This window comes from Sinohyriopsis cumingii, chromosome 17 (assembly GCF_028554795.1).
Source record: "Sinohyriopsis cumingii isolate HCF-2022 chromosome 17, ASM2855479v2, whole genome shotgun sequence".
Classification (NCBI taxonomy): Eukaryota; Metazoa; Mollusca; class Bivalvia; order Unionida; family Unionidae; genus Sinohyriopsis; species Sinohyriopsis cumingii.
The window spans coordinates 32,962,550-33,034,638 of NC_142977.1; the positions used below are offsets into that span (position 1 = coordinate 32,962,550).

At 36.2% G+C, this 72,089-nt stretch overlaps 1 protein-coding gene across 1 annotated transcript; it reads left to right on the plus strand.

The window, feature by feature from the left end:
* The first annotated feature begins 18,540 nt into the window (after positions 1-18,540).
* On the plus strand, positions 18,541-33,184 carry LOC149778383 (uncharacterized). Its single transcript, XM_089939204.1, has 9 exons — positions 18,541-18,833; positions 20,444-20,726; positions 22,973-23,542; positions 24,603-24,694; positions 25,482-25,725; positions 26,327-26,377; positions 28,803-28,945; positions 30,731-30,839; positions 32,159-33,184. The coding sequence occupies exons 1-9, from the start codon at positions 18,591-18,593 to the stop codon at positions 32,794-32,796; spliced, it is 2,373 nt and encodes a 790-aa protein (XP_089795330.1). The 5' UTR covers positions 18,541-18,590; the 3' UTR covers positions 32,797-33,184.
* The last annotated feature ends 38,905 nt before the right edge of the window (positions 33,185-72,089 follow it).

A 72,089-nucleotide genomic window follows, 5' to 3' on the forward strand; every position in this document is an offset into this window, starting at 1 on the left:
GAATACAGGGAAAGAACTGACTCGAAGCAACGAGAAAATAATAATCGTTGAAGAGGAGACAAAGCCAAGGAAAAATAAAGCAAGAAAGTGAAAATAAACGAATAACAAAAGAACAGACCCTGGACACGCACTCACAACCCAAAATCCATCAAACTCATCTAAGGCAGCCGATGCACTCACAAAATCATACAGTCTAAAACAACATAATCGATCAACAAAACAAACCAACAACAGCAAAAACTTACAATGATTTGATACAGAAAGCCAGCAAATACAAATAGATACAAAAATACATGAAAAATAAATAATCGATGTTTACAAAAATTCCAAATCAATTTCAAAAATTTAAGACCTACGTGCAAAGGTTAGAAAAACGTTTGATGCATGAAAGAGTCGAAGAAGACGGCAAGCAGACCAACAGGTAATTACTTGAAGTGAGATGAGTAGAGAACCAGAATCCATGAAACTTTTGAAATATTATGGAAAGTCAGATTAACCTCTACCAAAACAATAGAAAGAAAAATATATTTTTCGGTAATAATTATAATTCTTAATCCTTCGGCTATTTTGAATGTTATCGACGGGAAATGTATAAAGCTTTAACCAGCCATATATACCGGAAAGGACTGGGAACTGCCAGCAAATAACAACATCTAAGCGAATAAAAAGACAACGCTCACCAACTCAGCCATTCCTTGTATCTATGTTTCTAAAGAAAGGACGAAACTTCATATTTCCAATTTAATATAAATTTCTGTTTCTTGATATGGTCAGTGCGTTAAATAAAACGTAAAGCGCTAATCTTCATTTATTTAGACCGGAAAACATCACGACAACACAGTTAAACCCGATTAAAAAAAAAAAACAGTTTAATATGGAAATGAATTATAAAATAATTTTTTTTATTGATACAAAATATAATGTTTATCCGTCTGTCGTTGCAACAGTAAGTTATTTATAGATTCCTTTACATTATATGCTACTACAAATACTTGAAACCGATGCTTTAGATGATTAATGGCGATGCAGAAATATAATATACTTTGAAACATTACTTTTACAGATGGTAAACGATGATTTTTGTGTTATTTGTTTTGATTAACTGTTACTTTAACAATTTTCAAATGAAACTCAAACCATCAAAAGACACCATTCTGGCTATTCTTCCAGTAATTCTAACAGAAGCATCACACGGTTCCATCCGACATAGATGTAAATCTAACAAAAGAATATGATGATGCCATCAATTCCCTGATACGACAAGCTGTTGAAAATGTGATCAAAATATAAAAATTTTAATTAACTATATTTTTAATTTGTGCAACATTGCCTAATGGATAAATATTGCACGTGTTAAGATGAAAATTAACAATCATGCATTTCAAAGAGTATAACATTTTATTTTGAGCACAAAATGCTGAGATGTGATTCTTAAGTATTCTTAAATTACCGGTGTTTTGCATTAATTGGCCTTGTTGGTTGTCATTTTGGCCTCTTTTATAGTAATGTGTTGTGTGTTTTTTCCAGACCCATGCAGATTCCAGATATTGAAACATCGTCTCATTCCACACAAAAATAGAGCGTCAAGTTCTCTTCCCTAAAGTCCCATCCCACAAAGAAATATAGCGTCAAATATTCTTCCCTAACGTCTCATTCCACAAAAAATATAGCGTCAAATACTCTTTCCTAACGTCTCATTCCACAAAGAAATATAGCGTTAAGTACTCTTCCCTAACGTCTCATTCCACACAAAAATATAGCGTCAAGTACTCTTCCCTAACGTCTCATTACACAAAAATATAGCGTCAAGTACTCTTCCCTAACGTCTCATTCCACACAAAAATATAGCGTCAAGTACTCTTCCCTAACGTCGCATCCCACAAAGAAATATAACGTCAAGTACTCTTCCCATACGTTTTATTTTGTAAAGCGTCCAGATCTTAAAAGTTTGTGTTTAAAATCTACAATAGGTCATTAATATATTTTTTGTTTTTTCTGAAACAGATGTGTAAAAAACATTTAGAGGAATTCTGGACATAAATCGTCATGAAAATACTGAGCTACGTAGAAATAATACTCAGTTAAGAACTTCTATTAATTCTTACTTCAGTTCTACTAACACATACACTTCATCCAATTTTTTTATCAGAACTTCAGTTTTAAATTATGTGACCACGCTTCTAAGTTTTTTAAATCCATGTTTCTGGATTACTCAGGAATTTAAATGTAGATATACACAGTCAAACTCAATATTGTGTGAGTATGTAGCTCCAAACTTAAAAAAGGTGTTATTAATAAAATGAAGACTGAAAAATATGCAATTCTAACTAATGACACAACAGATGTAATTACAAAACAGTAGTGTTGTGATTTGGAATTGTCAGTTGATATGGTTACAGAGTTTTAAATTTAACATCGGCCACTGGGATGAGTGAGTATATTTGACGGTATAGTTAATGCTTTGAAGCCGGACAATACACCTATAAGAATATACTAGAAATGGTACTGATGCTGTGAATACCATGATCGGGACTGGTACAGGTCAACATGATAGGACAAGGACTCATGAGTGGAACATAGTGTCTGTTTTGGTGTATATGTCATCGTAATTAAAGTGTTGCCAAAAAGTGTTTCAGTAATGCCAAGTGACAGATATTAGAAAATGTAACTGAACAAACATGCAGGACTTTGTAGAGTAGTGAGCCATACGTTACTGAAACCCTCCGATACGCGATGGCTGGACATGCTTTAAATCTGTAAATGATTGACTGCTCAATAGGAACAATAATAATTACACTTCAATTTCCTTCTTTTAAATTATGAAGTCGCAACAGAAAGTATTAGGTTAATAAAATAGGCAAAGTGAGAAAGGACAAATTCATCAAATTAAAAAACTTACTGAACAATGGCTTGAACAGATTATGTTACTTGTTTTCAAAAGACTAATTAACAAAGTTACGAACATTTAATACATTTTTTTCCTGATCCGTCTGTGTATTGTATGCCTGAGAAATTAAAATCTCTGTACGAGACATTTAAACTAATTCGTAAAGCTTTCCATTGTAATCAGATTAAAGGTAAATTTAATAGCCATTGACAATGTTGCTAGTGTACACCAACAAATAGGTAACGATATGTGGCTTGAAGATGTCAGTGTTATATATATAACGTTCGGGCATCTAGATTAAGATTAAGAACTTAGAAATTACGATACATTTGATAGGGATGAATTTAAAAAACTTAAAGAAAATGGAGACATTGTTAAATATTAAAATAAAGTAAGTCAGATCAAAGAGAATGGAATTCCTATGCTTGCAACACTATTCAAACTTGTAAAATCACTACTTGTTATTCCTCATGAAAATGCATAAGCTGAACAACGGTTTTCCTTATTAAATTTGATTAAGCAGAAATTTGGGACCAGTTTGACATAAAATAATTTAAATTCTATTTTGGCTGTAAATTTCAACTTGGTATGTGACTCTTGATTCAAACCTACTCCAAGTATGAATTTGGCAGTAATCACGGCATGTGTAAAAGGCAATCTAAAGTTGAGTGAGTGTGAATTTTGAGGCAGTTGTTTCGACTGAAATTGAAACAAACAAACACTGGTGAGGAAGCAAAACACATTTGATGGTTTATATGTCCACAAATATATGTTTTAGAATATAATTTATTAGATTTAATGCAACATTAACTGCGTAAAAAAAACTATTACCATGCAAGTGCACGGAGAGAGACTGTTAACTTGCATATCTATATATATATATATATATATATATATATATATATATATATATATATATATATATAGAGAGAGAGAGAGAGAGAGAGAGAGAGAGAGAGAGAGAGAGAGAGAGAGAATTTCACATTCCTCTTTACTATGGACTTTTATAGCTGAGGGCATGGATTATTAACTATATCAAAACATAGATGTTAACTAGCATGTGTGAAGAAAGAGATGGAATCAAAGACGTTTTCTGGGATGCGGAGAGAGAGAGAGAGCGAGAGAGAGCGGTAAACCCACTTTTCAAATGATTCTTGGATTTTGTAGTTCAGGGTATGGATAATTATCTATATCAAAAGGTAACTTAACTTGCATGTATAAATAGAGAGGGACTGCTAACTTTCATACATATGCAGAGAGAGGTTTAGAAACTCTTTAAGTTTCATATATGGACACTTTTAGGAACAATATGGCTATAACGTAATATGTTAACATCCGGATCTCCTTTTTCTATTGTGACATTTTAATATTCCTATGTTACTCGAGAATACTTTATATTAATGATATTTTGAAAGAATCCTGGCGACATAGAGAGATATATGCTGTATTTTAAATGAATGGGCATAGTACAGAATCCAAATTTGCTTTAATATTTAATATTTAGATGTGAAACTGACCACAAAATGACCATGTTCATGTATTGGTATCATTTTTCCCTACGATACTGTTGTTTGAGACTTTAATAAATTGTTAACACTGTTTAAGACTTTAAAAAGAGTTAAAAACTATATTTTCTGACCGTAGTCCATTGTTATAGTCCAAAAGTGCCGATGTTGCTCCTAACTGACTACCTAAATAAAAACCTGAAGAGTTTTGACCGAAATGTATTTGCACAACTTTATAATTTCAGAACCATCTAATAATCCTGGAGTGAGAGTCATTCGATTATGTTCTTCTATTTTCTGTGCAAGAGAATCTTTCATTACCAAAGGTCAAAAGTATTGCTACAACTTTTGCATAGCTGTTTTCTTTTTAAGGTCCCTAGATCAGTTATTGATATTAATTAATAAACAGTATGCACTGTTTAAGAGAATCTGTGTGATCTTTCAAAAACTAACTTGAATAATGCTTTCACTTCTATAGCATATTTTATTATTTTGGACAAAATGTTGTTTAAAGTGTTTATAAACAGCCAAGAAAGAAAAGAAAGAGGAAAAAAACAGTTCAACGGCGACTTCACGTGTGTTTATCTGAAGTTTGCTACGTATGACAAAATTTGCCCAAACTCGTTATGTCATTCAGTACAAGTTTTGATAACTTGGTCTCCGATAATTTGATGAGAACTTATTATCAGTTACAGTGATGTGATAAAGTGCCATTAGCTCTACAGTGTCATGCAGAGAAGATCAAGCTGTCTGCCTTAGTTTGACCCATTGTACACACGAATCTCGAGCTATAGTATGGATGGGTTAAAAGTTTTTAACACCAGGGCTGGAAAATCAAGCAAATGTTAGTAGTGAATGGGGACGATTCAGGGACAGTGGGACTTCTATGTTAAATTTGGTCGTTTGCACTTTGGGGAAAATGGGAATTTAACATGGGGAAATTTAGCATGGGTAGGACTATAGCGGAACAAGGGAAAGTTGATGGGAATGTTTAGGAACAATAGGAATTGAACAGGGGTAATGTCATGGTACTGTATACTGTCAACAATGTTGCAAGTGGCTGACCTCAATCGGGCGGAACATATAACTTTATATAAATTATAACATGTTCCGCCGAGAGCGGAACAAGATTTAAAATAAAGCGGAACAAAACTTTTAAAATTTGGCGGAACAAAAATCGGAGTGATGATTCTAGACGAACTTCCGCGTGGTACTGGCTGACGGTACGGGTCGACCGGTACCTTTGGTCAGTACCATGGTTGAGTAATAGAGACTCTAGGGACAATAGAAGCGTGTATTGAGACACAGACATAGACAAACGAGCAAATACACAAATATGGCAAGAGAGTAAAACGTTTCGAGGCAATGAAGTGGCCATGAAACGGGCCATTGGTTTTTCTTGTTAACACCATTCAGTTAACACAGAAAGGATAGCACGGATCTTCTTCCCTCCTTCGAACGTAGTCTGACCCCAGGGCCGTAGATTAAGACTCTCTTCAGACATCCTTGCCTCTCCACATAGATTTTTCGTTTCCAAACGGCTGTATCAATCATATGGGTAATTGCCCATGATGATTTGACATACATAGTATAGTCCGAGTGGAACAGCATCGACGATAGGAGGGTAGACGATTCTACGTTAGTCCACATCTTTTGACGAGAACAGGTGAAGGGAATGAGGTGAACTGGTTATTTATATTGGAAGAGCGGATTGAAAAGGACTGAGTTCTTTCACTAATCCTAACACGCGTTACAAAATTCAGTCACAGGGCGGAGTCTGTCTTCCAATCCGAAAGGAGCTGTCTGTGACGTTACATTCTCTATATAGGTGCGTTAGCGTCTGTACGCAGTGAATCAATGCGACAGACTTAGAACATGACGTAAACTAAGAAGTCCATGAATTGGGGTACATCGACTGTGGCGCCGAGGAGTGATGGCAATGCAGCGGCTACCGAAGCAAACCCAGACCTACTTCCAGAAGAGAACGATTTTAATTGGGATTTAGTGGATTTTCTTTCTTCACAAGAATTTGTTCCGGTACCAGTACCTTCACAACCTTCTCCTTCCTTACCGTACGTCAAGGATTTTAAACAGACAGAAAGAAGAATTCGATAAATGCTTGCAACAGCAGAAAGAAGCAGAACAGGAATTTCTCATTCAACAGCAACAGCGAGAAAAAGAGGCAAGAAAAAACGACAGGAAGAAGAAGAAGAAGCAGATACGATCGCTTGACACTTTCCATTTATCACAACAGTCTGAAGCCCCTGTTTGGATCGAGTTTAGCAGACCATCAGAACTGAACTTTCCAAAGTCACTGCCATTATTCAACACGCACGTACAGTAATCTAACCGATGGAAAAGCGACACTGAACATGGCCTACGTTTCTCTTCCCAAAGGGATTGGACAGCGCAGAAAGAGTAATTGGTGAACGACATTTGCATTATCAAAAGATCTTCTTCAAAATTAGCAACTCTCAACACAAGATGTGTTTAGCCCGTGTAATCATGGTGGGACCAACGCATGCAAAAAAGGACACGGTAGAATGGTAAAGAGTCTGGGATAACATTCGAAAATCGAACCGAGCGATACAAAAAAAAAAAAACAAAGAGAAGAAGAACTCCTGTTAAAGCTAGCCGGCCTATCCAAAATTAGACCCTGCGGAATTGATGAAATTCTAAACTTGCAAGACGACTTGGCTCCACGCTACACGTTGAAAGTACACCCTCAAAATGTGCGTGGACCTCTATTGTTTCAAGGCAAAACTTTCAAAGATGGAAAGTACATTCACGTCTATCATCACGATGAACATTTCGATGTCACTACCAGCATTACTGCATTCCTGCGTTTCGGTTATTATCGTGAGAAATGCGACTATGGCTATAACAATCGAGAGCAACACAAGCATTGTGGATCGAAATGTGATGGATGTTTGGCCAGTAAACTGTGTCTTAACGAAAGACAAAAACGAGTGCATTGCCCAGCCTGTCAGCGAACTTTTGTCAGCCCTACTTGTTACCAACAACATCTGAATACGCAAGGTTTACAGAAGAAAAGCGCTTGCCATCTCCTGAAATGTTGTTCTGCTTGTGTATACGTCATACATATCAATAGCTCCAGGAAAGAAACGATATCATATTTGTCACCAAAAGTACCAACCCCAACACGAAGAAGAAGATGATTATGACCAAAATAAGAAAGGGAATTCCATCTTTTCGAGTTCGAATGCCTGCAAGAGATCGGTATTCACATTCCTAATTTGTGCCTGGCTTATCGAGTGCATCCAATAACCTATCTTTTGTCATTGTCCGCACTGTAGCAAAATTCTTGGAGGACGTGAAACAATCTTTTGAGGACCTAACACGCTGACCAGTTGTGCCCAATGGATCTTAGACCACATTGACGAGACGTGGAGGACATCGAACATTGTCATCACTATGTCACGGTGATGGCTCACACTTTCACGGGATACGATGGACAATTGTTTCTAAAATACTATACGGAACAAAGTACCGAACGACCTACAGTCACGTTCAAAGAAGCCAAAATCATTTCCATGCAAGTGGGGCAAGTGCAGTTTAAAGATTCGAGGAGTTACTTGGCCATGTCAATAAGCCGAATGCCTAAAACGTGCGTAATGTCAGAAATGGTCAAAGGCTGTTTACCGCACTTTTTCAATACCGAAGTCAATAAGCATGCCGTTCTACCCCATTTACCTGATGCACACTTCTACGACTCTGACAACATGCGCACCGATCAACGATAAGCTTTCGACGCTTGGTACCACACTCACGCCTCGGACCCCACGACATTCAGGAAGAAATGTTAAAGTATTATCGCACCGACGTGAATATTTTACGGCGATGCTATGGAAAATTTCGAAAACTGTTCATGGAGCACAGAGGGATAGATCCTTTGAAAAAAGCCTGCACCATTGCCAAGGCGTGTTCCTTTGTGTAACGCAAACGGTTCATGTCCGGGAACACCTTGGCTGTCATTCGCCCTCAAACGACGAATTTTGTTAAACGCAAATACTCTGTCAAAGCTCTACGCTGTCTATGTTACTTGTCTGACAAGGAAGACAAATAGATCCAACATGCCCGAAACAGAGGAGCGAAAAGATCATCGAAAAGTATTCAGTGGATGGTTGGGACTTAGAAAACCCTAATATAGTATATAAGTTTAACGGATTCTTATTTCACGGATATCCGACCTGATACACTCAACATGACACTAAAAATCAGCTTTTACAATGTACCATGGGAGATTTGTACGAGGCCACTTGTCAACGGCGTTTGAAGTTAGGACAGCAAGAATACCAATTGGTGCAAATGTGGGAACACGAGTACGATCGTCTTTTGAAAACCGATCCTGAGTTTAAACGCATCGTGGAAAGTTACAAGGTGGTGGACCTCTGAACCCACGGGACAGTTTGTACGGAGGATGGACGAATGCAACCTGTTTGCTGTGCCACGTCGACGATAAGAAAGGAGAAGAAATCAAATACTTAGACGTGTGTTCACTGTATCGTTACGTTTGCAATTATTGTCCCTTTTCCGTAGGGCATCCACAGTTGTTGTCGGAACACATCGACGTGGACAAAATTCGACAATACGAACGATTAATTAAATGCAAAGTCTAGCCTCCCACAGACTTTTAACATCCCATTTTACCTAACGTTTTCCAAGGAAAACTGATGTTTTCCTTGTTTCATACTTGTGCCGAAACGTGCAACCATGACCAACCTTGTCAGCACACCCAGAAAGAACGTGCCTTGACTGGAACGTGGGTCAGCGTGGAATTGTTTAAGTTCTGGACCTGGGATACCAACTGTTATAAGTGTACGAAATGTACCACTTTCCCAAGACAGAACAGTACCACAAGGGCAACGTGACTCAGAAAAGCATTTTCGCAGACTAAGTGGATTAGGTTTTGAAACTGAAACAAGAAGCCCTTGGCTATCCTTCCTGGTGCCACACTCCGAAAGACCAAAACAAATTCAAAGAGAAATGCTTGAGTTGGAAGGCACCACTTTAAACCACATCGATCAAAAGGAAGGAAGGCGATCATTCAAGTTCGATGATTCTCAAATGGAGTGCGATGATGTGCCTTGCGATGGCAGGGACTTTGTACTCTGTGACCTTAACGATTCAGTATTACATCATGGCAACTTTGCTATGACTACTTCTGCAATACCTGCCTTGGAAAGTGATGTTGTGCGTGTCAAACCTGATGGATGCGAAAGCGATGCCGCTCGTTACTGATCATCTTATCACTTAATGTTTTTCATTGTCTATGTTATCCTCCACGTGAAACCATGCGGCTAACACAAGGTACGAATATCATCCATGCCTGACATCAGCATCTCCCTCAACACCCGCTTTTTAAAGTTATTTCATTCCCAGTTAGAATTGAACCAAGGATTGAATTTGATCTTTGTGTAATCCGATGTGGTGGAGTACAACGTGGTGGGACGTACAGACGTACCGTTACTTTCAGAGTGGATTCTGCCATGACCAATGATGAAGAAGGTGGAAATACCTATCACTTTCACCGTGAATTTGTATATCCTCACTATTTTGCCCGCCAGTAATTCGTATTTTGACATTGTCAACATTGCTATAAAAGGAGATCTGGGACAAAAGAATCCATTCACCAAAAGGAAAGTCACGGTGAAACTCCATTTTCGAAAACGATTCTCTAACGACTTCTGAGTCATGTATCCAGTGTACAGAGAAGTCGCTCGACAGCGAAGACATGTTTTAGAAGATATGTTGAAATGGGCGTTTCGTTCGGTGGCCCCCGTTTTGAAACCGATGGTGACACGAAGATTGCAACCCTTGAAAGATGACGCGTTGACATAAGGCAAAGGATTTCTCCAAAATGTCAATGTGAGAGCAAGCAAAATAATTTGCTTCAAACTCGCAAAGACAGCTTGGGCCGACGCGAAACTCTTATAAATGCCCTGGCTGATACCGAGTCAGGCATTCCTGCTTCCCTGACACGACAGCAAGGACAAGGCAGAAAGAGACGACAAAAACACAGCTTCATAAGCCTCCACACATCCAGAGCTATAAAGACCAAGAAAAGAAGAACCGTCTGAGACTCAGATCTTTTTAATTATTAAATCACAGAGAGAAAAAAATGATGCACAGAGAGTCTTGCGCATGTTCCAAGTAGGAACTGGAATTTGTTTGCCATGCCACCCATCATTATGGCGACGCAACAATCTCAATGGGTAGAATTTCATCCCGTCTCCTCTTTGGCGGATTCAGCTCCCATAGTTTAGAACTGGTGTATCGTTTGCATTTGGACATGTGGTTGCAAAAAAAGTATTTACTGAATGGAGCGGATGTCTGTCTCAGATTGAATTGTAGCAGTACCACTTTCCATCTGAAGGCCAATGCCGACAAGTATAAAACCATCATCCAGTAATCCAGACTCTACATGCGACGCGTGGAAGTGTTACCCAAAGTGTTAAACGACAACATTCATACTTTGAGCACAACGACTGCCAAGTATATATACGAAGTGAAAGCTTTCACCATTGCCGCTGAACTCTGATCCAAGATCGAAGATCATCTGTTCCAAGGACAGTTACCCCAACATTTAATCATTGGCATCGTCAATAATTCAGCCTTTAACGGGGCCCACGATCCAAATCTTTTCCAGCTTAAGCTTAGCCGTCTACTTTCCCTACGATGCTGTGTGGAGTATTTTGATTCGTATGGATTACCGCCTTTAGACGACGACATCATTGAATTTATGAGAAGAAATGAACAAACGACTCGCTTCAATAATGTGGAATTACAAGGAAAAGATTCCATGGTGTGTGGACAATATTGTATCTTTTTTCTTCATCAACGCAGTCTTTGATATTCCTTAAAATATTTAGTGACTTATATTGACCATGACTCTTCTAGAAACGATGAAAAGGTAGATCGATGGTTTTGTGACCGTCATGGATATCTCTTGTATTTAGCTAGGAAACGTAATGTACATCAATGGCCCAACTACCTTCATCAGTGGAAGTCTAATTTAAATTCACAACGTTGTCAACCTTGTCAAACATGTGGTTTTTTTTATATTGTATGAATTGTTATATTATGTATTACTTAATTGTTAGTGGAATAAAAATGTTATTTTTGGAACAAAGGGTTGGTGGTTTGTTTTAGAAATGAACACTGTAAATATATGCTCTTTGACTTCTCTCTATCACTCGCCATAAGATAAGCTATAGCGTTAATAGACTAAAACCGTAGGTGTGTTTTATATCGCGTCCGCCCTGGAGCAATATAAAGTGGCGCATTCTCCAGTCTGACCAGTCTAATAGCACTTTATAAGTGCATTAATGCGTTGGGGGACGTGGCACCATACCTTCCCACTCGAAACAATCTAATATTCCCAAATGGGAAATAAATCAGTCGTGCATGCCCGAAAGGGCGACATACGACTTTAATTCAGTTAGTCAGTCTGACCATCCATTGTTAACTCGTCAACCTATGTAGATGTCTTCAAGACTAGCTAAACTGAACGAAGCTCACGTGAATTTACATCGTGTCGGGCAAACCCTGATACCTAAGCCTAATGAGACTGAAAATGTCAGGATGTTGAGAATGGCCTAAGCCTGATAAAACAAGTGTTTAAAGACGAAATCAAGAAGAAACAAGAAGAATGGACCGAGAAGTATAGACTTCAGAAGCAGAGAGAGCTGCAGCAGCAACAACAACATTAGCCATACAGATTCTTTTTGGAATATCAAGTGGAGGCGAAAGAATACTCCTTCTCCTTTCCCAGAAGCAGACCCGGGTCGGAAAGCTTGCAGCCAGATGAGGACGCAATCTTAGATGATAAGAGATTGACATAACTCCCCAACAAACTAGACCTTTTCAGGGCTACCTCAACAATCTAGAAAAGATATAGTAGTCAAATTGCTAAAATATTTGTCTCTCTTTCTGTTTGTATATACGTTATACAAAGTGTGTATATAAACACTTCGTTTCCCTGACTTGTAAGATAGTCTATATGGGTTTGTTTGTATGTATGAGTAGTAATAAAGTGAGTTTGTAGGTAACAAAAAGTGTACGTGAGTGTTTCTTTTAGGTCCGCGCTTTCTATGTTATGGATGATGGGGATATATTTCGGAGCTATCGTCAGTCTGGCTAGCCATCGTCAACGAGACAAGATCAAAGAAAATGAGCAGAAGCAGTAAATTACTGGAACTTCAGATGCACCTGGAGTATACCAGACGCCTCCTGGACGAGATGGCCTGGAGACGATTCATGAAAATGCCAGGATGGAAAAGGAGGAGGAGGAAAAAATAAGAATGAAGAGGAGAAGGAAAAGAAAAGAACACGTTTTCTTCACCTCATGATTAGACCTTTGTGTGAGGTTAAGCCTAAGGTGAGGACACCAATACCGCCACATCAGCGACAGCCACAGCCACAACCAACACCACTTGTACCGAGAGCCGCTGTCCCCCCAGATGGAAAACTGGGACGAAGAGTTGGAGAGACAGCAGCTAGAGTTGAAGCCGCAGAGGCCTCATCACTATCCCTCAAAGAGAGAATTGGGATGATGAGGTCACTCAACCCCCCCTCCCCTACGCTCCCAACCACTGAAATCAATTTGTGGTGAAACCTACAGTGAGACGTATGTTGAAAGTTAAAGACGTCCTGGACGAACCACCAATACAAAACAGCCCTTTTCAGGGTTACCTATATTTCTACAAAGAGAGATACTAATAATTTTGACAAAACATTTGTATTTGTGTTTGTGTATGTGTATGCCTTTTCCAAAATAAGTAATCTTTCCGTTATCCAATGTGTGTTTTTTTATGGGGGATATATGTAATGTGTTTATAAACACTTCCTAGAATTTTTTGTGATAGGTTTGGTGTATGTATGTCTTTCCTCACAGAAAAACCATTCCCTTATTAAATGTATGTTTGTATGAAACAAGTCGAGGGATGTTTTCTTTTAGGTCCATGCAATATTGCTTTAACCTTTGGTATTTCGTGTGGTGTGAAATTCGCGTTGACCGAGCTAGGAGAAGCACGACAGCGATGGAAGTCAGAACTGCACAAAGCGTACAAAGCGAGCCAGGCGTGACGCAAAGATGGCTGCCGGCTATGGCAGTAATTCCCGCTCCAGCACTGAGAGCCATTAAAGCCATAGGTTTAAAACAGGCCTCTAATTGGAGCTTAAGAGCTGGAGCTAAACGAACCACACTATAACTTGTTTGGGACACCAGTATTGAGGGAGGAAACTTAACCGGAGAGAAGGACGACTTATGTTTCTCCAAACGGAAAAAACGTAGTAATAGGACACGTGGACAGAGAAGGAAACTGAACCTGAACAAGGAGACTAGCCACTCTGTCCCGCCTTTTACGTTACCTGACGAACAGCAAGGTCACCTACACCCGATAAGGACGCTCTTAACGACTGGTACTACTACTACCTCAACTGTAGCTACCCAAACAAGTAATATACAGCAGGAAAAGAAGGAAGTAGCGACGCAAAAGAAAATTGCCACAAGAGACGATGCTACAATAACCGAAGCTGAGACAGAAAATCTCTCAGCTCATGAAATAGTGGAAGAAGAGGAAATAGAGGAAGACGAAACGTACGAAAAGAATTTGCCACCGTTCCAGTTTGAAACAGAGGCAGTGGACTATGAGCTAGGGCAAACTCAGAATCACCCGCAAAAAGCCAATAACGTTATATGCTCCGTAAAGTACATGGCTTGGCGGTCATTCAGAAGGAAGAGAACACCCACTCCAAACCAATGGCGGTTCGCACAAAGGATACTATCAAAGTACTACCGCTTCGCCTACGACTACGTCCCACTAACCTTCCTTCTGGAATTTTCCAACGCTCTAGTAGAAAGATTTGGGTTAGAGGCATAACCCCCGGAGAGTATTGAGGAGGAACAAACACCAGCTGAAGCTTGGAAGTATGACAACGACCGGAGAACCTTCGACCTGCAAAATAAAGCCCTTTTTAGGGCTACAAAATTGCCTCCTTTTTTTAGGGTACCTATTTGGCTTGGTAACCCTCCATGATCAAACTTATTCACAACTAATCCGATCCATTGGACCACCGCAACAAATTTTAAACCTTTTATGACCTAACAGTGACTAAACTTGTATATGTCGCTTAGACATATAGCTAAACAGGACTATTAGGGCAAATTCTGGTACACTAAGTACTAGTATTAGATAGATCAGTTAGGAAATAGGAAAATTATTAGACTTGTATGGTTTAAACTAATTGCACAGTGGCTAACACAATACTGGTATTTTTTATTGTCCATTAGTTAAACTGGACTCGATTTGAACCAAGTACTGGCTGGAGTTTTGGGGTGTACATGACGTCCATGGCTGGCTTGCCGAGTGCCTCTCCCTCCATTACCACGCTCGGACATCATACACGTGGTAAGATGTGGAACGATTTCCACTTGCCACAAGCCCAGGTGTCCTAATGTGACGTCATTGCTACAACCAATGGTAGCGGGCGTTACATACTGCTTGGCTTGACACCTGGGGCATTTCAATGCATCTAAACCTTCTAGTAACTTGAGCTGTGTGGTACTATTCCCTCACATGTAACAGCCATTCAGTCAGGTTGTTACGGACTAATTAGTCCTACAGCCTGAAGGCTTAATTAAATAGTACTCTCTGGGTACATTAAAGCCTGGGGGATGTGGCTCTAATTCCTTCCCCCAGGAGTAATTAAATAGGTGTCGATAACACCATTAAACAGTGGTAAATGTCCCTAGTGGACGCACACCACTTTAATTCTAGAAAAGAAGAAGAAGAAGAAGTGTGGTGTGAATTCTAGCTTGTGAGATGTTTTCCTTCAGGTCCGTTTTTCACATATATACTGTTATGTATATCTGAATCCACTTTTTTAAATGTAATTTAATTGTATGTAAGTTTTATCATCTTTTTATTTTAATTACATGTCAATGTAATGTAATTTTGTTTACTAGAAATGTGATATTTTCCAGAAAATTCAGTTTGACCTGAATCTTTTCATAATACCTAATAAAAGAAACACTGTTGCTAGTTTTGACTTATTTCCTGGTCTTGATTGAGAATCAAGCAAACAGCTTCTTTTTTTAATTCATTTTTAATGTATGAATTATCATGGTGAAATTGAGACTGTACTGGACTACGTGCCATTAGACTTGTAGATACCTTCTAAATCATTATAGAATGTGATCACGTGACCCTCATCCAGGAATCTGTTTTGCGTCTCAAGTTACTGTATAACCGATGTCTACAGAGAAATTAATTAGTTGGGCTTTACACTGGAAAGTGTTTATCTGTGACCATTTTGGATATATAGTTTAATATTTACTCACATTGTTTGGATTCTAAAAGATTAAGTCTTTTTCATGGTAATATTTGAGTGCTCATACAGAATTCTTGGACAAAAAACATATCTTTACATTTTATTCGGAAATTCAAACACCGGAATATTGTTTGTAAATCAACAAAGAACTGTAGATACAACAGCAAAGTACTGACTATAGTGTACATCATCGCCTTCCATTTTGGATTTTTTCGTCGGGACTTGAACTCAAATTGTATTAGACTATTTCTTTACTAGGAATTCTAAAATTAAATTCGTGGATTATTCTTAGATTATTTTTGGATTTGATTCTTAAAACCGTACGTTCTTATTTGTTTCATTTTTACATTTTTTTCCAGGGAAATAAATTATTTGTTAAATTTGTCAAAGCTTGCTCTTTTCACTCTTTCTTTTGTTACTGTTTAATAGAGCCTTAACACGTAATATAAGAATACAAAGGCGCGTTTGCCAGTCAGCCTATACACCAGAAGTGCATGTTAAAAGATACGGTACCTGGGCGTCGTAGGGTGTGTTGTCCTATTCCCACATGAAGACTAAGTAGGTAGCACGCTCCGCGTGCATTAAGATGTCAGGTGGCAGCACTTGCTTACTTATGACACGACAAGAAATTAATTAGCCAACTCTGTTGGCATTTATCTTTCGTTCAAGCTTGAATGGGAGAACACGAAATAAACATACTTACGAACGAATCTGGCTACCATAGTCGAGCAGACAACAAGACGAAAACATTGAGATTACGACGGGAAGAATCAGTGAAACTCTAGTGTACCTAGCGTATGTGAAGCATCTCTTTGTTGCAATTGTAGATCCTGACCCACAATGGTACCAAAGTGCAGTAATACATTTGAACATTGCGAGTAGGCTAGTCTTCTACACAGTTGGAAATGCAATGGAAAAGGATAAAAAGAAATGGGAGAAAGAAAAATTGACATAAATCACCTGCTCGGCGAGGACACAGACTCAGCAGAGAATAAGGGTCCCCCAGACTGAAAACTGAGATATAAAACTTCACCAGCAGCAATAGTAACAACAACATCCTCAGATACGATACAGCAGTACCAGCATCCACAAACTCAGTGTAGAGCGCTGAGGGAAACAACCTTCAGAGTCCCTCAAACGAAGGATTGGGTCTCTAAGCAACACAGGCTCCCTCAGCTCTTCCCACCTTCATCAATCCACAGGGTGGAGATCGATGGAGCAGACGGTGTGTAGGTGGTGTTCGACCTAGGAAGTGAGGGCACTAACTAGGTCCATTAGAGAAAAACGACACCTTTCAGAGCCATCACATCTCTTCAAAAGAGATACTAATAGTTTTTCCACAGTCTATCCCACATAAAACCCTTTCCCTTATAGTAGTGTGTCTATAAAAACGTCCTACGCTTGTGTGTGTTAGTGTGTGTTTTATGAATTTGATGTATGGATGTCTTTGTCTTTGTCTTCAATAACAAAAAAGAAATTCCTTTATCAGAATTTGTTTATATGGAGTAAAATGTGTTTGAATGCAATACAGTTGAGCGATTGTTTCTTTTAGGTCCTACCAATGTTCCTGTTCTATACATTGGTCTTCTATGTAGTGTGAATTGCATTTTATGTAAGTGGTATTTTCCATCAGGTCCTTTCTTTGGGTACATCTTATCTGCCCTCACAGACAAGACAAGAAGAAACCATGCACACAAAAAACACCAAAGCCGAAAAAGTGGATGAAGCTGTTGATTTGATGGTGTGCTAAGAGCAACTACTAGAAGAAGAAGAGGTTTAGTGGCATACCCTAAGCCAGGTTACACTGGAAGTGGCCGCACTTCAAACTACCAAGAACCCGATTAAGGAAGTGATAACAGAGGAAACTGAGACGATTAAAGTTACCCAAAAGGAGAAAAAAAGAGGAAGCGGACAGCCAAAAGACGGAAAGGAACATTCTTCAAACAATGCATATTGGATGAAGTTCCAGGAGAATTTTTGAGCATTGGGCATCCAGATTCTCGATTGACAATATAAACACTTTTGATCCAATACAAACTTTTAACCCCCCTAGTCTCGGCCCTATGTTAAACCTATGGACAAAGAATTTCCATTACATGTCTATAGTGCGTCTACTGAGGTAAACTCTAACAATGTTGCTCTATCATCCCCCAGATGAGGTCAGCCACTTGTAACACTGTTGCCGCTTGACCCCCAAGTGTCGCTCCCATGTTAAACCTACAAACACATATTGCCTATATCATATGATATGACCCCATACCGTCGGCCACATGTAAGTCTATGGGGCTCATGTTAGACCCCGTTATTACGTCAAGTACGCGACACAGTTTAGTAAAGCACAAAATACATCGAAGTTGAATATAATGCAATACAATACAATACAATACAATACAATACAATACAATGCAATGCAATGCAATACAATACAATACAATACTTCATCAATGACATGACTAACTGCGTTGGTATGAAGCATAACTGAATGTGATGGTTTTGATATCAACGATCAGAGTAAGTTTGCACCAAACTGCTTTATTGAGTGTGGAGCAGGAAGAACAATTCGGTGCCCGATATCTCCAAGATAAAGTAGTTGCATTAGTCAGTCGCCAAAGATACTTTATTTACAAACTTCTTCAAGACTACTATCGTTGCATGAATTATCTGAAACGAGACACATTAATCATAAATAAATAGAATCATCAAGGAGATAGATGCACGCATTGATGTATTCCTATCTGGAATGTTATCGTGATGGTTGTCTAGGGTAAACTTGATTGGTTACCCGATGAGTAGATTGCTCCACTTAAACAGGCTGAACTGAAGCCACGACACATACAGCTGGAATGAGGGCGATATGTTTGGTTGTCATTTTGGGGTGTCTGAGTGACACAATATTTGGAGCAGACCTCACGTTGACGCCAAATGCCTACGGTACTGAAGTAGTAGAGGCCGTCATTAACCTCATCAGAGAGAATTGCATTTTTGCGGAGGATAAACGTTATCTACGGCGTCTGGCTTACGTTGAATCACACGACGGGACGGACCCCAAAACATACAGAAGTGGATATCACGGCGGGATATGGCAGGTTAGCTTGAGAGTTCTCTCTCTCTCTCTCTCACGCCAGCATCTTAAAAAAGTTCAGAGTATTACCACTTTTATTATTATTATTATTATTATTATTATTAATTGCTCAAAACCAGCCACATTAGGTTACCACATTAATGAAGGTTTAAATTTATAAAGCTATCTATGTATCTCAATTATTTCTCGTACGATCGAATGATATCAAGAGGATCATTTTTAAATTAGTTTTTGAAGATTTTTACAACAAAATTTATCCGGTCATTTTTATCTGAAACTTATCATTTTGGTAACAAACACGAATCAAGTTCGAGTCAATTACAATTACTTAAGTATGCATGCTTTAAAATAAATAATGATAACGACACATTTCTCGAATGTTAGTAAATATTCTTTTCAATAGCGATTTCTGACAGCAATGCGATAGTGGCAAAAATAAAGCATACGTTTTGGGTTTTCTTCCATACATAGTCCTGCTTCCAGTTTGCTTCCGTTCCCAGCAAACAAGTAGTTCCAAAGCTTACTCTACATTTCCAAGAGTAATTATTGACCCTATGCATTGTTATATTGTAAAGGTTATCGCTGAGATATAGAGTAATTTAGGTGGCTTCATTCAAACTTTGAAATTTCGGAAATAACAGAAATCTGGATTTTTATGATCAAGAGCTGTCTTCAGAGCAAAGTAGTTGGGGATGTATTCTCAAAGCCAATGTCAGAGATCGTAATTACGTACATTTAGTTGCTGCCTGGTAAGTAAGGGGTTGTTGTCTCAAATAGTGAAATGAAAGTTAGCATAACAAAAGGTTACTGGATTGACAGTTCCAATTTCCAATATTCTCTCCTTGGACTTGGTAAAAATAGTTGCATGAATTATATATACAGTATAGATATACTAGATTATGCTATACTATACTATACTATACTATACTATACTATACTATACTATGATATGCTGTACTATACTATACCTAAAAAACTTTTCAGTTACTTCTTTACCCCATGTAATGTGATATATATGCCGGTCCGTTTCTTTATACAGATCACGCATTACACGCAGAAAGTTGTATATCGCTAAATTGATTCTCCTCCCAAAAGGATCAATAAAACATACTTTGATTTAAGGAAGGACCTCGTGCCATTTTATTTACCTCAGCATATACTATTAATATGGTTACAAGTCGGTCAATAAACAGTCATTAGGCCCTAGTCATCTTGCAATATTTGTTAATTATCGCATACCACAACCAGAAGCGTAGCAATAAATTCTGCCCCGACCCTCCGCAAAACTTAATTATGGGTCCGTCTTGAATAAAAATGTTCGTATGTCTGATGGGAATGGTGCTATGGCCCCCATCTCGCAGCTGCGAGCGTCACTTGGGCGGTTAGCATCAATGGTAGCTATCTCTTTTGCACATCTTTTTGTTTTAAAACGAACAAGGTATGCATGAAAACTACCCATCTCTATTACATGAAACACGGTAGCACAGGTCTTGTTAGTAGTTCCAACGTTTTCTGAAGAATGCATATAAAGAATATATTAGTGTGCATAAGTACCCTCAGCTATGGTCAGTTTGAAGAGTATTTGTGAGTTATCACAAACTGAATTTTCTTCAGGTGGATGAGACTAAATTCATCGAAACGCAGAACAATCCTGCCCTCCAAGCGAAGTATGATATCATTCGGAATGTCTTCCGCATCGAGTGGTCAAGCGTGACATGGTACGACCTTCGCAAGCCATTGTATTCTGGCCTCGCTTCAGCTCTATACACAATTTTGAAGAGCGGAATAGTCGGAATGGATTGGCGGATTGAGGAGCAAGCTACCTTTTGGCAGAATTACTATCATTCCGGTGGCAGGGCCACTAACTTTACAATTGAAGCAGGTGTCTTAGATGAAGGTAATGGATTAAGTGGGGGGGGGGGGGGGTTAACATATGAAATCATATATAATTTTAACATTTTTGTATAAATTACACATTAAAAACAAATAATGACTTACTTAAGTCTAATAACACTTTTACGAAGGCTCGAAGCATCCAATATATATTTCAGTCATTTACTACACTAGTTTGCAATTCTTTTGAATACAGATATGAATTTTGTCATGTGGTAAAATATCGTACCGTTCTCGTCCATTAAAATGAATTCTGAAACGTCGGGAACTGGCAAAAGCACGAAACGACAGAATTGTGTAGGATGTCTTGGGTATTACAACTTTAACCTATCTAAGAACATCACCTCACCTGTAATTTCACGTATATAATACAATATGGACCTATAAAATACAGGTTTATAGACGAGTAAATGAAAAATAAAATTTCAATAGTTATGTGCATTTAATGTTTTGGCGCACTCATACAAATTTACATGCTTGCATCCCAGCTGTAATGTCTTTTCTTGTCTTTTTATCTGGTACAAAATAAAGTGTATTCCGTTTTTGTTCTAACGTACTAATTATTTCGAGGAAATTATGTAGAATAAACTACGTTTACATCTTTTATTTCAATAACATGTTGTCCTTTATTTCGAAGTATCAGCAGCTTTACTCTTCCCTAAGTCAATAGGTGAGTTCAAGGTCATAAGTATATAATAACTTCCATTTTATTGATCATTGTAGATGTGGCAGGACTTCATTAGTATCATCATCATCAAGCTCCTTGAAGTTTAGTCATCCTGAATGTATGACCAATTATCATTCTTGATTAAATAAATGGCGTGTTTTGAATTTGTTTCCTGCGAAATGTACGATATTTGTTATAGTCGTATCTGTATCTACCATATATATATATATATATATATATATATATATATATATATATATATATATATATATATATATATATATATATATATATATATATATATATATGTATATATATATATATATATATATATATATATATATATATATGTATGTATGTAACAAATAGCAAGCAAACAAAATCAATTAGATCTTCTAAGATTCATACTTCAGACAAAGTCATAAAAATATATTATCTTATTTATTGCAACAATGGCGCTGATTACACCTGATATTGGTTTTAAAGAAGTTCCATTAATTGCAATCTGTTTTGTGCTTTCTCTGTCCCAGTGTGTTATCCACTCCCGGCAGATCTAACGAATTCTACTTTTGTTATTTTTTATTAAGATCAGGTGTACCAACATGTGGATATAATGGAAACTATGCATCCATGTACAGACTGATACACTTGCTGCACATAACAAAACCAGTTTTCAAGAGAAAAAGAGACTGCACAGTGTTTTGGTGTAACGAGATAATAAAAAAAAAAAATGTATGTTTGATAATTAAAGGAAATTGCAAAATAAGTGGGAATTATTAGCACTCTTAGCGTCATTCATGTAAAGATGTCTACCATAATATTAAGAAGTAATCAAATGACCGGAAAATATTTTTTTTTTTAAATGGCAACGATGAATGGTGATTAAATTACATTTCTTCTGGAAACTTCTTTAAGCTCTTTGTAAATATCCTCAAGACGAAATGTGTGCTCGGCAATTCAGAGAAAACATAAAAATGAAGGGAAATAAAGTCGAATCAGTCATAACAATCATTCCATCGAATCAGTCAAAACAATCATTCCATAACAGTACAATATACACACAGACACACACATACACAGTGTATTGACCATTTCCAATTGATGTACGTGCAGTATCAACCTAAATGCACTCACTGGACAGTGAACTATATGGCATTTCAGGTGGAGTTAGGTCTGAGCTACTGTGTGGTGTCGGCCTAATTATATCCCACTACACAGTGAACTATACCGGATTTACACAAGGAGTCAGGCTTGAGCTACCGTGTTCTTAAAAGATGTAATTGGTTTACAATCCGTGACGTTACCACCTGCATTAATCGATGACATTACCACCTGCAGTAAGCCTTTTATTGAAGCAGAGGTAATTCACAAACTGACTAGTTAGAATCCACCCTGAAAATAGAGCTAAGTTACAGTTTCTTTTGGTGAAAGAAAACTAGCTAGAGACAGGGGATTTCACTATCATAGTTCAATGAACTACAATCAAAGGCACCCTCCACTAGTATATGTATGGTCAATATGCATGCGTATTGTATATTTAAATGGTATAGACGTTCAAAGAGTCGCTTATTGTATTCTTTCAGGCTGTCATGCAAATCAAGCAATTGACCTTGTATTTCTCGTGGATAGTTCATCAAGTCTCACTGAACTAGATTTCTTACGAGCTAAAGAGTTTATGAAGGATGTTGTACAAGGATTCGACATTTCCCCGTATCAAACTCATGTGGGTGCGGTCCTTTATTCGACTCAGGTCAGTGTAGAGTTTCAGCTGAATCAGTACTACGACAGGCAAGCTGTAATAAACGCTATTGGTAACATGGGATATACCCCGGGTTCAACAGCTACTGCTAAAGCCATTCAAGTCGCCATGGAACAAGTGTTTGACCCCAGATATGGGTCAAGGCCGAACGTAGTCAAGGTGTTGCTGGTAATAACAGACGGGGTCTCGGATGACCCTGTTGGCACGGTGTACTACGCCAATATGGCGCACAGCGGGAGAATAAATGTGTTCTCTGTGGGAGTAGGGTCATTAGCGAAGGTCTCGGAATTAAATACACTTGCTTCTAATCCCACTTGTACTCACGTCTATAAAGCAACCGGATATGACGAAATCAGATTTTTGACAGATGAGATAAAGAGGGCTACTTGCATTGGTAAGTTATTTTTTAAAAATGTTTTTGTATCGCTGACTTAATTATTCCCGTAATTTTTAAAGTTATATTCTCCATCCGTACGTGATTGTACGTGTGTATGTGTTGATAACTGTCGCGTTATTCAAGCCATCAATTTCAAGAGTGATAGGAAAACATCAGACTGGGACTAGGACTGGTCTGTAGAAGTGCAAAACTGTTTTAGAATTGTGTCCTCTGCCTCATATACGTCACTAGAGCAATATGCGCGGTTTTACGTAAAGTTAAATTAACCCCCAAGTTACTTGTTTTAAGGTTCTAACCAATGAGTGCATATTATGTGTGTGGTTTGGATTTTTAACGTAGCTTTAACAATTTTTCAGTCATATCGCCACGATATCTGCAGTGTGACAGTTGATAGTGATGTCTACTACTGGGGCATCATGCCGCAGACATGTAGCATGATGTCCCACCCAGTCACATTATCCTGTCACCAGGCCGACCAGTCCTAACACTAACCTCTTAATGCTGAGCGCCAAGTTAGTACCATTTTTGTTAAGTCTTTGGTATGACTCGGCCGAGGATCGAACCCACGATCTCCCACATCCGAGGCGGATGCTCTAACCACTAGGCCACCGGAGCGGTTGAGTGCATATTAAACTCATTATATATACATATATTTGGTTACAGTTTCGAATTACAATACCTTAATATGTGAAAACCGTGGGTATTAGATTTGGTTTGCCGTCTTAGTGACCGAAAGTTCTTAATAGAATATATATCTATCTGTCGGTTTCTATGTATGTATGTATGTGTTTCATTTTAATTGCTGTAACTGAATAAGAATAGTATGCGCGTTATAATACTATGCATGGTAAATGCAGATTAAATATAGAATACTTTATTTTATGTATATGATAAATATGAGACAGTATTCTCAGACATGTTAGTTTGACCTTTGTTTATTTCCTTTTAAGAAACGTTCTCTTCACTGTGACATATGGATAAAACAAATATCTAATTGATCTAATTGTTTCTTTTCTGGCATTGATTTATTTCAGTCTGAAAATTTGCTCATTTTCAGCGCCGTTATATATCAACAGCACATATAGTTGTTCGATAGAAAAATGTCCACCATTGGCCTACATCACCCCACCAGGCGGGGTAACTTTTATGGTAAGAGTTCATTCCTCAAATCATTTATCGTATGTTAATCTCGTCTTGTTTCATAATATGCCTAATATTGTTTTATATCTCTTATGTTTGATATCACATCATGACGTCGAGATGCTCAGATGTAACATCCTTTGCATCCGAAGCTTCTTAAACTCATTTCACGGCATTGTTATGTGGTTCGTGTTTCAATCAAACGAAAACGTTGACTTTCTTCCGTGATTAAAAAATATCCTTGAAAAAAGAACTTGTATTCAACCAGTTCTATAAAAAACACATACCTCTGTGGTGTTACATACATTCATTATGTCCAAAATTGGTTTTACATGTAACAAAGTTTTTGGGTTCATTTATCGCCGGTGCAGGTCAAGATGTCAACATGGGGCGTCACCATTCCACAAAAGGCTCTGATATTTCCATGTCGTAGATATCGTAAGAAATTGTTACCTCAGCTGCTTATGCGACGTTATGCTTTCACCATGAATATAAACCAAAGTTTAATTATAGTAGTATATATAACCAACAGGATTGCACCAGTAGGAAAACGTATCGTGTAGGTTGTGCAGACGTAGTTTGTTTGTTTGTTTTTTTTTTTGTTGTTGTTTTTGGAGGAGGGGTGGGGGTTCCTTAAAAGACAGCTTGCAATATGTAAGCGGTTGTTTTACAACAATAACAGCAAAAAATGTTGGATATAAAAGATCTTTTGCAGTAATTCTTTTTTGTGTTGGATGTTTGGAAGTCATAAGAAAAAAAGAAAATAATATTGAATAATTATATTCTGAATTTTCAGACCAACATTACTTGCGGAGGAATGAATGTGTACACTGCTTTTAATAACCCCTATCCTGGAGAGGCACATTATCAAGTCCAGCAGCATACAACTGGGGGTGATACTGCGGTGTTTTTCATGAACACTAACACTACAAAGACACTCTACATGAACATGAAAGATTCCCAGCTGAAAATCACACCAAACGGAAGTTCTGGATGCATAGCAACAATAACTCCGTTACCAGGCTACCATATGGGTCACGGTAAGTTTACATGTCTCAAGTGAGCTTTATCTTCCTACGACTGTGGAACAAATCGTTAGAGATAAACTTGCATGTTTCCCCTTTGTATAATCTGAATGCGGTAACAGGCGCGGAAACATTGTTTATTTGCGTCCGTTCGTCCTATACCCGTTTCAGTATGAATACACAAAGACCGTTTCTAGTAGAGTCGTAAAATTTTACATCCATTTTGGGATTTATATGCAGGTGACATTCACACATGTATAATTTTGCATCTCTGTCGTCTGATTGATGGAATTACTTGACTGAGTTTTATTTAATTTCATTATTTGACTGTTATTTATCATCTTTAATTCTTAAATTAACGAAAAGCTCTAATTACCAAGTAGGTTGTATATACGCAAAGGAAATATATACATCAATGAATACAAAGAAAGAAAATTCTTATTTTATTTTTTTCATGAATTTCCTATAATATGCAATCTATCTTACACGTCTTGTACTTAAGGAAATGTTTTTGCGTGGAAATGGTTTTAATTTTTATACTCGGTGCCCAGTAAGAAATTAAATATGTTCCTGAGATTAAAAGACTTTTTTCTCCTTTTTCTCCCTTTTCTTTTAGCTCTGAAATGTTATGAAGATGGCAAGGAGGTTATCTGTCCCTCATGTAATGGTGAGTCAACGGTATCCGAATGACGCTGGTGCATCAGTCGGAGTATTATAACCCAAACCATGAGGATCCAAGCCACCGTGGCTCGTTTATACTCGTGACCAAAAAGATGCGAGTTCGATTCCCACTATCAGATAAGACTGTGTTGTTTCAATATGCACGGCACTTTACTCTTATTATACGGCAATATATAACCTTGAATGTATTGCTGTATCGTAAAACAACGTACCAAATTAATCAATATTAGCAACGGGCAGCTCCAGTAACTGAAGATGTTTTGCCACAGTTGATCCGATATCGATACCGTCAGCGCAGTAGTGTGAGCACTGTTCTGAGCTCTGATTTTAATGTTGGTGGGAAATATTAAATTAGGCACAAAATTAAAAATAGTTAAGTAGGTGATGTTCACTGAGAAGTGAAGCTCGATTATGATGATAAATAACTAGAAAGAACATGATTTTATAGTTGACAACTGTTCAGTTGTTTATTTACATGAAAAGATATACATCCGCATCATTTTGTTTCCGGTCAGATGAAAGGTTGATCGAATAAGTATGAGTACTTTCAATTCAGTTTAATAACCGCAGATTTTATGTACATATTTTTACTTTGTAAGTCTATCGATTTTTCTGTTCAAAACAAATCCTGTCATTGATATTATTTTACATTTTCTTCATTTTTTTTCAGCGTTCATCTTATACCTAGGAATTAATACGCTTGCGTATTTTTTTTTCTCTAAAATACACAACAATATTTCATCCTCGCATTCGGAAATACACATTTGTCATCCAAATTTAAGCTTGAAGACATTTACATGAACGGTAGTGACTCTATTTTTATGACTTGGACGCAGAAGAAAGCAAAGTTCTAAAGATCTCTAACGATTAAATCCATGATTTGAGTGTGTATTGCCCGATTTTGTAAACAAGCTCTTTTATGTTAAAAAATGTGCAAAGCAAAACGTAAATTACCATCCCTGGCACAAAATAGTGTTCCTCCAGTTGATACCCGGAAAAATCTAAAAGACCAAAGTACAGAATATGGTACATCTGCATAAACGAAGAATTCGCTCACAAATCACTGCAGTGAAACGTTTGAGAGTTCTGACTCACTTTTGAAAGCAAAACAAAGAAAGTCGGAGGTTCGCCATAATTCGACATGCTATAAAGCGTTTACAATCCAAACAGCCAATATGGCGAACTTGTCTCTGTGATACTGTGTATCCATCATTGATGATGTACACTACACGCCCCTGTTGATAACATAGACCGAAACAATTTTCTGGTACTTTTGATTCATTGACAATAATTGTTTAAAGGTCTCACAATTTATTATTATTATTATTATTATTATTGTTTATGTACAATCTGCAAAAGAAAATAAATGATATATATTCTCTAGTAAGAAAAGATGTTGCCTGTGATTTAGATATTTACATAGATTTTTTTGTTATGTACAAAGAATACGTACTGTAAAATGCAAGCAAAAAAATCCTTTAAACAAAACAGACCAACTGCTGTCGAATGTATCAGCTTGTATATATCATCACGTTATTATCTTGATTACTACTAATATCAACGATTTTCTATGAAACTGAAATGTTTGATGTCTGAGCTAAACAAAAATCATACATAAAAGGCAACTATATCAACTTAACTAGAAGGTTCAGTAAAAAGAAAAAAAGAAAATTAAATATTTTACATCATTTGATGATTTAAATGATGATATCAATCACGTGAGCTTATATTTTCAAAGAATATTTTGTTTCTTTTCAATTTTTAATTACATATTTATTAATACTTTGAACTGATAGTTTATAAATATATTTTCTGATGCCAATCTTTAAAATTATTGTTATGCTTCGTATACCAGCATTTAAAGCTGTTATTTCTTCGTTGCTGTTATAAACAGTGCACAGGTTCTATTAATGCAGTCATTCTCTTTAAACTATTACCTTACAAACAACATCGGACTGTTCATAGTCGAGGAAAATAAACGCCATCAAATCCCGATAATACATTCCCTACATCTCTTTATATGAAAATTACAGGCCAATGGTACCGATTACATAAACGTTATCGACAAATGATTATTTTATTTCTTTCATAAACGTTGAATCTGAAAATAGAAGATATATCCCAAGTGCAGCTCAGTTTTAACATGCAAACGCAACTATACAGCTATTTATTTTATAAAAATATGTTGTTATTATAAAGTAATATAGAATAAAGAAAAGAGGTTATCGTATTTCCCCTGAGGCAGTTATTTACCGGAGAATATTAATAAAAACATTGATCCCCCGTTGGCGCATATTTTTATTGATTACTTCTTCCTCCGTTATTTATCATTCTATGTCGTATGATCATCAACCTTGTATTCCTATTTTAATTAATCTTTTCTTCTTTTTTTTTTTTTTTTTTTTGTCCAGAGAGCTGGAACTTCCCCAACCCATGCACACCTGAGAACATACGTGCAGGCCTCACGAGGTTTCCACATCCGTACGACAAGAATAAGTTTCTCATGTGCGACTTGTCGGGGAAGCTGTACATCGTGATCTGCCCTCCAGGGGAGGTAAGTAAAAGCTTTGAGGGGCCAATGTCATATTCTGAAACCTTTCCTGAATTTAAAAAATCAACAAATCAACTGATAAATGTTGCAATATAAAGAAAGCAAACATTATAAAAAAAATTAATTCAACTAAAATACAAACAAAGTTAATTCGAATATGTCAAACGGACAAGTTCGCATTTCATATAATACCAGAATGTTCTGGCTGTTCAATTCGTTAGGTTTTCTTCATATTATCTTGATTCTTAAACATTCTAGGAACATAAGAACATTCTTACTTTATCATACTCATGTCGGTAGGCATATCATTTTTTTTATCGAATCATTGAATATGTTGCTTTCGTATCTTGCAGACAACAAATAATTCGTTTATTTATTTATGAATAGATCGATATTCGTTTTGAAGATCTAAATGTCATTTTTGTAATTAAGATTAATTATAGTACTTATTAAATCAAAAGCGTGTCACAGTGAATAAATAATGGAATCTGAATGATCTCGTCTTTCACCCTTATGTTATAAGTGTAGTTGTGGACTGGTTCGAAAGTTTGACTATTTATCCCGTCTTTTGCAAACCGAAACCTTCGAGGTTAAATGTTATATCCGTCATTCTGTGCAAACTTTAAAGTAGAGTAATTTGAGTTCTCTTCTTTAAGAAAAGATTACAATTTTAAAATGGTTTGTCAGCTGGAAAGGATGCTAATGAAAAACGATGGAGTGATTTTTCTCTTTGAATTGTGGCTTGCTGTAGTATATGATTACAAACTGCTTCGACCGAGATGTGAAAAATGTTAAACTATACTTCAAAATGGCGGACCTGCTGATCATAAGTGCATTACCTTATGACAAGATAAGATCGCATCATACAGTTCATTTAAATTGTATGTTCTTTCATCTGCTAATTGTACATGAGATTATTTTTATTATTTGGTTATTTTTATTATTTTATTGAATTTAGAAAAGTCATGGTTGACTGATACTATAACAAAGGAAATTAAAACCAGTCGAGTTGCCAAAATAAGATTTTTTTCTCTGGGCTTTACGAATTTCATCAGCCATTACTAATTACTTTCCTTTGTGACATTTTTTATTGATTAAAAAAAAACTTTAGAGCAACGCACTATATGTAGTAACATAAACCCAAAGTTCTCGTAGAATTGGCCCTGTGAACAAGAATTAACAATTAACGTAAAATTAGTGCGATGAACATTTTTTCAAAACATTTTTGCAAAGCATGTCGTAACGAGACTCTTATAATTGTTTTTCGCAATTCCTCCTGCGTCAATCACTTAATTTCATTAGGATAACTCTTCTTTCCACACGCTTTCTATAGCTCATAAATAGAAAGGTAGGACTGATGCGTTCATGTGAGAATGCAAAAAATCTAACGTGAAATTAAACATTCACCAACAAATAGAAAGGGTAATTTGCTTTTCAGAGTTGATGAGTCTAGGTAGCACTGTTTTAAAACAGACCTCACCCACTTCGTGCATGTAGAATTTGTATCTAGCGCAAATATATACATGCTATTACATGTCAATGTGAGCAATTAAGTCAAGGTTATGCCATACAAGGTCAAAGTAAGGGAGAAAACTTTAAACGATTATATGGTACCTAAATAAAACGTAATTACATTTCACAAGATAAAAATGACGTGATGCCTGTCGTAGTAACGGTGGAGTCAGTGTTATACTTGTTTTGTGATCTCATTCAAGAGCTGTAAATGCTATTGACAGAACCGCCATGTTTGTTCATCATATTTAAATATTACATTTTGCCGTTTTAAAGGTGTTCCTGTCTGACTGTAATCAGTGTGTTGGGAATGGATCTCTAGTCAGTGCTGAATGCATTATTCAGTCTTCCACTAACCCGTGCACAGAAGAGAACATACTCCTAAGTAAGAATATTTACATGAATACATAAATGCTTGATACAACAAGAAACAAAAATGTCATTTCAATTATTTATTAAAATATATATTGACGTAGCAATGAGCATATATATATATATATATATATATATATATATATATATATATATATATATATATATATATATATATATATATAAAGAAGAGAAAACAGAGAGAGATAGAAACTACACATGTTATAGCGCCAGCATTTGTCCACCGACAAAATTAGCTTTGTAGTAAGGTTGTCGGTATAAAGGGTTCTGACTTAATGATGATTACGAGCAAGGCTAGACAATATAGGAAGGTAGATGTGTATTATACATTTAAAAAAAATAAAAGAGCATCTAAGAAAAAAGGTTTAATAAAATAAGACCAGTTTATTCAAAAGTTAAAAATTGAAAATTGTAGAAACGTTTATCCCTTGCAATTTAATTGTTCCTAATGAGATTATAAGACGCAGCTTTAAGCCTATTGCAGACGTCCATGTAACTCCACTTCAAATTAAAAAATATCGCAGACTTTTTGTGTCGTCATGAGTAAAGCAGTTTTTTTTAAATGATGTCAGAATTCTGGATCTCAAATTAAAGCTTTGAATCATTTGAAATATTGTAATTAAATGTTTAAACCTTTATTTGACACAAGTCTTCTTATGATAGAGTATTAGGTTTTGCAGGGAATTTCCGGTGATTTCAAGATTTACACATATCAAATGTTTCAACAGCATGAAGGCGGAATCAGTTAGTATTTGAAAGACATATCAAGGTGCTCTAAGAATATATTAATGCCCGCTGGACTAAAGTGGTTTTAAAAAGAAGACAATTAGTATAGAAAATTACATTTATGTCCAAATTTTAGGCTTGCTAATTGCGGAATGTTTGTGATATTATAAAGTTTACAGTATGAAATAAATTATGGGCACTTTCTTGGCGATAAGCGAATGTATGATGTACAATGTATGCCGCTATGTCGAGTGCAGTATACATAAATAAATGACAGAGAAGCAATACATAACAGCTTAAAGCTCGTATATAGTGATAGATAAATAAAAATAATTTCATTTAGAAAATACATTTTCTCTCACTGATTCCAAACAAGTATTCTAACATTTCAAATCATAAATTCTGCCTATCACTCAACTTCTTGTATTCTATTTACTTGAAATCTAAAAGATAAACATTATGCCTCAATCTATCACATTTGCTCTATGTTCGCATCTTTCGAATTTCTGTATATTCCTGTGAAAATATTCAAACTATCTCTACTCACTCCAACCCTCTCCAGTTGTCTCTATTTTTTTTTTACAGACAGGTTGTTCTTCCCATACCCGGGAGACGTGCACAAGTTTATCCATTGTGACGTGTGGGGAAAGGCTTGGGAGCGAGATTGCCCCAGTGGAGAGGAATGGGATCAGACAGATCTTACTTGCATCGTCCCCTCTGGCTACGAAATATGTCGCCATCACAAGTCCACGGACTCGTACCTGTACCCACACCCATGTAATAGCCATCTCTACATCCAGTGTGACCCGTTTGGCGAATCTTGGGAAAGGCCGTGTCAGTCAAATTTAGTCTTCTACGAATTGGGACAAACTTGTGTACTGCCTGGATCGTATCCGGGAGCCGAATCCCGGAACACGTGCGGTACAGGGTACACGACTTACCAACCCGCTCAAACACAGAGCCCGTTCATAAACTCTGCAACCATCAACCCCGGTTACATAAACACAGTCCATGGCGGATACACAGTATCCACGAACCCCTACGATCCTCCATGCACTGTGGAAAACATACGGATTAACAGCTTATTTTTCCCATACATAGGAAGTCGGCATCAATACATCCACTGCGACGCCGCTGGATATGCACACCTGCAATCCTGCTCAGAAAACGACTTCTACGATCCTGTTAGTCACACCTGCGTTGATGGACCTGTGGTTGGATAAATACTTCATCACGTGACTTAACTACATGTCCAATAACAAACAAGATAAATGACATGACTTACTGTTATCTTCATACATTCATGTTTAAAATCCAACTCAATAAATCAATAGAATCTTTTTAAGTTTTCAGTCTTTTTGACATGAAAACCATGCAGAATAGTTGCTGAATTTGTTTTGTTTCAAAATTACGGCTTCTAATGTCCCATTATAACGCATTTTGTTTTTTCAAAATAGAAAACCCAGTTACTGTGTTGTTCATTTTCTGTTTGACCTTTGCCCAAAATCTGTCATCATTCATTTTCTCTAAAGAAGACAGAAAATGTACAAAAATGTTATTGTTGATCGAATCATTTCATACATTAACATCATTAAAGTTATTCATTTGCAATTGAATCTTTGAACTTTTTTGTTCGAGTGACACATTTCATATCGCTACTCAAGTCTGGTCCCAGTGGGTTATAAATTGTACCCCCAGTGGGTTATAAATTGTACCCCCAGTGGGTTATAAATTGTACCCCCAGTGGGTTATAAATTGTACCCCACATCAGGTCTTCGAAATTATTTACCTTGCACGACTACTATCAAGCTGAAGATTATTTAATCCATTCAGTTCAATAAATTTCAAATCGAAGCTAGTTCCGTCTGCGCAAACTCTTTTCATTTGTAAAAATGTAGTCGTCAACGGCGAGTACAATGTTAAAGACATAAAATCTGTTTAGTTGATAGAGCAGCCATATGCCCATTGTAAAGTACATCCTGTAACGCAGACGATCGCACATGTAAACGTAAAAGTTGGTACATTTCATTTGTATTGTATACAACGTGTAATATATTCACCGCTATAACCAGCAAAAATTAAAATGAAGGGTTCGAAACGACAGATAGAGACTGGCCTTCACTGAAGATGCACTTCATGGCAACGTTAATATCGTCCCAGACCGATCGATGTCGAATTACGTTTGATAACAATGTAATGCATTAGCAGAAACTTAACAAAACTAACCAGATTATTTCAACAATATCCCTGGAGGATTACCGAAAATGTGGAAACTAAGGTGTAATAATAATAATAATAATAATAAAAGCTCATAATAATATTAATAAAAGCTCATAACATATCGCAAGAATTTAGTAATTAAAAACAATTTTTTTTATTCGTTTAAATTTTATTGTCTTTCTGCTTTCAAGAGACGTTATAAAGTCAGAATTCGTTAATGTTTTGTAGTTTTTGTACAAAACTTGTATCTCACTCTTCCTCATAGACATAGAAAACAGTTGCTTAGATCAATGGCTCCGGTCCTATCTACATGTAGCAAATGTTACATCAAAGGGTTGACCCGGAAAAAAAATGGAGGAACCAAAGTGTTTACGTCGCCATAAAGAGAAACACTAGCTCATTTCGATGGCCAAGACTAGAGAAAGGATTATGATCTGAAACGGAATTAATAGCGGCATGGCAACAAATGCAACGTCTTCATGTGAATGCGCATGGATATTTCAACTCCATTCCAGCAACCGCGTGTTTTCACATGTTCTGTGATTTCTTTCACTGTCATCATCACCATTTTTTATATTAAAGCCACTCAAAATACCTTATAACCTGAGTGAGACTCCTGCTAGAACTGAACACGCTTACTCATTTGCTCGTCATCACTAAAAGCAAACACTTTCTAGTTGTGAGTTTGTTTCTGTCAATAAACTATCGCCCACGATGTTCCTTCTTCTTCCTTAAATTTTACGATATTTCCCTGTGATTGCACATATGTGATTATTTTTAAATTTCATCTCTCCACTAAAAATATACCCTTCGAATGTGAATAGAGCAACCACTGCGACCTTTACTGCTGTGACAAAATTTATGTAATATTGTATCGGTCAAGGATTAATGCTCTTCCGAACCCTTTTATGAGACGAAAGGAATAGCATCCAGACCCAGTCAGCAAAAAAAAAAAACACTTTAAAATGCACTCTTTTGTCACGCAGTTTAGACTAACAACCTGCTCTAAAACTATCACCCGGGCTCCAATCACAGTTATTTGTTATATATAGTCTCCATATTTGTTTCTCAGCACTGAACTTTCCCTTGTGCCCAGTGTAATAAATCATGTGATAAATCTAAGTATCTTCAAAGATGAACTCACGGTGAAGTTGTTGTCATGACATAGGTACTCCGGCATTTGTTGAGAGGCTGGACTGTAAACAAAGCAACGTGTATTGGGTCAGATATGTCACTTCCGGATCAGCATCAGTGCCTCATTACACACTATGCATTGTCGTCAAATTACACACAGATGACTAAGCCATAATGCTAATATTTAAATAATAAATAACTATCTTTAAATAAACACCAGGAATGCCAAAATCAAACTCTTTTATCCCCACCAAAATGAGAGAGGAAAAATGTTATAGAAAAAGAATGGAACTAAATTCGACGCTACTGACCTGGAAGTAATAACCGTGACCTATCACGGTTAGACATTTTTACTTTAACGAAACAAGCTTTTATCTGTGACAAAATAAATGTGTTTGAAATACTGCCGCATACGTATAATGAATACGATAGTTGCGTGATTTGTTTCTGACACCATTGTATTAGAAGCACAAGGAAGTTCAAAATGAGTTTCAATTAATTGTCATGAATATTTAAGAATTGAACTTTACAACATTTGTTCTTTTGCAACATGTCTCCAATCCTTTATCATAAACATCGATGGTTTTTCTTACCAGTATGAAGTAATTAAACCAGGGCTCTGGAATCTGTTAGCATCTGAATACGCTAGTTAGGGGTAGTAACTAATGCAGTGATATCATTCAGGTACTGAAGAGTTGGTGGAGTTCTTTGATATCAGTGCTTCACACCTTTTCCGTCTTATATCAGAGAGAGAGAGAGAGAGAGAGAGAGAGAGAGAGAGAGAGAGAGAGAGAAAGGAGGAGGTGTAGGAGGAGGATAATAATTGCACTTTTAAATGCAGTTATTTTAATTTAAACCATGAACGGGTTCACTTTTTAAAACCACATAACAAAGAGGTCAGATTCCAGACTGATGATAATCTACCACGTTTCGGTGCTGCAAGAAGAATAGATACAGAAGTTCCTGCTCGTGGTGGCAGTGACGAAGCTGATAAAAGGGGGTCACCAGTCAATGGTGGCACTAGATAATTGCACACTTGTGTCTGCTAGAATTATATGGTCATCATCCAAAGCTAAACTGGACCTGATAGAGACAGAAGTGAATCCGAGTGATGGGACCCATATGATTTGCATGAACAAAAGATGCTGAAATGTGGAACGATATCATCAGTCGCGTTGGCAATCAAGACAACAAATGTGAGGTGCATGATTTCCAAACTGCTAGTGGAAGAATATGGGGACTTGCTTGTAAACATAAAATGATGTGCAACAAATGTAGTTTTAATTCACCAGATTATAAGTTGTCTGAGAAAGTAAGATCAAATAAGGCCGGGCCAAATCCTGCTGCTTTACATATGATGTTTCAAGCTCTACTATGTGATACACCAATTGGAAACACCAGGGCTAGATACCTACTTGCAGCCACTGACATTCCACCACCTATCTGAACATCTATGAAAAGGGCCTCCAACATTGTAGGCAAAGCAACGGTGAAGGTCAATGAAATGGATATGACAGATAATATGAAACTAGTCAGACCAGTTAATGTTATGCGTGGTTTGTGTAGAATCTTGATTATACGTTGTATAAAACAACAGAGAAAAAAAATGTGTTAGACTATAGCATGGCTCAAAGGTGAGTTTTTTATGTACAATGTCCCGGAGGTCATGTTGGCTGCACAGCAAATCTGTTACCAGTGGCACCACATTCAGAGTATGCAATGGCATGATAAATATGTATTAAGTTCGTGCTGAAAGAAATTCTCATTGCACATACAACAGGACATGGAGATGCTAAGGCTTCTGTTGGTTTTGAGGATGATTGCAACATTCTATATCCAGTTTGGGAAGTGGAGCAACGGTCCGAATCAACTCCGTTTCTTAGTTCCCAGTTCAGTATTTAGTGAAAATATGATTCCAGGAATATAAACAAGACAAGGACAAAAGCCGAAACAGAAGGTTCTCATTCAAGATGTTAAAGCCTGATGTAGTTTGATCTTCAAGCGAATGATGGATAATACTGTTGATGATGTTTGAAAAATGAAATGTCAACACCCTCCCGTATTTGATGTCACTCTGCTTATGCTATCATTATTCTAAGGCTATGGGGGGGGGGGGGAGGAAGAACTAGCAGTTGGTGGATGCTATTATTATTCCTGATCCTCATCATGTGACTTGTCCAGGCATGGCAGAACATGATAACAATTTCTTGCTAGAAATGCTGAAAATAAAACTTTCTGGTGATATTGTACAAAGAAAGCGACTTAAGAAAAACGTACACAAAAGGGGAGAGGCTGTGAACAGACCAATCCCGTTTTCGTTAACCTAAAAATGTTATCGACTGAAGAAACCTTTAATCAAGAGTGCATTCGATAATACACATACTCAATAACATACTAGGATGGTCACTGATAACAGAAGTGAAATACTAGGGAAGTATAATTTCACTAAGGACTCTAAGACCACTGGAGCAAATCAAAAAACAAATTGTACTTACCATCGGTCGTATCAGAAGTGTTCAGAAACCTGGACACGTATATTGGCAAGACGGTGCAATGTGATACGTTGGGACGTTATATGTAGTTTAATACATGAAGGGCATGGGCATTAGAGTTCATCCTTACGTTGATTAAAACAAAGGAAACGAAGGTGTTCATTCTTGTGGGCTTGACATGTAATTTGGCGGAGACATTGAAAAGCGTTTTCTGCAAATGATATAGGATTAGGTCTGCCTTCTAGCCGTCGTGTAGTATCAAGGGAAGTAACTCACCTAGATACATGACAAGGTTGCTCGTTTTATTATGCATTCAAAGGACTATATGTCTTTGCATAGCGGCATAAATAAATCTGGATGTAAGGGATTCACCACTGTGGTCGGTGAGTGAGTACTGGAAGCGATAAGGAAAGGAGTCATGGTCGTTTCGTGATACTTCTCAAACTTGTTCATCATATTTTATCTCAAAGCGCACAGCTGGTCGTACGTCGGTACATTTGACATAAAATAATATGGGAAAAAGTTTGCTAAGATAAAATTCAAACGAATCATTGTTAGCTAACGGTTTAAAAGATCATTTTAACTTGTTATAATCTGAAACTCTGAACATCTTTAAGAGCAGGTTAAACTGCATTTTGAACAAATACTAAAACTCCCATGTAGTTAGCATGGTAACTTTAATGCATTATAGTTCTACCGAGACTTTGTGCTCAAGTTAGTAGTCCTAAGTATGTAACACATAAGCGATTGAACGCACGTATGCTATGTTTGGTTGAACTTTGCGACGGATCTGATCTCTCTCTCTCTCTCTCTCTCAGAGAAGGCGTTTACGTTTCAGAGTCGGTTGTTCGACTCAGAAAATCCCATGCAGAACAGTTGGTTTCCGCTTGATGCAATTGTTTTTTTTTACCCATTTAGAAACATCCATTTGGTTGAATGATTACACTGAAACAAAAAGCTTGTATGTCATAATGCCAATCTAACGAAGCAAATACTTGTTTGAAATGGTCTTTCCGAAAATCCGTCACATGAAACAAATATAAACTTTAGTGTTTGGGATCCTATGACTAATAATACCATGACCAATAGTCTTTAGCATTAGTAGTCCTTTTGACAAAGGTTCTTATGATTCAAAGTCTATATTACCACATGACTATGACCAAACTCCCTATGACCAGTAGTCCCATCACCATATGTATAAGTCTAATTAACCAATCATTGTCTTCTCGCCAATGTGATTCAACATGACCATACAAGCTGTTGGAATAAGCCAAACTGTCTCTCTCATACACGATCAATAAAACGAGAAATTTCATTTTAGTTTGGAGATATTAGTAGTGTTTTGTTGACGACTTATATTTGTTTTTGTAAATTCATGAAAAGTAACGAAATCTCCGTATAGGCAGCTACAAGTGACACAGGAACGTAACGGATTGTCTCCAGTGGCTTGCGATGATGGGCCTAGGGTCAAGGTAAATCAAAGCAAATAACAGTTTTGGCATGAAGCATACCAAGGTTCAAGTTGTCTCGTAACAGTGCACGATTGATAACGAATAAAACTCGAGCGGGGACGAAGTACCAAACATTTTACAACTTGAACTTGGAACTGTTATTCATTATTAAGTACCCCATAAGGGGGAAAGCGATACAGTTTACACATTTTAAAATAATATAACTACAATAGTAAACAGCATGTAAAATAAGTGAAAAATTCTTTAAAAAATTACAGCCATTTGCATAATTTTGCCTAATGAAGTATCACTTTCTCTACAAAAATTTTAAGTTTGGTAAGTGTGGTACAATTCTATGAATTCGAATTAGAATCGTGAAATGTTATGCCATGGGGACTTTTTATAGGACTTCTTAGGAATTTTAGATATTCTGACATCTTTACAGATAGGACATTTTTAAAAGATAATGGAATTTATCACCAATATGATAAGAGTCACAGCGAAAGCATTTTCTGTCGGATTTCTTTCAAGTTAAAATGCGACAATATTCAATCAACAGGTACGGTATTCGATGATTGATACATCTAACTCTACACAAACAAACACAACGACAATAACTCAGTAATTAAATGTATCTTCAGCTTGATGCTCATTTTGTAAACCCTGTAGTTTATACATTTTATAAAACCTGTAGTTTATACATTTTGTAAACCCTGTAGTTTGCACATTTTGTAAACCCTGTAGTTTATACATTTGCAAACCCTGTAGTTTATACATTGTGTAAACCCTGTAGTTTATACATTGTGTAAACCCTGTAGTTTATACATTGTGTAAGCCCTGTAGTTTATACATTTTGTAAACCCTGTAGTTTATACATTTTGTGAACCCTGTAGTTTATACATTTGTAAACCCTGTAGTTTATACATTTTGTAAACCCTCTAGTTTATACATTTTGTAAACCCTGTAGTTTATACATTTCTTAAACCCTGTAGTTTATAATTTTGTAACCCTGTAGTTTATACATTTTGTAAACCCTGTAGTTTATAAATTTTGTAAACCCTGTAGTTTGCACATTTTGTAAACCCTGTAGTTTATACATTTGTAAACCCTGTAGTTTATACATTGTGTAAACCCTGTAGTTTATACATTGTGTAAACCCTGTAGTTTATACATTTTGTAAACCCTGTAGTTTATACATTTTGTGAACCCTGTAGTTTATACATTTGTAAACCCTGTAGTTTATACATTTTGTAAACCCTCTAGTTTATACATTTTGTGAACCCTGTAGTTTATACATTTTGTAAACCCTGTAGTTCATACATTTTATAAACCCCGTAGTTCATACATTTTATAAACCCTGTAGTTTATACATTTTGTAATCCCTGTAGTTTATACATTTTGTAAACCCTGTAGTTTATACATTTTGTAAACCCTGTAGTTCATACATTTTATAAACCGTGTAGTTTATACATTTTATAAACCCTGTAGTTCATACATTTAGTAAACACTGTAGTTTATACATTTTGTAAACCCTGTAGTTCATACATTTTATAAACCCTGTAGTTTATACATTTTATAAACCCATTAGTTCATACATTTAGTAAACACTGTAGTTTATAAATTTTATAAACCCTGTAGTTCATACATTTAGTAAACCCTGTAGTTTATACATTTTGTAAACCCTGTAGTTTATACATTTTATAAACCCTGTAGTTTATACATTTTGTAAACCCTGTAGTTTATACATTTTGTAAACCCTGTAGTTTATACATTTTGAAAAACCCTGTAGTTTATACATTTTGTAAACCTTGTAGTTCATACATTTTATAAACCGTGTAGTTTATACATTTTATAAACCCTGTAGTTCATACATTTAGTAAACACTGTAGTTTATACATTTTGTAAACCCTGTAGTTCATGCATTTTATAAACCCTGTAGTTTATACATTTAGTAAACCCTGTAGTTTATACATTTTGTAAACCCTGTAGTTTATACATTTTGTAAACCCTGTAGTTCATACATTTTATAAACCCTGTAGTTCATACATTTTATAAACCCTGTAGTTTATACATTTAGTAAATCCTGTAGTTTATACATTTAGTAAACCCTGTCGTTTATGCTATTTTGTAAACCCTGTAGTTTATACATTTTATAAACCCTGTAGTTTATACATTTTGTAAAGCCTGCAATTTATACATTTTGTAAACCCTGTAGTTTATACATTTAGTAAACCATGTAGTTTATGCATTTTCTAAACCCTGTAGTTATACATCCTGTAGTTTATACATTTTATAAACCCTGTAGTTTATACATTTTGTAAACCCTGCAGTTTATACATTTTGTAAACCCTGTAGTTTATACATTTTATAAACCCTGTAGTTTATACATTTTGTAAACCCTGTAGCTTATACATTTTGTAAACCCTGTAGTTTATACATTTTGTAAACCCTGTAGTTTATACATCCTGTAGTTTATACATTTTGTATACATTTTGTAAACCCTGTAGTTTATACATTTTGTAAACCCTGTAGTTTATACATTTTGTGAACCCTGTAGGTCATACATTTTATAAACCCTGTACTTCATGCATTTTATAAAACCTGTAGTTTATACATTTTGTAAACCGTGTAGTTTATACATTTTGTAAACCCTGTAGTTTATACATTTTGTAAACCCTGTAGTTTATACATTTTGTAAACCCTGTAGTTCATACATTTTATAAACCCTGTAGTTTAAACATTTTGTAAACCCTGTACTTTATACATTTTGTAAACCCTGTAGTTTATACATTTTGTAAACCCTGTACTTTATACATTTTGTAAACCCTGTAGTTTATACATTTTGCAAACCCTGTAGTTCATACATTTTATAAACCCTATAGTTTATACATTTTGTAAACCCTGTACTTTATACATTTTGTAAACCCTGTAGTTTATACATTTTGCAAACCCTGTAGTTCATACATTTTATAAACCCTGTAGTTTATGCATTTTGCAAACCCTGTAGTTCATACATTTTATAAACCCTGTAGTTTATACATTTTGTAAACATGGTAGTTTATACATTTTGTAAACCCTGTAGTTTATACATTTAGTAAACACTGTAGTTTATACATTTTGTAAACCCTGTAGTTTATACATTTTGTAAACCCTGTAGTTTATAAATTTTGTAAACCCTGTAGTTCATGCATTTTATAAACCCTGTAGTTTATACATTTTATAAACCCTGTAGTTCATACATTTTATAAACCCTGTAGTTTATACATTTAGTAAACCCTGTAGTTTGTACATTTTGTAAACCCTGTAGTTTATACATTTTGCAAACCCTGTAGTTTATACATTTTGTAAACCCTGCAGTTTATACATTTGTAAACCCTGTAGTTTATACATTGTGTAAACCCTGTAGTTTATACATTGTGTAAACCCTGTAGTTTATACATTGTGTAAGCCCTGTAGTTTATACATTTTGTAAACCCTGTAGTTTATACATTTTGTGAACCCTGTAGTTTATACATTTGTAAACCCTGTAGTTTATACATTTTGTAAACCCTCTAGTTTATACATTTTGTAAACCCTGTAGTTTATACATTTCTTAAACCCTGTAGTTTATACATTTTGTAACCCTGTAGTTTATACATTTTGTAAACCCTGTAGTTTATAAATTTTGTAAACCCTATAGTTTGCACATTTTGTAAACCCTGTAGTTTATACATTTGTAAACCCTGTAGTTTATACATTGTGTAAACCCTGTAGTTTATACATTGTGTAAACCCTGTAGTTTATACATTGTGTAAACCCTGTAGTTTATACATTTTGTAAACCCTGTAGTTTATACATTTTGTGAACCCTGTAGTTTATACATTTGTGAACCCTATAGTTTATACATTTTGTAAACCCTGTAGTTTATACATTTTGTAAACCCTGTACTTCATACATTTTATAAACCCTGTAGTTTATACATTTTATAAACCCTGTAGTTCATACATTTAGTAAACACTGTAGTTTATACATTTTGTAAACCCTGTAGTTCATACATTTTATAAACCGTGTAGTTTATACATTTTATAAACCCTTTAGTTCATACATTTAGTAAACACTGTAGTTTATACATTTTATAAACCCTGTAGTTCATACATTTAGTAAACCCTGTAGTTTATACATTTTGTAAACCCTGTAGTTTATACATTTTGAAAAACCCTGTAGTTTATACATTTTGTAAACCCTGTAGTTCATACATTTTATAAACCGTGTAGTTTATACATTTTATAAACCCTGTAGTTCATACATTTAGTAAACACTGTAGTTTATACATTTTGTAAACCCTGTAGTTCATGCATTTTATAAACCCTGTAGTTTATACATTTAGTAAACCCTGTAGTTTATACATTTTGTAAACCCTGTAGTTTATACATTTTGTAAACCCTGTAGTTTATACATTTTGTAAACCCTGTAGTTCATACATTTTATAAACCCTGTAGTTCATACATTTTATAAACCCTGTAGTTTATACATTTAGTAAACCCTGTAGTTTATACATTTTGTAAACCCTGTAGTTTATGCTATTTTGTAAACCCTGTAGTTTATACATTTTATAAACCCTGTAGTTTATACATTTTGTAAACCCTGCAGTTTATACATTTTGTAAACCCTGTAGTTTATACATTTAGTAAACCCTGTAGTTTATGCATTTTGTAAACCCTGTAGTTATACATCCTGTAGTTCATACATTTTATAAGCCCTGTAGTTTATACATTTTGTAAACCCTGTAGTTTATACATTTTATAAACCCTGTAGTTTATACATTTTGTAAACCCTGTAGCTTATACATTTTGTAAACCCTGTAGTTTATACATTTTGTAAACCCTGTAGTTTATACATCCTGTAGTTTATACATTTTGTATACATTTTGTAAACCCTGTAGTTTATACATTTTGTAAACCCTGTAGTTTATACATTTTGTGAACCTGTAGGTCATACATTTTATAAACCCTGTACTTCATGCATTTTATAAAACCTGTAGTTTATACATTTAGTAAACCCTGTAGTTTATACATTTTGTAAACCCTGTAGTTTATACATTTTGTAAACCCTGTAGTTTATACATTTTATAAACCCTGTAGTTTATGCATTTAGTAAACCCTGTAGTTTATACATTTTGTAAACCCTGTAGTTTATACATTTTGTAAACCCTGTAGTTTATACATTTTGAAAAACCCTGTAGTTTATACATTTTGTAAACCCTGTAGTTCATACATTTTATAAACCGTGTAGTTCATACATTTTATAAACCCTGTAGTTCATACATTTAGTAAACACTGTAGTTTATACATTTTGTAAACCCTGTAGTTCATGCATTTTATAAACCCTGTAGTTTATACATTTAGTAAACCCTGTAGTTTATACATTTTGTAAACCCTGTAGTTTATACATTTTGTAAACCCTGTAGTTTATACATTTTGTAAACCCTGTAGTTCATACATTTTATAAACCCTGTAGTTCATACATTTTATAAACCCTGTAGTTTATACATTTAGTAAACCCTGTAGTTTATACATTTTGTAAACCCTGTAGTTTATGCTATTTTGTAAACCCTGTAGTTTATACATTTTATAAACCCTGTAGTTTATACATTTTGTAAACCCTGTAGTTTATACATTTTGTAAACCCTGTAGCTTATACATTTTGTAAACCCTGTAGTTTATGCATTTTGTAAACCCTGTAGTTATACATCCTGTAGTTTATACATTTTATAAGTCCTGTAGTTTATACATTTTGTAAACCCTGTAGTTTATACATTTTATAAACCCTGTAGTTTATACATTTTGTAAACCCTGTAGCTTATACATTTTGTAAACCCTGTAGTTTATACATTTTGTAAACCCTGTAGTTTATACATCCTGTAGTTTATACATTTTGTATACATTTTGTAAACCCTGTAGTTTATACATTTTGTAAACCCTGTAGTTTATACATTTTGTGAACCCTGTAGGTCATACATTTTATAAACCCTGTACTTCATGCATTTTATAAAACCTGTAGTTTATACATTGAGTAAACCCTGTAGTTTATACATTTTGTAAACCCTGTAGTTTATACATTTTGTAAACCCTGTAGTTTATACATTTTGTAAAACCTGTAGTTTATACATTTTGTAAACCCTGTAGTTCATACATTTTATAAACCCTGTAGTTTATACATTTTGTAAACCCTGTAGTTTATACATTTTGTAAACACTGTAGTTTATACATTTTGTAAAACCTGTAGTTTATACATTTTGTAAACCCTGTAGTTCATACATTTTATAAACCCTGTAGTTTATACATTTTGTAAACCCTGTACTTTATACATTTTGTAAACATGGTAGTTTATACATTTTGTAAACCCTGTAGTTTATACATTTTGTAAACCCTGTAGTTTATACATTTTGTAAACCCTGTAGTTTATACATTTTGTAAACCCTGTAGTTTATACATTTTGTAAACCCTGTAGTTCATGCATTTTATAAACCCTGTAGTTTATACATTTTATAAAGCCTGTGGTTCATACATTTTATAAACCCTGTAGTTTATACATTTAGTAAACCCTGTAGTTTATACATTTTGTAAACCCTGTAGTTTATACATTTTGTAAACCCTGTAGTTTATACATTTTGTAAACCCTGTAGTTCATACATTTTATAAGCCCTGTAGTTCATACATTTTATAAACCCTGTAGTTTATACATTTAGTAAACCCTGTAGTTTATACATTTTGTAAACCCTGTAGTTTATACATTTTGTAAACCCTGTAGTTCATACATTTTATAAACCCTGTAGTTCATACATTTTATAAACCCTGTAGTTTATACATTTAGTAAACCCTGTAGTTTATACATTTTGTAAACCCTGTAGTTTATGCTATTTTGTAAACCCTGTAGTTTATATATTTTATAAACCCTGTAGTTTATACATTTTGTAAACCCTGTAGGTTATACATTTTGTAAACCCTGTAGTCATACATCCTGTAGTTTATACATTTTATAAACCCTGTAGTTATACATCCTGTAGTTTATACATTTTGTAAACCCTGTAGTTATACATCCTGTAGTTTATACATTTTGTAAACCCTGTATTTTATACATTTTGTAAACCCTGTAGTTATACATCCTGTAGTTTATACATTTTGTAAACCCTGTATTTTATACATTTTGTAAACCCTGTAGTTTATACATTTTGTAAACCCTGTAGTTTATACATTTAGTAAACCCTGTAGTTTATATATTTTGTAAACCCTGTAGCTTATACATTTTGTAAACCCTGTAGTTTATACATTTTGTAAACACTCTAGTTTATACATTTTGTAAACCCTGTAGTTTATACATTTTGTAAATCCTGTAGTTTATACATTTTATAAACCCTGTAGTTTATACATTTTGTAAACCCTGTAGTTTATACATTTTATAAACCCTGTAGTTTATACATTTTGTAAACCCTGTAGCTTATACATTTTGTAAACCCTGTAGCTTATACATTTTGTAAACCCTGTAGTTCATACATTTTATAAACCCTATAGTTTATACATTTTGTAAATCCTGTAGTTTATACATTTTGTAAACCCTGTAGTTTATACACTTTGTAAACCCTGTAGTTTATACATCCTGTAGCTTATACATTTTGTAAATCCTGTAGCTTATACATTTTGTAAACCCTGTAGTTTATACATTTTGTAAACCCTGTAGCTTATACATTTTGTAAACCCTGTAGTTTATACATCCTGTAGTTTATATATTTTGTAAACCCTGTAGTTTATACATTTTGTAAACCCTGTAGTTTATACATTTTGTAAACCCTGTAGTTTATACATTTTGTAAACCCTGTAGTTCATACATTTTATAAACCCTCTAGTTCATGCATTTTAGAAACCCTGTAGTTTATACATTTAGTAAACCCTGTAGTTTTTACATTTTGTAAACCCTGTAGCTTATACATTTTGTAAACCCTGTAGCTTATACATTTTGTAAACCCTGTAGATTATACATCCTGTAGTTTATACATTTTGTAAACCCTGTAGTTTATACATTTTGTAAACCTTGTAGCTTATACATTTTGTAAACCCTGTAGATTATACATCCTGTAGTTTATACATTTTGTAAACCCTGTAGTTTATACATTTTGTAAACCCTGTAGCTTATACATTTTGCAAATCCAGTAGCTTATACATTTTGTAAACCCTGTAGTTTATAGATTTTGTAAACCCTGTAGCTTATACATTTTGTAAACCCTATAGTTGATACATTTTGTAAACCCTGTAGCTTATACATTTTGTAAACCCTATAGTTTATACATTTTGTAAACCCGGTAGTTTATACATTTTGTAAACCCTGTAGTTCATACATTTTATAAACCCTGTAGTTCATACATTTTATAAACCCTGTAGTTTATACATTTTGTAAACCCTGTAGTTTATACATTTTATAAACCGTGTAGTTTATACATCCTGTAGTTTATACATTTTGTAAACCCTGTAGTTTATAAAATTGTAAACCCTGTAGCTTATACATTTTGTAAACCCTGTAGTTTATACATCCTGTAGTTTATACATTTTGTAAACCCTGTAGCTTATACATTTTGTAAACCCTGTAGCTTATACATTTTGCAAACCCTGTAGTTTATACATTTTATAAACCCTGTAGTTTATACATTTTATAAACCGTGTAGTTTATACATTTTGTAAACCCTGTAGTTGATACATTTTGTAACCTGTAGTTTATACATTTTCCCAAGTCATCATCTTTATGGATATATTTAAGTTTCTCTTTTACTTTTGGACTTAAGCACAGATCAGAATTAATTACGGTATGCAAATTATTCTGCAATTATGTTAATGCTAAGAAACTTCATAACTCCAGAGTTCCTGGCACATTGTGCAGATCTTGATATGCCCAGTTTACAGTTAGATTCAACTTGGAATGGGACTTTGTGTTAAATATTTCAGAACGATATTGTATGTTGATTGTTCTATAATTCTGCCAGAATGCAATTTTGCACAATGGTTTTAGCGCAATTAAACAACTTAGTGAAATTCCAAGCAAAGTTCACGGACAACAAATGAACATCAGTGGCATTTGAGTAAAACCTTTAAGTTTTTTAATGAATTTATACATAACTTAAAATGATGTACCTCAATAAAATTTGTAATTTCATATCACGGATTTATGAACTACACATTATGTGCATGGAGAGTATCTACGTCTGTTGTTTTTTGTTTTGCTTTTTAGTAGATATAAGGACACGTTTCAAGAATGAAGAGGAAACACTGAATTGTCATGAGTGAAAAATTTCCTAACATCTACTCACCAGCAGTAATTTTCTTTTTGTACTTTAGTTTAAGGTAAAAACCTTCGATTTACATGAATTAATTTCCCCATTCTGTTTCAACGCGATTAACGCTGCATTACTACATCGATAAAATTAAGTTTCGAAATTTTACATTAACTTTTACGAATGGTTACAAAATTAAATTGATCAGATAATGCTAAAAAAAATTATTTTGTCAAATTAGTAATGTCTTCTAGTGTAAATAAAGTGATTTTTATTTTCGTCAACACATTTCTTGCGTGGATTGATACAGTGTACATTGCGAACAAAATCGAGAGTTTACTTGTAAAAGTTTGGCTGATTTTTCCAACGTTTTCAAACATTATTGTAATTATAATTACAGCTACTTAAACAATTGTACTAATACACGTATATGTGATCAGGAGCTTTTCTTCAAAATGAGTGTAAAAGGAATACACTACTGTATGGGCGACACAGAATATCAATGGACAATACGTATGATTCGTGTGGAAAACTAATTATAAAAGTGCTAATACTTGAAGCCTGCTTTTTGTTTGGAGTTTATTTTTATGCATTCATGACAGCACCTTTCCATTGATTGGATAAAGATATACCAGAGGGTCAACAGTGTTGACACATTTTAAGATCTGTTCATTCTGATGGGGGGAGAGAAAGGACGGGTGGGAGAGAGAAGGAAACGAAGAAGAAACAATAAAATAGACCTAAATATGAAAATACATATCAGATGTCCCTACATAATGGCAGATGTACTTCCTAAATGGCACGAAAAAGTAGTTCCAATAGAGATATCTCAACTGAGCAGATAAATATAGCGATCTAATTTTTTCTGTTTTGGATAGGGTTAGATTTTTGACGGAAAATTGTTTCCCTAATTTTCCTCGCTGGTTTTACTGGCTATTTAATAAAAAGACATTGTATGTCTTATAAATTGTTTAAAAAAAACTTTTTCTTCCCTTTAATTTGGTTTATTATTGATGGGTCTAATTTAGATTACAGCGTACACAGCGGCCTGTCTTCAGATGTGCACAAATATATATTTCAAAATCTCGTCATGAAATATATCATAATGTGCAATGTATGACGTACTATATATACTATATATATATATATATATATATATATATATATATATATATATATATATATATATATATATATATATATAATACACTATATATTTAACAATACAATATACAAGACACTTCACAATATATTATCTAATATGCAGTCAAATAAATAATATAATACAAAATTAAAAATACAATAGAATGTACACTATACATTGCAGTATATAATAAGAAATATATAATATATATCTTGCAATACAATACATAATTTACAATACAGTTTATAAAATTTTATGCTTTACAGCACTCGAAACACTTCATACCTTTACTACCAAAAATCCGTCTCCAAAATACTTGGATAGAGATACGGGGTAAAAAGTGCGAAATTGCGCAATAAGGGGGATAACTCACCGAATTGTTTAAAGTAGTCACGGTAGTATTAGAATGCTTAAAACTATGGACTTAATTGCACGAGTTAAAAAAAAAAAGAAGAAAGTTGCTTAAAAGCTCAAACTTATGGGGAATTTGTAAACGTGTTGACTATGATGAAATCACTGAGGTGATAAAAACTTTGACGTTTCTACGATGTATAACTTTGCATCACGTCATCTACGAACAATGTACATGTGCATGCAACGGTATCTTCTGTATTATTTCTTGGGCGTTTGTTTCCAGCCATCGACTGACGGGTCAGTACGCGTTAGTACAAGTTCCGCTCTATCGTTTGACAACCTAGGACGTATCTACATGGAGAATTTATACCTGTCACTGGGGTGAGGGGTCATGTGGTTCATTCATATCAAGCAGATGCAACATTATCTCCTCTCTGAAAGAATGTTGACATCATTTAGAACATGGTGTGCGTCCCATGGAAAATAATGTCAAGCTAGAATACAATTAAATTAATGTGACAGAATTATTCTTGCCGAACATATGCTGTACTTTTGTTTACTTCAAAGCCGTGAATTGGCAAGCTTCTTTTTCATCGTGTTATGTATATCTATATTTCCGGTTACTTCGGTATTTGATTTTATTTAATTTTCGTAATTTTTATTCATGGTCGTAAGCTGTGTAGAATATCACTTTTTATAAATTCCGTACGTAATTTGGCTTTGTTAAAAACGGAAATTACGAAGGATCTATAAATTAATGTTTTTGTACGTATTGACAATTAGTAATAATAATCGTAATAATAAGACTTAAAATGTCGCCTATGGCGTTTTTTCTCAGTGACTGATGAGATATAGATGTTTCCAGAATAATTATGTTGATTCCAATTAGTTGTGTGAGGTCCTGTGAATGTAGTTAGTTTGTCGAAAATCAATAGTGTATGTTGTCACATGGGGTCTATTGCGAACTACTGTCGCAATATACGGTGTATATAAGGAGAAAATTAAGCAGTCAGTTTCATTTCGCTTTTTGGAGTCATTCACACTTTTTGTGTTCCTGATGTAAGTCTCCAGACGTGTTTTATGTCGTTTTTAGATTTTTTCGAAAGGAAAAACATTTGTTTAGACTGTTCAGTGGTGATAGAAAGTGTACATTATTTGGGCTGTAATATTATTCTGGAACTGTTATAAACTATTCGAAAGAATTCTAGACAACGCCATTTGACGACGTCATGGTTCTTGGAGGACCAGTACATTTCCACTATTATAAGGGAATTTTTCGCTTAAAACTTTCATAGACCTTTATAGGGATTTATTTGAATTCACTTCATTATGCTGTAAGTTCCTCTCATATTTTTCATTTATTACTTCAATAATTAAATTGTTAGTTAAATTTTACAAAACTTGTTGGTTTGCTTCTTTTCTGTTATTTAAGTTTGTGACCATAGAGTCGTAATAATCATGAACAGGTTTTACTTCAAAGCCTATGAAGAGAGCAGGATAGTACAGCTATAGTCTGAATACACCTCCCCGTTTGTTTGTACCCCCTACCGATTTCAATAACGGAAGTCTTTAATGTGATGAAAAGTGCAATAAACTTAGTGAATTCATTCACTGATTTATAATTTCTAACCTGATTTTGACCAGAGTGTTCCTAACACTTGCATCATCTGAGCCTTTCATGCTTAACAGACTTTCCATGCTAACAATGCGCCATATTGCATACACTATGGGGGGAGTCTATTTTCCTCAGACAACAAAGTGAGTTAGGTCATCTTATTTGGTAACTGCCATATAATTCCGTAAACTACCATAATGTTGAAAGTTTAGAGTTATACCCGTTTGCACACATGAGCATAGAAATTACATCACTTGTTAAATTCACCTGAAAGGCAAAATTGTAGTTGTCATTCTTTTCTTTTGCTTGATTCGACATCTTAAGTATCGGAAGCAGACGACGTAGTATTTTCCTTCTATGTACATATGACATGTGTAGTCGTGTCGTACATACAACCCTTAGCTGAAAATGGACTTGTCCAGGAACTGGAAATGACTGGCGAGTAGGGTCGTCTTTTACACTGAAAACATCCTTTTGGTTTGAAACGTTCAGACGATAACGATGTCAGGGCCCACCTGGGTATAATCAGGTTTGAAATGATAAATCAATCAATGAACCGACTAAGTATATTCAGCTGATAGCTTTGTTTACTCAAAGGTTTTACTTGTTGCATGTTAAGTTGTCCCAAAATCGGCTAAGTGGACTTAAAACTGGTGCCAACCGTTGTTCTAGTTCCACCCTGAGACCAAGCCAGTAGTGAAGGGGTGCGATATAGCTACAATGGGAATTATCATTACAAGACCCCCTGGGACGATATAGCGACAATGGGAATTATCATTACAAGACCACCACCCCAGGACGATATAGCGACAAGATTTATAGCGATAATGGGAAAATACATTACAGATAAGGTGACGTCACAGTACTGAAGATTGGTAACAGTGTAGCAAGGGGCTGACCTCAATCGGGACCAAAGAACGGGAAAATACCCTAGAACGTTTTGGCGGGACAGAGACATAGATAACACATACAACAAACTAACACAGACAACTATACAACCGACTAAAAAAAAATTAGGCTAAAAATGAAAATAATTTCGAGGCATACAAGTCGCCCTGAAAAAGGGCCCTTGGGTTCTTCTATTTTCTCCAGTTCTTACACCATCGCCTCACGTTCTCAATAATCACTTTCTTCTTCTTCTTTTCCGTCTCTGGAATCCAGTCAGGATTTCCCATAAATCTAAATTTTTCTTGTATCTTCATCCAATTTTCATTCAGTCTTTCAAACTCCTCATTTTTCTGTATGTTTCTTTGTCCTTTCTTTCTTTAGCCAAGTTATCTTTAATCTTCTACACCTCTTCTTCCAGCACTTTTCTCATCATTTCTTCTCCTTTCTTTAGTAGGTCCAGACCCCACTTCACAAAAGACCACTCTGTCCAATACATTGTGTCATATAGAATGCACCTGACTTTGATGAAATTATCAAGTGCCTTCTTCAAGCTACCCACTCCCACATATTTTGGTGTAAATAATCTTCTTAATTTCTTCACTTCCTCCTCTATCATACCTTCTACCAGATCTCTAGCTAATTTCAAACAAGTCACGAAGTCTAGGCTACCTGGATACTTCAATTCTTTATCAAGCCTTTCCACCACATAAGCTACATTCATCATCAAGTACAAACTGTCCTTCAATTTGTTGAACAACTCTATTGCCATCTTCGTTCATTCAATGTTGAATAGCGCGAACGACGAACGCTTTGACTTTATGCAAGCACGGACGTGAAGGAAAACACCCCTTATACTCACTTCACATGTTATCTACTATCCATACAGAAGGAAAGGTAAAAACTATAATATATTATCAAAAAAGTATACTATCCACACACGGAAAGGAGAAAAAACTAACAACAAATGTATTATCCACACACGGGAAGAAGAAAAAACAAACCACAAATATTCTATGAACACAGAGGTGAGGAGCAAAAACAAACCACAAATATACTATCAACACAGAGGCAAGGAGCAAAGGAAATCACACATATACTATCCACAAACGGGAAGGAGAAAAAACAAACCACAAATATACTATCCACATACGGGAAGGAGAAAAACAAACCACAATATCTACTATCCACACAAACGTACGCAAACGCATAAAACAACACACTCTTCTATCCATACAGAAGGAAGGAAAGAAAGAAACCCCAAATAAACTATCCACACAAGGGAAGGGGCAAAAAACAAACCCAATATATACTAACCAAGACCCCAATATTTACTATCCACACACGGGAAGAGGAAAAAATAAACAGATATACTATCTACACACGGGAAGGAGAAAACAACAACAATATCTACTGTCCACACAAACGTACACGAACGCATACAACCCAAAAATATAGTATAAAAACCCAATATCTACCATACACACAAACGTACGTGAACACATACAAACCCAAAATATACTTTCAAAACCCCCAATATCTACTATTCACACAAACGTACGCGAACGCATACAAACCCAAAACTATACCACCAGAAACCCCAATATCTACTATCCATATAACGTTCGCGCACTCATACAAACCCCAAAATATACTATCCACACATGGGAAAAAACAACAAATATACTATCCACACACGGGAAGGAGCAAGAAATAAACCCAATATCTACTATCAAAAACCCCAATATCTACTATCCACACACGGGAAGAGGAAAAAACAAACCCAAAATCTACTATCCAGACAACGTAAGCGCATTCATACCAATCCCAAAATAAACTATCTACACACGGGAAGGAGAAAGAAAAAAACAAAATAAATGTACTATCCACACACGGGAAGGAGCAAAAACAAACCCTAAATATACTATCCACTCATGCAAAGTATTCCAAACACACGCTCTACTATCCACACAAATGTACGCACACACACACAAACTCATACACACACACACCACAGAGGGAAGGAGAAAAAGCAAACCCCATATCTACTATCGACACAGGGAAAGAGGAAAACAAAAACCAAAATATACTAGGTGAGAAGAAACAAAAAAACATTATACACTATCCACACAGAGGGAAGAAGAAAAATAACTCAATATACACTATCAACACAAGTGAAGAAGAAAAAGATTTTTTGAAAGCACCTAAGCCCACGCCTAGAATGACCAACTCTACCAAACACCCACACCCACACCCACACACACTCCAAAACCCATTTAACCCATTATTCGATGGCGTCAGTGTGTGAGTGTAGAAAAAATCAAGATACAAAATGATGGATGAACAGACTGACTATATTTTACCCATTTGCATGCCTAAAAAAGTGTACGTGAAAGAAAGCATCCTTTCTATTTCAATTCTAACTAAAAAATTACCCAGAGGTATAGAGAGAGGCGAAAGTGCACATATTCATGCAGTGTCAATAAAAACCAAACATATCATCCTTATTTCTAAAAACTCAAGAGCAAGAGACAATTACGTATTCTTTATGGTATATTCTCTTTTAGAAGTTAGTATGAAATTTCACATCAGGGCCAAGGCATCGGCATAAATTGTCAATTTTTCCATTTCCATCTCTTCACTGGCACAAGTTCTTCCTCATCATCAATTTATTCTTCTTCTGAACCCTCTCCTCTTTCTCCTCTTATTTCTGTTTCTTCTCTTTTCTCTTAGGGCACTCTGAAGCATAGTGTCCTTTCTCCTGACAACGATAACAGGTATCTTGACTTTGTCTCTCTTTCTTGGACGAAGCAGGTATTCTGTAGACAACTACTCATTTACCTTGCAGATATAGCAAACTTCATCAGCACTTATACACTTTCGGATGACTCTCATCAAATCAGCGACCAGAAGGGTTAAGTTCTTTTGCCACTTTCGCCTGTGAATTATGCTTTAGTATGACTCTTAGGAAATCTTTGACCAGAAGGTCGATCTGTGCTGATTTTTCCATCTTCTTCATCGTTCGAGAGTTGCATGAATACTCTTCTGACTCTAAGACACACTCCCTATACACAGGTACATGAGGCAGTGTGAAACCTAGTCAAATGAAATTTTGCAATAAGGTGAAACGATTTCATTGGGAAAGAAAGAGGCAACAACGTGCCGTGTCGCCTCACACACGAGCTGAAGTGTTAGCTCATATCCGTGCCAGCAATGTCGAAGACAACATACGTAAGCTTGAATCGACGCTCTCCACTTATGCCACAAAAGTCCTGATTCACGCCAAAAGAAATTCGTTCGGTCCATAAAATAATATTAGAACATTTGAGAAACTCAAAAACGAACTTCCAGAAAATTGAGAATGACGGCTTACACCTACAACGTGAAATGCTAAGAGTTCAAGTAGTGTGTAAAACTTAGTCAAATTAAAATTTTATAATCAAGACGAAACGATCTATTTTCCAAGGAGAAAGCAGACAAAAAGCGACATTGGCGATCCGTGTCACCACTTTTCAAAATGTGTTGGTAGAGGTTTGTGTTAGCGATCTTAAAGATGATATAATTATTTCATATTCAAAACCATTTAAAATAATATGTTTAGTCGCCAAATGTCTAGTGGACTCAGTCGTAATTAAATTATAACAATTATAAAAATTACAAGTTATATTGAACCGTGTATTTGAAGATTTAGGTAGAAAAGAGAAATGAAACAGTGGCATATAACAAGGTAATATATTTATCATTCTACGAGGTACTGTATATAGTATATGCTGCATTACATCTTTTGTGTGATTTCATTGAAGTATATAGCAGGATTATTGGTCATTGAAACTCTGTCACTAGAAAATGTTCGAACATCTGAAAATAAACGATTTTTTTTATTTTTAAAAATCATACTCAGAGTGATATAATAAATCAACTAAATTTGAATGTGGGTGGTGTTATCTTACCTTAAAGCATGAATGCGTCCACGATGGTGGCATAACCGTTACAAGTGTAGCTCTAATGTAATCCAAAAACAACAAAAAATCACCGCGAATCGAAAATGAGAAAATTTGAGAAGTAACATCATGGGTCGCGAGTGTACGCTGCGGAATATTGGGTTACTATTTAAATTCGAAATCGTCAAATCTTTCATAAATATTATAAAACGTTTAGTGTTTCTTTGTCCACAAATCTCTAAATTCAGTAATCTTTTTTTTACATATATTGTTGTCAATTTGGATATATGAAAGAGAGATAACTCTGGTCATGAAGATCCCGTCTTCGTAATTACTCGGTCTTCTCCCTTGCTCATGTCTTGATCAGCAGAAAAGGGTTAAAAACTTCAAATTGGTTTACAGCGACTATTCCGTGGCGAATGTCATGCGACAGTAGTACAGGACGGTAATATGGAATATAAGAGGAATCCCATGATAAAATATGTCTGCGCATTATAAGATATAAGAGAATTGAAAATTACGCCGCTATCGGTTTTGGTTTCTTGGGGTGGGGAGCATTATGACGACAAGAGGAAATGGACAAAGTAGCATTAAACCACTCTCTTTAGGGGTTTATGACGGCAAGGTGAAATCCTTTGTTAGAAATATTTATAGGTTTATACTGTATCAATACCGTATGAAGTCGAAGAAAAAACGTTGGGAGTTTCAGAATTTTCTAATATCATAAATTTAAGATTCTTGATTTTAAAAAAATTATTCCGCATGTTACTGGCAGCAGCATGTATACCAAACATATTCAATGTCAAGGCAATTATGTTTGCATCAGTTTCTGTGATAAATGATACCAATTTACCATCTCCACACTGGCAACATTTGCTTAACCAAATCAGAGTTAAAATATTACTGTTAATTTGCTACATTGTCGAACGCAGGCAGAATTTGGCGTGAGCCACATTGGCTCTTAAATTTGTGTTGCAGCAAATTTAATTGACCAAAATACACTGACTTGACCTTGGCCTACATGATGTTACATATGCCGTCCTATATTCAAGACAATGAGTAAATACATATCAAATGTTTTTGAGACCAGTGTAGTTATTGTTACAGTTTTTAAACTACAAAGTGTGAACTGTATGAAGTTAAACAAAAATTTGAAAAAATATAAGTTTGCATCATTTAATGTTCCAGTTCTTGGAAAAGGCAAAACTGAACTCTGCACTTAATGTGATGAGGATAATGCACCTGTAAAGATTTAGCGAGAGATTGCTCCATTTTCAGATGATTCTAAGACGTGGGGGGGGGGTAACTTGGTAAAATCATACTTGAAGCAACAAATCAAAAATCATCATAAAATATCACAACTTTCCCAGGCGAAACCAAAAGCGAAGCGACATTGAATTTATGTGTCGTCTCATGCGATGAGAGATGTGTTGGAGATGTTTTTCTAGGGGTGGGAAGGGGGAGCAGACGAGAAAAAAGATGGCAGCGATTTTTGAGAGGAGCACCTCAACAAAACCCCATTTTGCAAAATGGGGGCTAGGGTAGAGGAGGCGACCAAAAAGATGGCAGCCGACAAATTTATCTGACCTACAAAAATAGCAAAAGGGAGTGCCTGCGACCAGGTTGAATGATGTTTGAATGTCTGTTAAATCTTGGGCAATTGTTATATTTTTTCTTTTTCCATTGCAATTGTTCAATCGCTATGTGCGAACTTTTAGAGATTCGTATGATTTTTCTTTTACTATTTTTCTTTTTCTATTGCAATTGTTGGATCGCTACGCGCGAAAGAGAGTTTGGAGTTTGTTAATTTGTAATCAAGCACACACACACACCCAGTGAACCCCAGGTGCTTTAGAATTAACACCTTTTTGGGTGAGCCCAGGAAAGTTGTACCTGGCTTATATATTTCTACGATTATCCATCTGACGATATTTCGTCTTTTTTCATTGCATCGCGGGTCCCCCCCCCACTATCATAACACCTGTCGCAGACGCTGGTAATATGTCTACCGCGTTTTTCTGAATCGAACTAATAAAGCCGTTTTCATTGGTCGATCGAAAGTTTGTCTGTACGATTTAACCACTTCGGCCACTGTATCAGTTAAAAATATACGATAAAATAATTTATATGAGCATACGAACTTACTGAACAGCCAGACAGAAAATAAACATACACACGCATTTAAATCGTATAATTTATATATCAACTATTTATATTTAATGTAACAGGTATATTTCTCTAATGAGTGAACAATAACCATGTAAAATCACAGCGAGTTATAGCGCATAGGTATTTGGCGCATTCAAAAACGTGACCGTGTTGTACGAAACCATAAGTGTTATTAACAATGCATAGGTACTTTTATGGCAAACACGTGACAATGGCAATGTCTCAATATTGAGTAAAGCTGAGATTATGCAATTCATTGTATTTAAAACAAATTCACGTTTCCATTGCTGGATATACTGAAATTTTATTTTTTGATTAAACAATTTTAATGTAGCTGAATTAGTTACACAATTTACAACAAGCTGCTCTGAATTTGGATGAGCATGCAAATCGTTTCCAGCAGCTGCTATTGATTTAAATTCCATTATTTCACCTGCATCGAGATTAGTTGGTTTAATGGGGCCCCGAGTGGCCGAGTGGTCTAAAGCGCTCTCCGTTACGGATCACTGCCATCTCACCTCTGTCTGCGTGGGTTCGAGTCTCGGATTCGGCTAATGTGGGTATGTGAGAAAGCTTGCCAGTAGCTTCTCGTGGGTCGGTGGTTCTTTCCGGGGTTTTCCCGGGTTCTTCCTCCACCATTAATACTGGCCGCCATGTATAGCCTCTCGTGTGCTGAAAAATGGCATTAAACCCTACAACAACAACAACAGTTGATTAAATTGGCTTCAGTGCATATTTGTGTTTGCCGGATTCTTTACGTTTGCAGTTCTTGCTTGGTGTGATTGCTTGTACATTTTCTAGTCTATTATCTGCTCTATTTAAGTTGATGTGATTGATAACATGACACTCGTCTATCTCCCCATGGACAGCACTCATAAACAAATCTGTGTGAGTTTTTTGTCTTTGTTTTCTGCAATTCCAATAGCAATCATGAGATAGCCCATGTTACTAACATTTCCAAGAGGTTTTTTGAAACGACAGTTTCTGATGATCCCAGCTCTGCTCGCTTCGTACTTAACGAATATCGGAAGTTTCTCAAATATATTAAGATATCTCTTTCTCAATTTGTTCCATTTATATAATTTTCTCTTCTTCTAATATAACATTATTTTTCAGCAGATTAATATTTCTCGAAATATTCTTTGTCGTCTTGTTTTTTTGATCATCAGAAGCGTTTTGTTTCTCGGAATATCGTCTAAGCGCTCGATATTTTCGTTCTCCGCAAGAAACACATAACTTTGTATTGTTCCCTTAACATCCAACCCACACTTCAGACATAGCTGTGGTCCTATACCGCCACGGCGAACACTGCCCATGTGACATCCACAGTACTCTCCACGGCAATTTTTTTTACAAGGTGTGGCCGATCCGATCATGAGCCATCGACAACTAATTTTGCCTGATGGATATTATATTTTTGGATAAAGTCCAATAGAAGATTATACTTTTCCTAATTATATAGATGACTAATGCCACTGTTGCAAAACAACTGCACGAACTACTGTTAAGTCGAAACTGGACAAAACCAGCTTTCACAAGGTCATAAAAACGACACAAAATTACTGAATGAGATAAATTCGTTATTAACAGCGAGTGAAATTCAGAGACTAACAAAAATAGAACCAAAGAAGAGCAGAGACAAGTTTTTCTTTTAGCGAGAACGAGAAAGATTATCGGCGATAGAACGAGAGTACATCACTGAATTTGACTTTGACAGATTAACCAAAGATGAGAAACAGTTATCATTTGAACTACAGTTGTATGATTTTATCATGCAAGCAAAGAACGAATTTATCAACGATGGTGCATCTGATGTTTTTCAACATTTAAGATAGATGGCGATGGAACATTTATAGATTCCACAATGAATGACAAACGGGCGGCTACTATTATTAATGATCTTGTTGATGACAGCAAGTACATATTCAGAATACAATGCATTGGCGAACATATCAGCGAAGATGGTCCGACTTGGATTATTCGTGATAAACTCGACCCTGTCAAACGTCGACATAACAATGTCGTCACGATAAATAAAAATTCTAAAGCAGGTATTTTCACCGGAATTGACAAACCATACTACAATAACGCATGTCCAGTTTCCGCAGTTGTTTATGTGCTTTATCATTGGAATGAACCAGACATAGCTGTTCGGTACGTACGGTAATTTTAGAGACTCCTGCGTCAGATTTCTGGGGCTTATGGCACCCTAATAATCTAAGAACTGTATCCAAGAAAAACGTCAGTGATTCACTTCAGCGTAAATTATTTGAGCTCCACGAGGAAAATTTTCATGATCAGCTAGTTCCATTATGTTATCGACCAACCGATACACGTAGGCAAAATATACTTGTTTATATTCCAGGAACGGAGACAAAACAAAAACTTGTCTTAATGATATCGTCGAGGTTCCAGCAGAGTTGTACAGCCAGCGTTGTCGGCGTCGGAGACGCAAGTCGTTTCACTACAAGACCCGTTGTGTTCGACTCTGGGATATGTGATAACAATTCATTCGAACTCGGATTAACAGTATCAAATAATAATATATGGATTTTCGATGATCGCATCGAATGGTCAAATTTAGTTATCTGGCTGTGTCTAGAGTAACAAAAATATCTCAGCTACACAGGGTTGTCTAAGTGTTGGAGCTGCCAACGGCAGCAGCAGTGGCTCTTCCAGCGCCACCTCAGAAACATCAGCGTGACCGAGAATTTTTAACACTGTGAGCAAAAAAATTCGCTGCTTATGCGCCTGATGACAAAACGAAAAAGGCGCCAGTTTGATCTGGATGTGGAATTTGTCATCATACCGGAACAAGGACAAAATAATCATTGCGCCTGCTGTCGCACACGCGAAAATGTTTTTCTGACATGTTTTGAATGTAACAGACGTATTGGAGCTTCTTTCCTCAGAGCTTGTGACTCTTATTAGCAGTTTTGTTTGTTGGCGATTATCCAGTCTGGTGGTAACTGGGTGTTTTCAGGAATTACCTGTAATTTTTCACGGACAAATCCATGTTGATGAGCTGTTGAATCTAGTTCGTAGATTGGTGGCTACACAGTAGATCTTACCAAGCTGAAAATTTTATGTGTTGTTACACTTCACATGGAATCAGTTGCTCTTGCTGCACCACCCTCAAGTTGACTGGAACTTTACAGCCCAAGCCTGGTTGTTGTAGCTGATCTGGTCATTTTCGTCGTGGTATATGTCTTTCCACAATTGCATCGACAGGTTTCATTGTTAATTCCATTCGTGACCTCGTTGTTTAACGCGGCGACCATACGAGGTAGTCGCTGTGCAAGTGTTTGATTAAATTGTTCAACGTTTGCCTGATCGCGATGTATCGGGGTGTGTCCACATTTGATTTTAATGTTATATTGTTGCATCATCGGTGTTACTCCACGGATATATTCTTTGCCAGGATCAGCCTGTAACAATTTTGGCCAGCGCAGGCTACCATGTGGCCTAAGTCCTCACGAATGAATTTGTTCAAACGCTGCTGAGACTTTAGTTGCAATTTTAGACGATAACGGTTCAGCCTTTTTGTATCTACTTGCAACATCGACGACAGTCAAAGCTTATTTGTATGTGTGCCGTTTATGTACGTCATGTGGTAAAAATAAGATAATCTGCCTGCTGAACTTCTTTGAGTGTGCTGACATCAAACCATCAATGTTGAATCGTTTTGGGACGTGGAAGATAAATTTGCCATATGGCCTGTCGTGACAACCAGTCTGTGACTACATCTTGTATGACACCTGCTGCATCGACGAGATTTTTAATTGCTTATGTTCCTCTCCAAACTTCTCTTGGACTATAATAAATTGACTCAATTATGTAATTGTTGGAAGTTAATTGCCCGCGTCCAACACTGTTTTACCTTCCATCACCGATCTTATCAACCACTTCGCGAGTGATTCTCATTTGTTTTTGTTCTTTATCGAATTCAGCGTGTGAATCAGCTTGACATCCGCAATATGTCGTTGTTGTAGATCTGGATTTTTATCGCGACATCATGAACATGGACCACTTGATCAATCACAATTACCGGGAATTCGCCAGGTTTTGATTGATTTTTTTTTTGTCAGGCCTAATATCAAGGAGAGTTCTAGGACCAAAATAACCTGGAAGATATTTTCCCCAGGATACTCAGCCCTTGGTGTTCCACGTATTTTCCCAAGTGCCTTAGCAATACCACCGCATAGTGTTGCAACAGGAATACTCACAAACATATCTTTGTGTTCCGCATTTTACACATTTACCTGTAAGTGCCGACATGTTATTTTTTAACGTGGTTACTCTCAGAAATTTTGTACCAGTGATTGTTTTTCATCAAACACAATATCAACTCATGATTATAAATAATATTATACTTGTACAATATGAACGTGATTGACTTTTCAACAACACTTGTGCAAACACCGATCAAGCATCATCAAGTGTTACCAAATTCCATTCGAGCTATTATAATTGGTCCGTATGGGTCGGGTAAAACTCAGTTCAAATGGGACAAACTTTATTTAGTAGCGCCATCCGTGGATGACCAACGATGCTTCAATGTTCTTAAGGAATTTAATGAATTCGCTGCTGCTGAAGACGATGTGATTGACTGTATCACAGACATCGATGCAGCGCAGTCCTTTCAAGATCTTAATGGGGATATCGACAATCTAGTGGTTTACGATGATGTCATGCTTGACAAACAAGCAAATTCAGCCAGAATAGTTTCACGAGACAAATATAAAAACACAGATGTCATTTACATTACTCATCGGTACACTCAGGTTCCCAAGGTAATTAGAGATAATTGCATTTCTTTTTTTTAAATATTTTTAATGAGATTGATACACATACGCTTCGAAATATTCATTAGACATGGGTCCCGGCGACATGGACATAGGTAAGTTTAAAACCTTCTTCGCACATGCTCAGAGAACCCCGCATGGATTAATCATGATAAGTTTATACGATCCAGCAACACGTTATCGAGTTGGACTTGATAAAACCTTTATTAAAGAAATGTATTTGTTGTATAATGAACAAGGGCAACATTAACGAGATATTTTCTTCGGTCGAACAATTGCAACAAGATGGTCTTGCCGTTCAACTCGATGCTGGACAAATCAGCGATCATTTTGGGATGACACAGCGGCGACGTAAAGAGGGCAGATATATACTCGCAGTAGAGTAATGTTTTATCAAATTACTCCAGCGTGAAATGGAACTGTCATTGGTGGATTTACACGAACAACATAATATAGTTAAATTTGTTCCATTGAGAAAATACGATCAGATTTGTCTCGACAATATAAATCTCGAGTGGCTGTAAATGCACTTGCAAGAAAACGAAACAATACTGTGTTAAACTGCTTGCAATCCATCGCTATGATTCCCACAAAACCCTCCAACGAGGAATAGACAAAATAACAAATTAACGAATAAATAAAGAACAACAAAAAATGGGTTTGTTTGCTATTTTTTTTTTTTGTCCTTTCTTTTTTGTTGTGTTATCATGGTCTGCTGTCATAGCTTGTCAAGCACATACAAAATAACGTTTAATTCTTCACCGTGCGTGTCCAATAAATTACCGTCGTGGTCGGTTAGACGAAAACATTTTCGTGACAGTGTTGGATTATGACATCGTAAATAAACAGGATTAGTGGGCACCAACACAAACAAATGACCCGGCGGGTCATCTGGATAAAAGCTGTAAAGAACGTATCCCTGCACGCGTAACGCTTGCCCAGACGCGTTATAGCTACCGTCGACTCCGTCACAGATTAGATTTACAGAAATCGTCTATGTGATATTGACAATGACTGGCGATACATGACGACCACTGCCTGCTGGATCATTGTTGTGTCGGAGAATAGCTGGAGGGCCTCTTATTTTCTCCCAAGATATTCGTCAGCTATATCATTGATATACTGCTTCATCTTGTCATAACAAAGCCCAGATAGACTGAGCGTACTCAATTGTGTCCGGTGATCTTAAACGGATCATAAAGTAATTTTTGTTGAGCGGGGTCTTTCTTAAGTATCTCTGCTCATAAATATACATCTTTAAACGTGAAGAATCCATAATCATATTTCTTCTAATTCTCATTTCAGAATCGATATTTGAACAAAGAGATTCATTAGGATACTCAAGTATATAGTTCTCAAAAATCTCTCTCAATTTTCTCTGTGCTCTTTCGTAGTCCTTCGCGATCTCGATGGCAGTTTTGTTTTTCTTGAAGAAAATTATTATCCAGATATGGCCAGTTTTTGAACAGATCACTATACTCTGGAAATCCCCACCATCCAAGAGGGGGGTCGTCGGTTAATAAAAACCATCTCGGTATGGACATGCTGGTTTATCAACAACTGGCGCTACCAGAGGCCTTCACAACAAAGTTCTGATCAACGAGTTATATATGTCAACGGCGTAATTGGATTCTGAAGACCCTCCTCTGATATTTCAATGGCGGCGTTTAGCGTTGGCTCGTGCACCTTGATAGCAATCATTGATTCTTTAAGTTTTATTGATTTGATTCTACATTGAAGTTCATCATTGATTTGTTCGATTTGATGTGATCCTGATGGTACGCTGACAACTTCCCAGACTGGGACTGGCTCGGCAATTCCTGCAGTGGTAGTTTTTGTTAGAATACCAGTGAATTATTAGCGTCTAATCTACTAAATGATTTTTCTCTGATATTTGATTAACTATAATAAAGTTGTAATTGTACCAGTGTGACCTCAAGTGACCGACCATTCGGCTCTTTTAACCGGAGTTGAAAAATTAATTTCGAATTCCGGCTGTGTTGACGTTGTTAATATCATTGTGGTCTTCGGCGGTGTTGTGCTAGCTTTGATCTCTTCCAGTCTTGTTGTTATTTCTGCTGTCATTATTATCTACATGGCGGATTCTAAATGTGGCGTTGGCAACTTTTGCCGGGGGAAGTTGGCGGTCTTTTGATATCGATAATAAATATCCCTAATATCAAATTCATTGTCTAATATTACACCATCGTTTAATCCCATATCGATGATCTATTTTTTCACGCATATGTCCCATAGCAGGTTATTTCTGTGTGCGTGTGCAATTATTTACTAGTACATGTAGATATTATTCTCGCGATAATTTTGAGTATATCAGCAACACCCACAACAACAGAGACACCGATTGTGGGTGGTATCGCATGCATCGCTGACAATGTGCAGATTAACGTAGTTTTCAGCGACCAGTGAGGTAACTGCATATACAACATTGTTGATGACGATGATTCGTCTGAGATTGGTTTTGTTTTATTGTGTGCTCGTCGATGATTTCTTCCAGTGATACCTTCCACGCACATGATTCCAGTATGAATTTTTCCTCGATATTTTGATTAACACGATCGGAAAATCTGCCGGTGGGTCGACTCCGTTGATGTCGTATATGGCTCCATTTTAACGTCGCCAAATACGGAGAGTCTATGCATCCCGGTAATATAAGCGGTATATTTGATGGAGTTGTTATGTTTGGTCAATCTTTCCGATCCAGATGCTACTGTATATACCATGTTGATGAGCGGAGTTGTGTGAATTACACCATCGGCAATCATTTTGATTTTATCGTGTTCAGTGTTTATCGAATGGATTGTTGAGTTGATGTTGTTGAGATCATTGTTAATAATTTCGATTGTTGTTTTAACGTTGACTAGACCAACAAGTTGTGTGTGAATTTCAGAGAGCTTGGTGGTGTTAACCGTTGGATTTAAAAAGAAATTATCCATGGTTCTGTTAATGTTTCTACGAAAATTTGCAAACATGGTTATATGATTAGTATATTCAAATCTGAACGAAGTCAGTTTGTCATTGATTGTCATTAACAATTTCATCATTGGTGTGCTGCTGTTGTCCACGTATTTCTTCGTTTCACAATCATCATGTGAGTCTGGTTCTATCAAATTTGCAATGCTATTTCCGCTCATGATGAGATTGCCAGTCATTGCATGACCGGCCTTAGAAACATATTTACTGATCTCAGTTCTGATCGTCGTGTTGCTGTTGTCCACGTGTTTGTTTGTTGCCACATTATTTTCTGATTTTGGTTCTCGTGCATTGGTAATTGTATTTCTTCTCATGCTGTGATCGCCATACATTATCACTCAGATTATTCTAATACGTCTACCACTCTCTCCCATGGTTGTTAAAATTTATTCCTTTGAGATTTTAATTTTAACGGTTTAAGTAAACATCACTAATTTGTCTTCGGTCGCGCCTGGAACTCGCAGAATAATATCTGTAAACAGATATTGCTCGTCTTTAACCTTCTATGCTGATCCTGAAAAAAAACCACAACTTCATTTGTGTCTCCATCAGCGAGCTGCAAAAGATCAGCACGTACATCGTGTTACTTATTTGGATAAATCACTGTCACCCTGGGGCTTGCCCTAGCAGAATTTCAGTAAATATCTACCATTATAAACTATTAACCTGTTTAAAACGACTGCTGATATACTCATGCACAATTTAATCAGGTGGCGCTGATGACCATGGCACGTTGTTAAATACAGCAAGTACTTATATACAGCATATTGGTGGATCCGTTGTCGTCTTTGTTGGCAATGTTGAATACCAAATTGGTAGGCCACAATACCGTAAACATTGTTTTGGTGGCGCCAATCCTTCCGAATCAATCCAAACAGCACTACGTGGGTCAATCGAGGATGCAACCCAATGAGCACCTGGACCAGACCTTTCATCGAGAATAATGATACCGGTTTCAACACGATTTGGTTCTTCCAGTAATTGATTACGCATGAAAACACTTCTGAAGATTTTTATGCTTAATCGCCGAGCAGCATCAATTAAATAAAAAATGGACATGGGAATTTTAAGCGATGCGTCTACGCAGTCTCAGACCTTGACCATACCACGTTCCTGATAATCTTAGACCCCATTCTCTTTTGGAGTGTTTATGCCGTGTCGGGAAACTGTGTGTACTGCTGATTTCGTCAGCGCCATACCTGCAGCTGTTACAACAGCACCAAGTGCAGCTGCTTTTTCGAGCGCTTCGGCCACTGCTGAAATTAGCATTGATATCGCCGCTAGAAACGGAAATATACCGCCAGTTTTTGTTGTGTAGCTGATCGCATTCGCAGAAAGACCAAGTCGAAAGCCAGTTTTTATTTCGGTGCGTCATTGTAGTGTTTGAGTTGAAATTCAGTCAAGGACAACTCTTTAGGCACTGCAACACCGCTGATTTCAGAGTTATTTTTGCCCCAGAATTCTTCTTCGATGAGGATTTAAGGGTTTTAATCTGACTAGGTGTCAGAATAACATTCACTTGATGATATGACATTATAACATCATAAATGAGCTAAATAACATTTCATGTTTTCAATGGGTGCATCAATGACTCTCATTCGTTCACCTACGCCTTCAAGCAACATTGTTTTTGTCTGACAGAATAATAGCTTTTGCTCTGTAATTAGCAATAGCACCTGGTGCTACACGATCCCGAAAATGTTTATCAACGATTGATTGTCCCTGTAAATTAGGTATTCGAGTGAGAATAATAGATCGGATGCAACGAAGTAAAATCTCGTTGAGGTATCTGCAAGCCAGAATAAACATTTTGATTACGACCCGTAAACGTCATCAAACGATGGTACTCACGTGCAACTTGATTATTCTCAAAATTCAATATTTTTTCTTCACATGTTTCTTGATGACCATTTATCCTCTGCGATAAATGCGAGCCTGCTCTGGCGTTATCCTGAAACGCTATGAATATATGTCGTGGCGCTGTAACTCCTTGATCTGATGCTATTTCCTACCAAAATAACCCAGAAACTTTATTCTGGACACTGTCTGTGGCCATCGTCAACCATGACAAGGTTGATTTGCTGCCCCTGTCCATGAAATAGAGCATCCGTTTTTCTTCAGCGAGTTATGGTGTTATTTTTGGTATCCGCAACGAAAGTTTTGTCAGCATTACTTTATCAGCATTACCAACATGACGCCAGGCTGCATCTTTGTCGGTGGCTTTTCTGCCAAGCACAATTGTGTTTAGCACCGAAAATAACTTTTCTGACATTACTGTAGAATCCAAAGATGGAAGAGAGTGGAATTACATAAGACAATTCTATGTTATTACCCTTTAACGTTGATCGCCGTGCTGCAAATGCCAGGTTGAATTTTGGATTGGCGCTCTGCGGTGCTGCAAATGCTGTGGCAAGTCGTGAAATCGTTTCAGCTGCTGAAACATCGGAACTAGCCTGTGCTATTTGTACCATGAGATGTTGCCTATCGTCAGGGTAGTAAGTAGTGTCCTTGGCGAACGTCATTGATGGACCGGTGGACAGTGAATAATCATCGGTATATCTTCCCAGACCTAGTATTGTCGTGGCAACATCAACATTTCTCAGACATGAATCAATGTTTTCTCATCGATCATATACGTGGCACTGTTTAATGATTCCATAACGCCATTATTAAGAAAACTAACTCGAACTTCAGCTGCATATGCTGTATCATCGGTTTTCAGAAGTCTTCCTTGGATCTCAGTGAATGCCTCGGCGGGCATAAAATATTGCACTTGTAGCTCGGTGCGTCCACGTGCGTCAGGTACACGTGCATCATAAGAATAATACTGAAAATAACGCATTGATTAATCTTTGAGAACTGGTGCATTCATGTCAAATGCTGGATCAGATACATGCTTGAACATTTTTATTTATATTCGTTGTTATCTAAACCGACCATCGAGCAGTACCACTTCCCACTGTTATGTTTGCGGTTGTTTTATCTATCTCGTCGGCAGTTTGTTTTGTCAGAGATGGCACACCAGCTAATTCTTTTAACCGATCATTTGCAGCGAGAATTATTATTTTGCTGACGCTTGCTGGCACCACTTCGGTGCTCGGCAATTTTATTGGAACGCTTGCATTCTGATGTGGTTTTCGTCGTACTACACGTGCGATTCTGTCTTTGATCTCCAAGAATACTTTGCCAGCAACATCATCAACAGTGCCAATACTCTTATCACGAACAACTTCAATGGCTTTCATACCTAATTGTTTTGTAATCTGGATAGCTTTTGTGGCTATCCTTGTAAATAAACATTGAATAACATCACGAGTCCATCTCCGTAGATTAATTTATAAACCGATCAACGTGAATTTATCACCCTGATATTTTTAGGTTTACGTTGGCCATTGCCTATCATCATGTTATTTTGTTATCGCTGATCTAATTGATCTCTCACTGTGGTAATCGTCGGTAATTTCATCGATCAACACCTGATAGAAGCCGGTAAATAAAAGCTAACAAATAACAGCTTCTTCGTTGGTGATTTCTTGTGATTTATTGTCAGATCGTCTTCCACCAATTAGAATTTCTAGTCGATCATCATCAGCGAAGATGTTATTGGGACAAAGTTTTTCTTGAATCATCGGTGATTCAGCTATCACATTACAACCTTGTTTCCTAATATGTCGATCGCGAGTGGCAAGGACCATTCCTGCTACTCCTTCAGGTGGTTCTGGTTCTGGTTCAGGAGAGCGCTGCTGGAGTGCCTTTGGCTCAACTTTTCTTTTTTCCATCGTTGTTTTAGACCTAGTTTTTACACCTGATCTTATTCTTTCTTCTTTCGATTTTTCAATTTTACACATTCATTCAATTTGGTTTGTTTCCCTTTTCAACACTACTCTTGCAATATATTCTTTTACTGCTGTTTTAAATATTTCAAAATATCTGTCGCCTATTTTGACTTGCTTAGTATTAGTAGCAATCCGATATGCATCGTTGAGCCAATCGGATAATTTTAGTGTGTAAATATATTAAGGTTTTACGTATAGATCTCAACGACCATATCCATAAGCAACAATATCATATACTTGGTCTGGATCCTTGATAGCGACAATACCTTCCTCAGTAAATGTATTTATCATGTTGGTTCTAACTCATAGTGGTAGTTGAACTTCGGATGGTGTTGGGGGAGGGTTGAAGACGGTGAGCAATATAAGCAGGTAATGTCTCAAGAGTTTTTTGTGTTGCCTCGGTTGCAGCAACAATTTTTTGGGTTGGTTCGACAATTGGTTTAAATAACTGTTCTGTACCCTCTGTAAATTCCAAATGAGCTTCCTGGAGCTGTTTCAGCTGCTGTTTTAAAGAATTGCGGACTGGAAGATACTTCTTAATTGCATCCAGTCGTTGTCGAGTCAATTTAGCTGTATGATATTCCATGGTAAGAGTAGAAGTATTCATTATTATTATTACAACAACGATTTGATTACAGATCACAATGTCAGCAGATATAAAAGGTTTTACTGTATTACAATAATGTTACGTAATGTTTTAGCAACAACGAATTGCCTGATTACAATTTTACTCAAAATTTAGACATTGCCAAGGTCACTTGTTTGCGCTAAAAATACCTATGCGCTATTAATAACACGCAGGTTTTCCCACAACACGGACACGTGATTGAGTGCGCTAAATACCTATGCGCTATAACTCGCTCAGATTTTACAAGGTAATTCTACATTCGTTTGAGAAATACGCCTGTTACATTAAAAATAAATACCTGATAAATAAATTATACGATTTAAATGCGTGTGTAGATTTATTGCATGTCTGTCTGTTCAGTAAGCGCGCATGCCAATATAAATTATTTTATTATGTATTATTAGCTGAGACAATGGGTTAAAGCGAACAGACAAACTTTCGATCGACCAATGAAAATGAGTTCGTGAGTTCAAGTCCAAAAAACGCGGTAGACAAATCGTCAGCGTCTGCGACAGGTGCTATTATTGGAGTGGGGGGGGGGACCTGAGATGCAATTAAATGGGTAATTGTAAACTTATAAAAATAAAACTAACCCAGATGAAGCTTGCCTGGGCCCTCCAGAACCCTAAAAAGATGTTACTTCTAAAGCACATGGGGTTCACTTACGGCGGGATGTGCTTGATTGCAAATTAACAAGCCCAAAACCATCTTTCGCATTAGCGATCAACCAATTGCAATAGAAAAAGGAAACAGAAAAATCCTCTGAATTTCTAAACGTTCGCACATAGAAATCCAACAGTTGCAATGGAAAAAGAAAAATGGAAAAAAGAAAAATCTTCTGAATCTCTAAAAGTTCACACTTAGCGGTCCAACAATGCAATGGGAAAAGATAAATATAACAATTACCTAAGATTTAACGGATATCCATCATCATTCAACCTAGTCGCGGACACTTCGTTTTGTTCTTTTTTTATTAGGTCAGATAAATTTGTCGGCCGCCATTTTTGCGGGGTCGCCCACACACACACACATACACACACACACAACATCGCTATCTCACTCTCCTTGGCCTTTGGATGTTTAATAAGTCAACACTACTTGGCTAAAACAACATTTTTTAGACAGCCCTCCCCCCCCCTTTTTTTTTTGCATAACGGGACCTTGATGAGGTGCTGTCCAAAAGATTCGGTCTGCACCCCCTACCCTTGCTACTTCACTGTAGAGATTTTTGTGAAGACTTGATCGACCCATATTCAACCCTATCTACCGCCATTGAACCGATGGAGTCAATTCAACTAAGAACAATAGTCGTTTTGAATACCAGAATTTCCAGAAGTAAAATATATTCAAGTTTATCATCACCAAGATAATTTCGGTGTTATTACAACCATCACGTACTTTCCGAGATACATTTACTACTTAGGCAAACATTGATCATGAATTTACCAATCGAGAGCAACACATTATTTGTGGAGTGAGATCTCGTGGTTGTTTAGCCTCCAAACCATGCATTTCTGAATGACAAAACAGATGCATATTCCCTACTTGTAAGC

Coding starts and splice junctions, on each gene's coding strand:
- LOC149778383 (XM_089939204.1), top strand. CDS start 18,591: ATGAGGGCGATATGTTTGGTTGTCATTTTGGGGTGTCTGAGTGACACA. Junction 23,543..24,602: donor AAAGAGGGCTACTTGCATTG/GTAAGTTATTTT, acceptor GCTCATTTTCAG/CGCCGTTATATATCAACAGC. Junction 24,695..25,481: donor CAGGCGGGGTAACTTTTATG/GTAAGAGTTCAT, acceptor CTGAATTTTCAG/ACCAACATTACTTGCGGAGG.